Source organism: Apteryx mantelli, chromosome 10, assembly GCF_036417845.1.
Source record: "Apteryx mantelli isolate bAptMan1 chromosome 10, bAptMan1.hap1, whole genome shotgun sequence".
Taxonomy (NCBI): Eukaryota; Metazoa; Chordata; class Aves; order Apterygiformes; family Apterygidae; genus Apteryx; species Apteryx mantelli.
This window is the reverse complement of record NC_089987.1, coordinates 16,028,755-16,100,843: the sequence shown is the minus strand read 5'-3', so window position 1 is coordinate 16,100,843 and position 72,089 is coordinate 16,028,755. Positions and strand designations below refer to the sequence as shown.

General features: G+C 36.4%; 1 protein-coding gene across 4 annotated transcripts; it reads left to right on the top strand.

The window, feature by feature from the left end:
* Positions 1-46,158: 46,158 nt before the first annotated feature.
* N4BP1 (NEDD4 binding protein 1) lies at positions 46,159-66,726 on the top strand. Of its 4 annotated transcripts, none has more exons than XM_067302557.1 (7): positions 46,159-46,315; positions 51,558-53,329; positions 59,811-59,941; positions 60,384-60,480; positions 62,262-62,369; positions 63,929-64,036; positions 66,192-66,726. In XM_067302557.1, the coding sequence occupies exons 1-7, from the start codon at positions 46,193-46,195 to the stop codon at positions 66,526-66,528; spliced, it is 2,676 nt and encodes an 891-aa protein (XP_067158658.1). In that variant the 5' UTR covers positions 46,159-46,192; the 3' UTR covers positions 66,529-66,726. The 4 variants fall into 4 exon arrangements, with proteins under 4 accessions (XP_067158658.1, XP_067158657.1, XP_067158659.1 ...); XM_067302556.1 differs by having other exon boundaries at positions 46,159-46,432; XM_067302558.1 differs by lacking the exons at positions 62,262-62,369; positions 63,929-64,036 and having other exon boundaries at positions 46,159-46,432.
* The last annotated feature ends 5,363 nt before the right edge of the window (positions 66,727-72,089 follow it).

The window sequence follows — 72,089 nt, the reverse complement described above, 5'->3', positions numbered from 1 at the left end:
TCTCCTGTTTGTAGCAATCTCTCCTATTTCTTCTGACTTCAGACTTTTTTTTAGTGGCTCTAGTCAAGTCACACTCTAGTCCATGGCAAAACCCTTCATTGATTATGTTTACCTAGCTTTGAGGAACTTTCACTAAATAAAACTAATAGGAAAAAAAACCCTTAGTTTTACTCCATAAGCTCCAGTATAAAGGCATATAAATTCAGTAATCACTTGCAGAATGTGCTAATTTTGATCACCTCTTTAGATTCCATTCCAATAAACAGAATTTAGCACATGCCTAAACTGAGGCATATAAAGATACATTTCTGAATTGTAATTATTTATTTGAATTTCAAGCTTTCAGCTTTTCTATGGTTTTCTGCTAAAGAATTTAAGTTAAAGCATTAAACTAAAGATTTCTATTTACATGTACAATAATTTAATCAAGAGAGTCATTGACAACTTTTCCTTTGCAAAGAGTGGGGCTTCAAATATAGTAGCCTATATCACATACCCTTTGCTAGGATCCAAAGTTATATTAAGGTGGGTGTACATGACTTGTTAATATGTGAATGTAATTACAGCACAAAAAGCTAGCAGATGATTTTTCAATATATGTAGGCTTCAAGATTTGAATATGAACATTATTGTTTCCACCTATTTCTGTTTTTAATGTATTTTCATACTGTCCAATCCCATTCTGTTTGATCAGTTAGCTTTGTTTCTGGTTGTCATTTCTAGCTCAGCATTGTTGGCTTTGTAAGGAAATATTTCAAGTCCAATAATTGGTTGCATTTATATTTAAAAAATCAAAAAAAAAATTAAAGGTCTATGAGTATTTGATGTTCAGAAACTCATTACATAAGAGTTAAATTATAACTTGGATCACACAGTTGCACAGAGACAGAAGAATCTTCATCTTCTCTCCAACATCTCTAGAAAGAACTAGCATCTTTGATTTCCTTGCACTGCCTCACCCTCTCCTGGAACAGAGGCATGTACAGTGAGCAGCACCTCTGCCGGCCGGGCAGACGCACCCCAAGAGGAGAGGTTTGATGTGAAGCAGTTGAAGAATCCACAACCCCCATGCTGACAATAAAGAAAATGCTAGAAAGAAACTGTGCCAGCTTGTGTCAAAGGTCAGATTGTCCTGGTCATCTGTTTAAATTATTTATAAAAACACATAACAGATATCAAAATGACTCACAATCTGTAACACAGATTTCAGAGGTATTTAAGTTTTTAAATCAATGGCCTCAGAGAGTCTCACAACTCCTGTTGACTTTCATTGTGAGCAAAGGATCAAACCTGTGGGTTTTTCTCCCCTTTACATCAATAGTTATTTATAAATCAGCTTGAAGTCCCCAGTACTGCAACAGGGTTCATTCAGACAGATTCACCTAAAATAACTTGACCAGCCCGCCAGTTTGAATATCTTGGCTTTTTATCAATCTAAATAAAACCCACTAAAATTTTTAATATTTTCCCTGTGTCATAATTTCTGTTGAAATTAATTTAAATAACATTAGGAGTCAATACAGTGTTTTGTCCAGAAAGTCTGCAGTGATCCTGCCAACTGAAATGCTTTTCCTCCCTGGTACTAACAAACATTTCTGTTACTAGTAAATCAGTCAGCATCTAAAAGAGCCATTCTACTGCCTTGCATCGATACAGTTAGTAAGTGCTTGCATGCATAGTCTGCTTTTTATAAGTATAATGACAACTGCATTTGTGATCATGAATTCTGTGAAAGGAATGACCAATCTCTGCCTCAGCAAGACAAAATCGGATTGGGCGGCAACTTAAAGGTCTCCTTGTGTAAGCCTCACTGGATTTGCTTTCATCATTTTATTTAAAAGCAAAGGGATTGTCCAAAGCAAGCATAATCAAGGCCTAAAGAGTGACTGCTGAAGCAAAATGACAGATGAATATAGCTACTGTAAAAAAAGAGAACACAGCAGTAAGAAAAAGTCCATTTTAAATAGCAAAGCAGAGAAAATACCTTCATATGCTTTCTTTTCACAATGCTACGGTCATTACTAGAGAGGTTTCTTGGCTGAAATTTGAAAGTGCCCATTAACCTGAAGCTTGAGTTTGTTAGGAAGGAGACTCAAAACTGAACAGGAAAACAGATTCCGTTCCATTGGTGGGATTTCCCCAGTTCTCACCCTCTGTCTAAGATAGGGGAATCAACTCTGGCTAGCTGCGTAGCATGTTAGATAAACAGCTTGAGCATCTTTCCTAAACATACATATGGTGGAAAGTTTTCCAGTAAAAATAAAGAAACTACACAGTGCCATAAGCGACAGCAGTGATATCAAAACAACAAGTTTAATGTAAGTTGAAACAAGTTCCAAGGAGATAAGTAGAATAATGTAAAAGTTGTTATAAGAAAAACGAACAAGAGCCTTATTCTACTGAAATTATACTTATTTTTCCACAGAAAAAGCTAATGGAAAACTTTTTTTGCCAAGGTTTCAGCAGGGAAAGGAGCAGATCCCAAGCTGTTATAAGGAATGTTTGATAAAGGACAAAAAATGGCATTTCCATCCTAAAATAGATTGATATTGGAAGGTATTATCATGGTGTAGCCCAGTAGGAAAGAAAAAGCAGATGTTCCATTTAGATGAATTTAATCGAGAAACTATAGTTACAGTTGATTATTATTCTTTGATCAACAGCATTATTGAAATGCATTTATTTATCTATCTGTCGTGGCACACTAATTAATTGGATATTTTCAGTGAAGAAATAACATTGAATTCTGAAATATTCTTAGCTGTACAAAAAGTTCAAATTATAGCTAGTCAGGGGAGAGAATAAAACTGTAATCTTTAGAAAATGCTTTGATTATTTATCCTACATAAAAGAAAATAAAGTTATTTAGTGTCTCTAAGATGTTTCCCAAGCATATCATTATCTAAGGACAAATACTGAAAAAAAAATATTGACAGTGTTACATTTGACTTCTTTGCGATCATTTTATGAACACTGAAGCAAACAATTCCCAAAGAATGTTGTCAGAACACTAGCCAAATATTCAGGGAAAGCAAATTTTGGATACATTATTGTGAGTATTTGCATGAGAGAATTGGTTCTGAAAGTGATTCCCACTCTAGAAAGTGAAAAGAAGATAATACATCACCTCACCTCCAAACAAAACAGCCTGAATTTCAGAATAAGAATACTGAATATCAGACCAAACTTACAAGTAGCTTTATGCTGAAATAAAACAAAAAAATACATTCAAATGAATAAGTGGATATATTGATTTGCTGATGCACAATACAAAGAAAAAAGGATTACATCTAATATACAGTATATTATTGAAACTAGTTGATCCAGCTCCACACACAACTGTAACTAATGATAATGACTTTTAAGAGGCTGCCATAAGCCTTTGATTCTGAGTATACAGCATGACAAGAGGTGAGGTGAGGTGAGGTGAGGTGAGGTGAGGAGATTTGAGTTTGAAGAACATAAAATCTGAATCCTACAGTGGACTACACTAACCTGCACCAAAATAACAGACCTCCTTATAACTCACACTGTTTGCTACAGCGCTACATCTCTCTGCGCTGAATTCAGAATTAAACTGTCCTATGTCCGTTTCGCCTCAGTCAGCAATTAAGGCATCCATATGCAATCTAGCAACAAAATCACAGCAGTATAGACAGAGAGTTTAATATGGCTTTATTTCTATGCAGACCATGTGTACTTCTTCTCATTTACACTCTTTTGATAAGCAGTATGACTTGTCAGGTCTTTACCACTCCATGCAGGGATTTGGGTGTTTTCCAGGTTTAGGTAGGATATATAGAACTTTGCAAAATGTATTTAATATCTGCATTAAAAATTATCCTCTCATGTAATGCCAGACTTCTTAGTGATGAATAAAAGCAACATCAAAAATCTATGCTGGTTACTTCAGGGAGGTCTACACATTACAGTGTGCATTAGTCTCCTTTTTCCATTGTCCATTTTTTCAATCAGTACAAAGCTAACCTAGAAAGTGAGCAATTCATGTACTCTAGCAGTCAGGGGCTGTGGATTTATATCCTGGTATGTGTATTACAGCTAGTCATAGTCTTTGATCTAGTGCATATACCTTAATCCCTACAGAGGGCTACTATTGTTTGAAAGCTTTCCATCTCACAGTAGATACAAAAATGTAAAACATTAATATATTGATTCTGCTGCACTTGGTGGCAGCAAATTCAAATCTCAGCACGACTGGTCAGGATGCTGTATAAAATAAAGGCAACATCTCAAAGATGTGCCCTTGCATCTGATAAGAGTCCCTCTCAAAATGACAACGCACATCGGTTTTGACCAACACTCTAATCCTATGTTGTTTTGAAGGCTGTGAATCTGCATTAGGAAAATACTGTACAGAAAAATTAATGAGTTTGGGACAAAGTATGTGTTACTGCTATGTACTCCAATCCTGAACTACCACCTGAAGTTTAAACATGATGTTAGAGTGCCAAATATACCTATTACACTGTGGAGTGCGCAGTGATAAATCACCACAGACAAAGATGGTATGTAGTGATAGACATCACCATAGACTAACAAAATTTTAAGTGGAAAAAAAGGAATACACTCCTCCAAATAATATATGAGACTTTTTATTATTATTATTATTTTCCATGTGAAATACTTCTATTGAAACCTCTAAAGCAGTGAATAGAGACATTGTCCAATGTAGCAACCTGTCCCCATTTTTATATCAAATTCTTCATATCAAAATATAACCGTGTCCTTTCAAAACTACACAAAGCACAGATACAGGCCTTCTTGTCAGCTACACTATAGTTCTGTATGCTGCTGCTACAGTACAGAGGCCTTTTAAAGTGGCTGGAGAGTAACCCTGAAAGTATTCTTTAGAAGCATATAGGTTTTACTCAGTCTCTAGTTTAGGTGCTGGAACTGGAACAATATCTAGCAAATAGCTTATATCTAAATAAGACCAGTCTTACAACGAGATGGGTACATCTCTATATGTACCAGAACACTGGGAGTATAAAGACAGCCTGATGCCCTCAGCATGGGAACAAGGATCATGCTTAGCCTCACATTTGTGGTCTCTGTAGTGCTTCACTGACTACTATGGTCTACCTAGCGTGAAAGCTAGCATTTTAAGGGCTTCATTCTGATCCTAACTTTCAGTCCCATTAGACAGCCAGAGCTTTAAAATGGAGTCTTAGTATAAATAACAGGAGACCTTCAAAGTTAATTTTGTGCTAGTTCAGCAAAAATGGTTACTGCAGCATCACAGACATGTCTAGCTACTGGCTCAACATTGCCACATGACAAAAAAAGGTGCCAAAATGTAAACTTCTCTCACAGTCAGAACTAAAGTATACATTTCAAAGAGATAAGCAAAGAGGAAGTTAGCATCTTTAGCCTGCTACTGGTGTGGAAAGACCTAGGAAATGAGGAGCTATGAGGAGTTTTTTCACCTTTACATGAGAGAGAGAGAGAGAGAGAGAGAGATAATGTGTTTGAAAAATCAAACGGGGATTTCTGAACCTATTGGTAACAAACATGAAGTGAAAAACAAAAAGGAAAGACGATAAAACTTCTAGTCCTGTTCTCTGATTCACACCACTAGTATCCATTCAGAAGGTTTGTTTTCAGAACTTGAAATAGTTTTGTAATACCTTCAGAAAGGGGGGTGGAGTTTAAAAAGCAAAAAATAATAACAGTTAGTTTTGAGGTTACTTTCATAAATATTAAAAAAGTTAACACAGCCTCATTCAAAATCTGCTTTTTGTGCACTTCTGTTATTCTTTCATGTTTATTAAATCAATGAAGGTAGAATTCCATTTAAAAATAATGAATTTAACTATGTCAAGAAAAAAAAGGCTTTGAGTGATTCCCTTCACCACCCCTTTAATTAAAATGGACTTCTTAAAATCATTCAGGGTATTTATAAGACTGTTGGCCTTTTTTATCTTCTATTTTTTTCAACAACTCATGGATCACTAATGATGGCATTTTCACCAAGTAGCAGTGACATGCTAAATTAGTCTATATCCTTTTGGCAATTTAACAATGAGCATTAACTATTAAACTTTAAAACAAAACAATATCATTGATACAAAACTAGAACTTTTCAAGGCAAGATAATTAGAAGAGGAACAAGGAATCTTTAATGCTGAATTTTTTAATAAAATGGATGCAAAATTAAACATGTAAAACATGACAGACGAAGAAGCTGAAAAGACAAACAATTTAGTAAAATATAAAATGCAAACTGTTCATTCCTATTTATCACTACAACATGGAAATGTCAAGGAGTTTTAATGCTTAATGAGCCCATCAAGCTTAGAACGCACCAACTGTAACATTTTAGCTAATTGGCTACAACATTTTTGTCTTCAAAGTCCATCCTCTGTGCCTCCTTTCTCCTGTTCTCCCTCTCCAAAATGGCAATCAAAAAGCATTCAGCATCTTGCCTGAACTAAACTACTCTTACAAGGTATAGGGCAGTTCGTGGGGTACTTTTGAAGAAGGCAGTTCAGACAATATGTCGGAACGGATTTTTTGCTTTTTGGCATGGCTGACATTTCTTTGGACAGATAACAATGGAGTTAATACAAGCAATGGTGGAACAATAATCAGTTCAGCTTTGGGAGGATGTTACTTCACCTTTTATACAAGCTCACATTAAACACAGAAATCCTTGCTAAGCCATCCATATCAGACATACAGTATTGGTATCAGATTTATTGTACGTAATAATAAATTACTATCATTATAGTAACCAATATTCTTAGAGATCCTTAATCTGAATATAAATTCCACTGTTCGGGGAAGGAGGGAGGATGCACTTTTTATTTACTTAGGCCAGAAGTTATTTGTAGTGACCTGTTTCTCTAGCTTTGGTACACATACCCTGCATGACCTTGCACTAGAAACAAGATCGTAAAGGTATGGGGCCACATACCTTTTTCACAGTGACTCCAGATTCTGTAGCTGAACTGTTCACCATGGAATATATAGTCTAAAATATATGCCAGCTGATGAAAAACATGAATTACCACACAGATTTTCTGCTTTTTTTCTTTAAGTAATTGTAATCTAAATGCAACGTAAATGTGCCATCACCTTGCCAAGTTTTATGCCATCCACCAAAATCTACTTTATGTAGTGTTTTAAAAACATAGCCAGAGTGGCTGTGATGCTTGTTTGGAGGTATCTGAAATGGATATATTTCTTTCAGAAGCTACCAAAATAACCCATGCGCAACAGCACGTAGCCTAGACATAATTTGCCAGGCAATACGTAAAACAGGCTCATACGCTGTGATATCCAAGATAAGTCAGACGTGGTAGATTTCAAAGCTGAACAGAATGATTTTTGAAGATATTTGATCCTTAGGAGACCTGATACAGAAAAGCAAGGATCTGAGCCCTGTTGCTAGTAAAAGAACTCACAGGCATGACTTTCTAGATCATTACGTTTTTAAGAACAGGAAAATTGATAGCAATCAAGAATGTGGTCCTCTCACAGGCAAAATAAACACCTTGCTATTATCAGTCAGGGACATACCACAAACAATGTTTGAGCCATGTTTCAACTTAATGGCAAGTCAAACAAGCAGTTCGGATAAAGTAATTTCTAAAAATATAAAAGATCCAAACTTGAAATGTTTTATTAAAAAAAAAAAGCTACCTATAGAAAGGATATTTAAACTAGTGAATGCTAACAACTTCAGAGAGTTGAGATACAGCACGTAGCAAAAGTGGTGATGACTAGGGATTTGGCTTGGTCAAGGTGACTGCCCTTTCATCCACTTAATACCCCAAAACAAAAGTGTGAAGGGTATTTATACTGCTGGAACAGACAATCATCTTCCAACCTGAACACAATGGCTGGTCACCACCTAAAAGGGAAATATAAAGGTACATATACAGGTGTATGTGTGTGCATGTGTGCATATACAGAGAGAGAGCAACTGGAAGAACTTATTGATTAGTCAACAGGGGCCATGAGAGCCTATTAATAAATAACTATATAAACAGGAGTTCAGTCATTTAATATAATAAAAGACATCCTGCTGTCACAACTGTTTCCAAACAGCAAAAGCAGCCAGAATACAGAATTGCTTTCCTATCATTTTTCTAGTATTATTTCTAGTCCTAACCAAGCAATAGTAAGTTAGGCAAATTTTGCTACTTCTAGCACAAAAGGCCCAGCTGATTTCAATTATGCTACTCATGGAATAAGCAATTACTCACTGTAAGAGCGAATGTAAGTTCACTCTTTTTACTAATTACATTAGTAAGAATGTAATTTCTTCTCTGTGAGCTATGAAATTTCCATTCTTCTCTGACATGAGAAAATTATCAGAAATTTATCTTAGAGTAAGCCTTTCTTTCTCTTCTGCCCTTTTCTTTTTGTTGAAGTTCAACACAGTATCCAAATAAATCTCTCAAAATTGAGACATTTTAATAAATATAGTTAAGATTGTTTCACTGCAAAAAAGTGACAGTCTGTTGAATTCTTGCTAGATCTTTTTCAGCTAGGATTTGAATAAATGGGAATCGCTTCTTTAATTTTGAAGACTAGCTTCTGACTGGTCCCTTCTGGTTACAAAACTGGAAAAGTAGTCAGAGAAACACCTTGCCTTTGCCTTAAATGACCTATATGTGCTTTTTCTGAGCAGAATTGGTTGGAGGTATTTATATGTCCTAAACAAAATGTATTTACAGCACTGAACCTAGATATATTCCAACCTGCTATTTAAGTCTCTATGACTCAGGCCATGAATCTGCAAGATGTAGACAAAACCAAATAAGCACGTGGCCAGTTATTGTTTCTCTGGCCCTATTTTTTTCTCACTAAGATACTGGATAACTACTCTGCAAGTTCATGTTATCTAGTTAATTTAATATCTCTCCTTGGAAACAAAGTACATCCTAAGTAGATTAAAGACAGTCCTCACCTAATGGGGGTCACACCATTGCATTTGTGGACTACTATAGGTTTGACTGGAGGTTTTTTAGTCAGTTCTGGAATAACCACCATTAGAAAACAAATGGCTTGCACATAGTAGCCAAATGAAAAAACAGTCCTTTTTAGAAAAGCACATAAGCATGTTCATAATGCCTGTTAAAGTCAATAGACTCATACGTGTGCTTAAACTCTTTTACAGTCATGTATTTAAACATATGTTCATTTGATTTTCTGAATCAAGAAATGTAAATTTGTTTTGTAACTTGAGCTTCTTTAAAACAAAACATAATCAGTTAAAAAGTTATTGTCCAAAAACCAGAGCAGAGAAAAATCTGAGGACACAATAATTCTGAGATCATATGGGTTTTTCTTAATCAAATTTCGTATCTGGAGTTACATTGCTTTAAAAAAAAAAAAAAAAAGAAAAGGACAAAGAAAACAACTGTACTTGTCTAATGCATGTATTGGATTCTCTACAGAGATAGAGAGCTCTTGCCCTCTCTCTCAAACTGGAACTCTCTTTTTTGTTCCATCAGTGAATTATCCTCCTGACAGTAGATCTGTCAGATGGCAACGTTTGTCTTGAGTGAAGAAAATTCATTTAGCACAGGCTTAAACTAAGACAGTAGTGAACATATCCGTAATTAGAGCTACAATACATAATTTCTATAAACATTATTCTATTTTGAGGTCAAAAATTAGTTCTATCACTTGTAAACTACCACTCAGTGAAGACTTGCTATAATTTGCAAATCAAATCTTTTTTTTGTAATGGTTTGCTACTTTATTTTTAATACTTCTTTCATTTAAGCACTATAAATTTATCTCCTCCCTTCAAATAATGCTGCCCCTTTAAATCCCAGTAAATATGTTTTATTGGTAGGAGTCCTCAAAGATTAAAAAAATCCCAACAAAAACATGCTGAGTGATTGATACATATTACTGTTGTTAGAGGCAGATGACACCAGCTGGCCTCATGCTTCATCCAACTTGCCCATTAAACCTGCCTTGCTGCTCTGAATGAGTTTATATCATAGGGTCTCAGCAAAACCTTGGAATCCTGTCAAACCACACAATCATAACTATTCAATATAGTGTGCATAATTGCATCAGCAGGGAGACAAAAGATTATTATTATCACTGAGCAACTAAAAGGTACAGAGCTTGACTGAGTAACATTAGCACTTGAATATTGTATAGTAACAGAGGCCATACTGGTTGGGAAATATTGATCCTTTCATCTCCACAGCTGCTAAGCCTTACCAGATTATAGAATGACAAGTGTTAAAAAAATAAATAAATAAATAGAAGTTGGAGAGAAAAAGTGGGAGGGAGAACAAAACTGTGAAATACATGCAGTTAAGTGGCTGAAGCCACCACTTTTGTCTTATGCATTGATTCTCACTTTTTTTATTTATTTAATTGATTGATGACAATGGTGTTTCATGTCAGCTCAAGCCACAATAATATTTTACAACCATGTTTGTGAGAGCTGAACTAAATGAGAACAATTGGATCAGAAGGGCTTCAGTCACATTTCCTTGATTTAGTGAAGCAGGAGCCTATTCTTATTGTGCTGTTGCTAAAACCATCAGTAATTAAAGCTGAGTGCTTAAATCTTTGAAGTTCATCAAACAACATGCCCAACATGCTTGTTTACTGCTAGAGATGTGCTAAACCTTGAAGTCAACCAACCCAGTGAAAACAGTCTTCTGAAGATTTAAAGAACCTCAGGAAGAATTCATTAGTTACAATAATTTTGGAGCAAAGAAAATATATGCCCATTTTCTTTAAACTATTTTCAGCAAATAGTCCCCAATTTATACAGATTAGATGCATAGAAACATTAATATTGGTTTTGGTGATGCTACCCATACTAATTTTCTGTGAAAGTGGAAGAGGATTACATTCAGAAAGTAATACCAATTAATAGAACAATGAGGTTCTGTTTAGGAACAAAAAAAACAAACAAAAAACTATATGCAAGTCCATTCCCATTCAGCAAAACTTCTGAGGAATTTACTTTGAAAAGGGCCTTAAGCATATGTTGAAGCACGTGCTCAAAAAATTTGTGGAACCAGGGTTCAAAATACTGCTTTTCAAAGAGAGTGCACCACATTCCAAACAGTCACTTTAATAATTTTGTTAACAAAGAAGTGATAAGTTGTGGTATTACTTTACTGTTATTGCCTCTAACAATAGTAAGCTTTCTCCCTTAAAAAGCCATGGCTGCTATTCCTGTCACACTGTACAAAAGAAATACCAGTTCCTTGAATTCTCTCCCTCTACCTGAACCAACGTTCTTATTTTCTCTTTGACATTGCCTTGAATTTAAAAAATTTCACCCATCACCAATGTTTGAAAGATAGATTACTTTTGAAAGTCTTTGTGACTCATCAGTACCTGTCACTACAAGGGACTTTATGATTTAACATTTGTATATATGTAAATTAGATGATCTTTTTTAAATAACAAACTGTGACACACAAGTGAAAAAAATATCTTTTATCAGGTGTGAAAGTCTGTGCTTGGAGAAAGAATATGCTTCAGGAACCATGCTAAACTTGTCTTTTGGAGAAGTACCCATCAACAACTTACTTCCAAGAGGTAAGACTAAATTTCAGGTCTGAATTTTTTTTTTTCTCCAACAAGAATAGCTTGCAGAACAAAACTTAGAACTCAGAAAAAACAAGGTTTCTTGCAGCTTTTGGACTCTCCCTGTGCTAAGAGGAACTTCTACTTCACTGTATTTTGATCAGCACTAATGTCTTTCAAAGAAGACTAATCAGAGAAACTAGTCTGTTCATCTGTATGCTTGTCATTTACATCAAAAGTCACAGTGGTACAGCATACTCCTTTCCCTTGGCAGTCAGGGTCTACATGAGATCAGGTCTTAAGATCTACTACTAGAATTACTAAGATGGTGCTGGTAAGGATCAGAATAACAATTAGCTCCAACTGTTTGGTTATACTTTTTCAAAACATCTTGGAACCAGTTGAACCTCAGAATTGTGTTTTCTTATCAAATTTTAACAACTTTTTTTTCCCCTGCCAAATTTTTCTTGCTTCTTCTGAACGTACATTTTTAAATCACTTTTTGAAAATAGGTGTCAATTTCATAATTTTGTATAAATTTCATGAAATTAAGTATTTTGTAAATGTCAGTGATATATGTCTGAATATGGCTTAACAGTTGAAGTGTTTTATTTTCATGTATTTACAAGTGTTAAAACATTTAGCCAAACAGAAAATACTTTTATCAAGAAAGTAGTTTCAAGCGGCACTAATTAGCCACTGATCTCAGTTACTACAATTAATTATTATATTGTCTTCCTATAATGCAGCAGTAGTAAGAGCATACATTAGCTAATATAATTCACATATAAAATTATGAAAAAATAAAGCAGAATACAGACAATATTAAAACAAAATTTAAGTTTCTCAAAATAAATACTGGATTTTCTGAAACCACTTAGATACTTTCTTTGCTTTGGGAATTGCCACAAAATATACAATTCCACAAAAACAGTTTACAAGATAGCTTTTTTCAACAAAAATAGTGCAAGGAAGATTTTCTGACCAACTCCAGCTATCACAGTTACAATTAACTCCCAGTGATTCATATAGATGGGACCTCTCACTTAAACACACAGACACTATTCCCAGATTGATGATTTTGATGGCAGATCAGTGGGATGAAAAAATGTGATGTTTCTGAAAGAGGTAGTTTTAGCAGGGAAAAGGTTAAATGAAGGCCTGAACCATCTTCTCCTCAGAAGTGCCATCTATTTCTTTTACCATCAATTTTTCACTGAGACTCCGGGGTGTAAAGGTTTGAGGTTTCCTCAGAGCTAATTGAAGGACTTTTTTTTTTGATTTAAAATTCAAACAAGAGTAGAAAGGTGTAGATCATGCTAACTAATCATTTAAAATCAGATTCTAAAGTGCATTAGAAAATACACAGCAGAGAGCAGAGCCTGTGAGCACACTACAATAATACCAGGTCTTTTCCTTCACTAACTACAATGACTATAAAATAGTCCATGAATTACTGTTCTTCCAGACATATGAAACTTTTTTTTATATATTTAATGCAATTTAATATACACTACAAAGAAGTCTGCATTGTGGGTTCACTTACAAGCAGGTAATTGCTACTAAGAAAATTTACTTCCACCTGTCAGGAGAGGACAAGACCCAGGCCAAACAAAAGGCAGAAAGGCAGCCCTAGTGCAGTGGAGCTGCTCTCTGTACAAGTGTTATACTCAGCACAGCAAAATTATTTTGTCACGCTAAGGGGCAGCTGTGCTGGAAGAAAAATGTTATTTTAATAAAGTCACTCTTTAAAATATTTAATTTGTTTAACACGAAGTCAACAGTCCTAAAAAGCTGTGATATAATTAACTATGTGTCTTACAGCTTAAGACAGTAAAAACAACTTTTATTGACCCCATTTGTTAACCATAGGTTTTTTCACCATACCCAACTTAGTAAAAAGGCAATATAATACCAGCTGGTACGTTCGTGAGTTAAGAGTGAGGTAATCAGATAATGAGAAGACTGAGTTGTAGCCAATGTTTAGCAATTCATATGAAGAAAGAAAGAGGAGTGTTTTTTTGTCAGCAGTAGATTCTGTTGATGAGTAACAGACTGTGGAGTTTTAATTTTCAGGACCTCGCACACATATCTTTCTGTACAAGGACTCTCTAACAGAACATCGTGATCTGTAAAGGAAGTTAATTTTTTTTCATCCTGATGACCAAAAGCCTTCTCAGTATAAATGACCCCCAACAAGCTCATTCTAAAATATATCGAGGCCAGTTCTGTAATGTGAAAGCATCTTTCTTAGTACAAAATGAAAACATTCAAGGTTTCTCTATCACTTTCAGTGTAGTTGTGATGCTAATTCCTATCCCATTCTCTTTACATGGAAAATATAAGGAACAAATATTTCCATACATTTATTGTCAGGTTTATTTCTGTAAAACAAGAAAGGGCAGAATTTAACCATCTGTCAGAGACTAAATCCCTAAGACTTCAAATATTTGTTGGGGACGAGCATGGAAGATGTGATGGAAAGCTGATTTTCTTCCCACATCAAGCACTGAGTTACTGGATCTGTGGGGCTGACTATTGGTTATGCAGAATATATAGAAAACATGGTAAATATGCTATAGGCTTTCAGATATTTTTACAGGGAGAAATCAGTTATCCAGGCACCAAATTAGATTATACAAATCCAAATTTTTTGCCTTCTTTTGTGTCACAGAGGACCCTATATGACTTAGAAGTCACCGTGGATATGTAGTAAGTGAGGATATGTAGTAAATTAAGTAAAATCCCTTGCTGCCCTTAACTCATATGTAAAGACACCAAGAGACTAAGAAGAAAGGTAGGCTTAAACTGTACTCACTAAAGTCAGTAAATCCTGCCTTTTAAATGGTGTACTTATACCATGTTGGGTTCTAGCACAGGCTCAACTGGTATAAATTCAGGACTGTGCTCCATTTCTCTGCAGAGAGATGCCCTTAGTGTGTTTGCATTTCTGCTCTCTATCTGTAAAATCAGTTTTAACTGTGATACTGCAAAGATTCATTCATATTATAGGGATGAGTGTTGTCTAGATAGATAGATAACAATGTAGGTTATTCCAGAGAGCTATAAAAATCATTCTTCAATTTCAATGCAGTAACTCATATTGATAAAATGTATCAACTGCTTGGTCTTTTGATTGTGTACTATAATAAAAGACTTTTGAGAAATCACTTGTTTAAAGAAAGATGGAGCCTAGTACAACAGAGTTTAGAAATCCTACAGAAATAGGATTGGAGTTCAATTATACGTTAAACAAAGTTGTTCTGTGATAAATGCCTAACAAAGAGCTTTTAAAGACATTTAACAATTAATCTCTACAGAAAATGATAGAATGTAACACCATTTACACTAGTCAGCAGAGAGGCCTCACAGAATAGAAATACACACATGAAGAAGTTGACCTACAGAAGCATATTAAATATTCTACAGGTAAAACTTTAATATTATCATAAACTTTGGACACTTCTAAATTCCATATACATCTAGAAAAGAGGAATCAGTAAATTCCCTTACATTTTAGTTATATTCTGAGAATTTGGAGACTTTTAGCACATTTAAGTTTTTCTATTTAGCAATGTTTAAAAAAATCAACTTAATCCAAGCTATCAAGCAACCAAAGGTGCTTAGAGTTAAAAAGAAGTAGAAGAGTTTATTAACTTTTAGATGTCATAAAAAGATAAGAAAGATGTTTTTGAACAAATGTAAATTTGTGCCCAAAAAAGAATTTTTCTTGAAATTGCACAAAGTTTAATTCAGGTGCTGAGTATTGCATACTCATCTGTTTATTTCTGTGGTTATCTATGGGAGTGAGACTCATTTACCTTCAAAAACTGTAAATGAAAACTCTTATGAAATAAATATAAAATGAAAACTCTTAAATGGAACAAATTATTTCTGAAGTGTTAATAAAATAAAGCTAGTCTACTGGAGCTTTTATACCAACATTTTTAAAAAGCACTGTACTACAGAAGATAAAACAGGTGACATTCATATCAAAGCAAGCAGGTGTTCTATATGAAATCAAGCATATAGTACACAGTGAGGTTTTTAAATTATTTTTACCACTGCGACCTGAGACAGCAAGAGAATGGCAAAAAAAGCCTCTTTCTTAAAAATGTGAAAAACACTGTAAGCATGCAACAAAATTTTGTCTTGATTAAGATCAGAGTCCATTTGAGTGTATGTAAGAAAAATATTTAATCACAGTGATATCATAATCAAAGTACCTATACTCCCCATCCAGCAACAGGCCAATAGGTCTTAACCACTGCACAGAATTTTACTGACAGAAGAAGAATCATTCCTGTGTCTTATACAAGTCAAAAGTGGATACACACCATCCTTTCCTCAGAATAGTCATGAATCAAAGTCCTGCATTTAAGTATTATGGTAACTGAGGCCAAGTTCATCTCTTGTATAATTCTACCAAAATCTCTGTCAGCTTTAAATATTTATACATATACTTACATATATATACCACAGTTCTTGATTCCTTTTATAAATGTGTTACATGAAGCATATGTAAGAGTTTAAGCCATTTAAGTTTAAGAATAGGCCTGTTTTGGTATTATTTAATTTAATAAAACAAATAGGAATTTTATATTAGCAAATAGTTTGTATGCAGTCACTATTAAACTAAAGATATGTGGAAAATATTATAGAAAAAACATAATTAAACTATATATTAAAAATACCTGAAAACCCAGGAAAGAACTAAACCCTGTTATCAAAATCTATTCAGATAGCATGAGGTTGAAAACATTCTAATCAAATGCTAATCTCTCCGTAACGTAAAGGATGCTTCCTATCATTTCAGAGACCTCATATCACTGAGGGCACTTTTTGCAAAGATTGCTCTTTGCACAGGTCAGTCTTCCAAGACCTTCACACTACTGAAAAACGCAGCTATTATTTATATTTGATATTCAGTTTTCCATGCAAACTTAATGATCCACATCTTTGGGTCTCTCATTTTAAAGGTTTTAGAAACATCAAGCTGAAGAACTAGGAAGCTGAAAAAAGAGGCCCAGGTTTGCCAGGGAAAATAAGCATATGCTTATACTAAACATGTTGACATATCTGACAAAATAATGTGGCCATATTTATTCACATTGCTATCTTCTTTTCTACACCTTGTCATAACTTCATTTTAAAAAGACTAGCTACACTAAACACTTCTTTCTAAAGACCAAATAAATGTTTAAAAATCAGAACATGAAAAGCAGAACAGAAAGTGAAGAAGAGGGATATTAGAATAGAGAGGAAATTTTTCAAAAGCGTATATTACCAACAGAATCAAATTTTCCACAGAAAAATTTTTTTACTTATTGAAAAAAAAATCCAACCCATGAAACAAGTGGCAAAATCTATTTTTTTTCATGTTAGCTTGAACTGAACTGTACTGTTTTATTGAAGTAACATGAAAATTTTCTTTTTTACTCAGATCAACATGAAAATGTGTCATGGGAGTCACATGGCCAGAGGCAGAACATAGGAAATGCAGTCTGTGCAGAGCACATCACAAATGAGAAGTTGGAGGCATCAAGCAATTTTCTTTTAAAGGATTACCATTTGACTTTTTCATCCCATTAGAATTTGATTTGTTGAGCACTTTGGTCATGATTCGGCAATGTTCTAAACATGTAAATGGCTGTGCTGGCTTCTCTGAAGTTGATATAACCTCAGCAGGCTCGATGAAATTAGTCAGACTACTAACAAAGTAAAAATTAAGCATTTGCTGGATATTTCCTGCTATACCATCATAAGGAGAGCACTGCAACTACATTTTAAGGGTATTTTAAGGAGAGCATTTCCTCTACATACAATTTTACATTTTACTTCTACTTTTCCTGCCAGATCAGGAAAAGGAGAGAAAATGTTTTGTGCCTTCCCCTCAATATGTGTATGTGAGCAGAAGCTACTTATTTGTTCTTAGAAGCTCTAGCTTTTTTCCTCTCCACACAATCTCTCTTCTTTTTACCCTAACCTCATTTTGCCATACATATGCCAGAAATAAAATTTTTACTGCCAGACCTCAGTATTAGTACTCATTCCTATTTTCCATTCTATTCCTTCCACACAGGCAGCCCTTCCTTCCTGTCAGAGGTCTTGAGCTCCCTTTCTTATCCTGACAATTCCAGAGAATCCCAAGATCCAGCATCATTTCCTATCTCCCACTATTGCCATAGACCCATGTCCTGTACTCCTGCTCTTGTCCCCAGCCTCACAGTACTCCTCTAATACTTCAGCTTCCTGATTCCCAGCATTCACCTTTGCATCTCAGGCTTCTTTTCTCCTTAGCCCTCCACGCCCAAGCATCCTGACTCCCACCCAACACAAGTGGTGGGTCAAACCAAAGGTCCCCAGTACTCTGTTTTCAGTTGTGACAATTAGCATATTTTTAGGGGAAGAGTGAGAACAGAGCAAGTGTATACGATCCATTCTGCCTAACACCCTCCTAGCCTCCAAATAATTTCAGCTCAGAGGATTTCCTGAACCTGATGTGGCTTATCTGATTAGAAACCCCCAACGGATCTCTCTGTCCAATCCCTTTTTAAGTCCACAAATTTTTCCACCACAACAGCCTTTGGAAAAGAGTTTCACAGCTCTACTGTACACTGCATGAGGAACTGATATATTTTGTTTTGAACAATTAACCAATTAACTTCAATTGATAAGTCTTCATTCTTGTACTGGAGTGTGAAGAACTGATCCCTACTCACCCTTTACATACCACTCATCAGTTTGTAGACTTCTATCATGTTTCCCCAAGTCATCTTTTTTTCTAGTCTGTAAAGTTCTGGCCTATTCAATCTTCGTTGTGCAAAAACCACTCCATGCCTTTAATTATCCTTGATGCCTTTTTCTGAATCTTTTCCAGTTTTAATTTTTTTTTTTTTTTTTTTTTAATGAATGGAGCATTGACACTGAATCCACTTTTAGCCTTTCTGTTTCTCATGGAGCTGGAGATAAACCATTCTTACATATCAGGAGATTTCTTTTAATTATTTATCTCATCTGGAATAAACCTGTGTTATTATGCCATCTATGAGCTCCATAGATCCTTCAATGATCTAGATCCAGATCCTTTAATGATTAAGACACAGGGGTGGGGTTTACCAAAACTGAAAATATATATATATATATATAGTTCTCTCTTTCAGAAAGTAGTTTTCCTATGCCAGGTTTCAATGAAATGACCCTCATCAGGGAATGCTCCATGAGATCTTCCCCTAAACCATTACAAATGCAGCAAATGCCTTCTAAGAAATAATATACCCAGAACAATGATTCCTTGGCATGAAACAGAGACAGCACAGCAACAATTTACTAATAAATGTAACACTAATTGTAACTATAGTATGTAGTACATAGTACTAATAATATGTAATTCACATAATATGTACTTTTTTTAATGGTATGAATTATCATTGCACCAAACTAACCTTAACATATTAATATTACCTTATGAATCATGGCAGGTGCCAGCGGTACAGCTTAGAAGTTTCAGAACAAAAAAAATTCTTTTCAGTGGTCCCTTCTGAACTGAGGGAGCTTTGTCCATGGTCATTGCCTCCTTTTAGAAAGATTCAATGTGGAGAGGCAAAGGCTAGAGTGGCTATTCTGCTTAAGTCAAAACATTTCAGCTCTGCAGAGAAGGACCTGGGAGTGCTGGTGGACAACAAGTTAACCACGAGCCAGCAGTGTGCCCTTGTGGCCAAGAAGGCCAGTGGTATCCTGGGGTGCATCAGGAAGAGTGTTGCCAGCAGGTTGAGGGAGGTGATTCTCCCCCTCTACTCAGCCCTGGTGAGGCCACATCTGGAGTACTGCGTCCAGTTCTGGGCTCCCCAGTACAAGAGGGATGTGGCACTACTGGAGCAAGTCCAGCAGAGGGCTACAAAGATGATTAGGGGACTGGAGCATCTCTCACATGAGGAAAGGCTGAGAGAGCTGGGCCTGTTTAGCCTAGAGAAGAGAAGGCTGAGAGGAGATCTTATCAACGTGTACAAGTATCTTAAGGGAAGGTGTCAAGAGGATGGAGCCAGACTCTTTTCAGTGGTGCCCAGCAACAGGACACGAGGCAACGGGCACAAACTGAAACACAGACAATTCCATCTGAACATGAGGAAAAACTTCTTCACTGTGAGGGTGACAGAGCACTGGAACAGGTTGTCCAGAGAGGTTGTGGAGTCTCCTTCTCTGGAGATATTCAAAACCCGCCTGGACGCGATCCTGTGCAATGTGCTCTAGGTGACCCTGCTTGAGCAGGGGGGTTGGACTAGATGATCTCCAGAGGTCCCTTCCAACCTCAACCATTCTGTGATTCTGTGAAAGAGAGATGATATAACTGAGCAAGACATTCTAATGGGGAATCTGTTTAAATATATAAAATTTATCTATGATTCTTTATTTATGCCAGAGCAACCTTTTATAGGAACTAAGTGCTTGTTACTGATCAGGAGGAAAAGAAGGCTCGCTCCAGCATCATTCTAATACACCCTATGTGTTATTTATTAAATCGCTTGTATTTTTCTCTGAAGAATTTATTCATATTTTAATATTTATTCTTATTTTAACAATACTTACTGTACCAGCACCTTACTAACACACAAAAAAGCCAAGTTAACAGTACAAAAAGGTTATATGAAGAAAAAAATAGGCAGAGGAAGAATTTAACAAAATAACCTTCTACCTTGGCCCTACAAACAGTATTCATTTCAAGTTAGGAATCTAGATGGTTCAACTGAAAGCACTAGAAATACTAATATATGTAAATGTTTGCAACACTAGAAACAAAATGATTGAACTGCTACCTAGCACGTCTTGTTACCTCCATGATTTTTGTAGCTGATAGATTACTATTATTTTTTTTTTATCAGTATTGCAGATAATACCATCAAGCTCAAAGCTCTGTTGTGCTAGGTACAATAAAAATACACAGTAAGACATGTCCCTGCTTCAAGGACTTTACAATAATAACAAATTATAAAGCTATTGGATTGACTTCCTGAAATACGCAGGAAACCCTCTAAATGAAGCAACCTTTTTAGAAATATACATCTGGATCTAAACCCTGCATAGCTGTCAGAAGGTGCTAAATATAAAATTGGTGGTCTTGGAAGGCTGGTGAAAGAAGGGTTGTGAATGCCATGTGAAAGCAAGTGACCCTGGATTTAATCAATATTAGTCTGACTATTAGAGAGCTCTAACAATTGAGCAGCAGTAGTGCTTGCCTGAAATACTCCTGCTGAGTCTCTTGAATAACTGAAGTAACTTATTTTTTTTGCACAACTGGATATAAGCAAGAATAGCTTTCAAGGGAGAAAGGACACAGAGACAAATATTTTTGAGCGAGGAGCCTCACGAACAGCCAACTCTGTGAGGAACTGTGATGAGCTTTGTCAATTTTATTGTTACTAATAAAATAAAACACCAAATGGGAGAATGACTTTACATAGCACGTGGACTGGGTTGGTGGAGCAGGTTGGGAAATGTTCCTGCTCATCAGAACTCAGAAAATAATGCAGGCGAAGGTGGAAACTTTACCTATTTGATTCTTAGATGTAAATTAAATCTTTTACTTGTCAAAATGATATCTAGACCCCAGTGGAAATAACAGACTATTCCTTAAAAAAAGCAAACAAACAAACAAACAAACAAGACAGCTTTGATTTGAAATGAAAACAAACAGCTACAAAAGGATAGGCTTTCATTATTTTGGAGACCTTGGCATTCTTGCAGATATATTCATGAATTAATCATTAAAAATCTTGAACACAAATAAATCATGCAGTTTGCAATGCCAATATTCTCCAAAGAGTACTGCAAATGGTTATTAAAGAATAGTTCTTTAAACGCCTTGCATGAGCAATGTCTTTCACGCACAGCTCACTGAATGAAATGTGTGACACGGAAGTCCCTGTAATCTGGCAAAACCAAAGAAAATTGTGAATAGACACTAGCAGGATGTCACCATGTATTAACAGTACGAAAATCTGTTAATGAAACTACTATACATATAGTAAACAGCAGGAGTTTTGGAATGCCATGCAGCTTTTAAATTATTAGCACTAATTAGCCAAATCAAAAAAGACCAGGAAACACATTAGAAGTGAAGACAAGTCTACCTGTATTGCTGTGTCAAAATTACATTTCCAAATAACCAATTAGTAAAGAAGACCTTTCAGCCCAATAAGCCATATGTAAAGTGGGACGGCTTCATTACAGTGGCTTCCTAATTAAAATGTAAAGGCTGCTGATCATTGCATAATTAAACAACATGTCATGTGGTTCATCTGGCAATTGAAAGCAGCTAGGCCTAAAATCATTAAGGACCAAGACATCGTCTAAATGAGTCCAGAGACTGTAGAACTACATCCTGTCAGAACGGAGAGCATCCTATGGTCATTATGGAGATAATATCCTCCAAAGGGGCTGTTATGTACAAAAATGTTGAGGTTCTTTCTCTCAGAATGTCTTTGGCTTTTTTATATCCAGTTTTCTTACTAATTAGCCTGAAAGAAAAAGGCTAGCAGGGCTAATTAACTTCCAGCTACTGTAATCTAAATATGAAGCTACAGAACCAAAGATTTTCCCTGTGGATATTCCTGAAGTTTTTCATGAGCCTTTGCTATTGAGAAATCATTTGCTAGATATCTGTATGCCTTGATTCAGAATCCCTTATGTAGCATCTCAGAGCTTTACAGAAGGCCTGGGGAGTAAAACCATTTGCAGCAAAAGTTGTCTGTGATCCCTATACCACAGACTGTCCATACAGCCCACACTGATGACCCACAGAAATACGAAGAATCAAACAGTGAATTTGTAGTGCTGTGGATTTACAGGAAAATTTTGGGAGAGGATTGTTTTGCAAAATAATGCCAGTCACAAGAGTAATATTATTGTGAAAATATACACAGCTGTCCATCTATGCTTTTGAAGTATAAATGGATAATGGACAAAAGTAATATTAGCTCAAGTTCCTTTGAAAAGCATACTAGATGTGATCTTTCATAAGCAGCCAGAAACAGCATCTGTTCTACATGCCCATCAATACTTCTCACAGAGCATCTTCTCTTCTTGCATCTCCCCTGTGTATCCTTCACACACACCATTACTGCAGTAAGGATTTCAGAAGCTTTCTTTTGAACACTTTGTTTGATGCTAGAACTTATTCAAGGCCTTTGCCATTTGAAAATAAATAATGCTAGATCTAACTGAACTTGAATGAAAACAACTTGGCAGAAAAGTCTCACCTTAGAAAAACTAAAAAGTTCTTACCGTTTGCCAGATTTGCAGGTAATGTAGAAGTAAATGAAGTTAGGAGAAAAGGAACAAAAAAAATTATAGTGGCAACAAATACCTGAAAATAGCACACTGATAATAATCTGAAACTAAGGTGAACATCTGGTAAATGCAGTGAACGTTTTATATCCCAGCTCACAATGTCTCTTCCAGGTTGTCAGCCTCTCACCAAGACTTGGTGAATGGAAAAGAGAATCAATTCAAGATCTCCCCTAGAACTTCCCTTTTGTTTCTTTCTCTTGTATATAGATTATGTATAGTATGGAAACTTTTCTTGTTCCAAAGCATCACAGAGACTAATCACAAATTAAAACACCAAGTCTAAGGTGAACACTAAAAGTGAGAGAGACAACTCTCAAAAAAAGGATTAGCCCTTCCCAAACTTTGTAGTGGAAAACCACTTTAAGTGTTATTCTCCAGCATTTTTACTGCTTGCCCTCTCTCTCTTCAGCAATTTGGTGGACTTATGCAGGTGTAAATCTGATCCAGCTAAAATAATTTAGCTTCAGCCAGTGTAAAGGATGCGAGAAAAATGAGAAACTGGCCCTCAATGCCTCTTGCTGAGTATCAGGCTTGTGCTTTATACAAGCAATTTGACTCAAGAAGGCAAACAAAATTATTTCCTTTCTAATTAAACTCTGCATTTCCTCTCTAAACTTTCTGTGCTTGTTGGAGTTTAAATTTCATGTTAGTTCTATGGCACACTGTCAGGATTGTTTTTATTATTCCTCTTCATTTCTTATTTAATAACTGCCATCACCCTGATTGCAAAAAATCACCCTGTAAAGTTCAGTAAATTTCCTCTGTCGTCTCTAATCTAAACTAAGTCTCTTGCTAAAGATAACTATAAGAACTGTTCTCTCATTGAGCTTGCTGGAGAATAGTTATCTACTCTATGTGATTACACTGCAAATCTTCTCACTGGTAGAATCACAACTCAGGAAATTATTATAGTAGGAAACCCAGCTGTTTCTTCATTCAGCCTCATGTTAACACTAACTTTTGGCTTTCTGAGTCAAATGGTTTTACCCTTCATAAACACTAGAGAGCCCTTTGCAGTAACTGAGTTAAACAATATTGCCAAGTGAAAAATGGACCACTAGGTTTTTAGATACTCTATTATTCAAAATTAAGTCTACATATCTACATACAGTCAAATTTGCCTCTTCTGAAAGTTCAGGAGAAAAAAATCTTAGTGGATTTCTCACTACATAAAACTGTGACATTTCCCACAAATAAAATATAAAAGGATGACTCACTTTTTTTTTTTTTATTTCCATAAAAGACAGCACAAAATGTAAGGATATATATGTAGTTGATCCTTGTAATTCAAAGAGAATATGTTTATGGAGAGATTGCCTAATTATTAATATACTTCTGCAAAATGGCTAATGACTGTTCATAAATTCATATTTATATGCACAACCTCAGGTCTGGACTTCCATTTTGCTAAGCATTGTTTTAAAACACAGTAAAAAACAGTGCCACTTTCTGAGAAACTAAGAGCTTATGGTTCAAGCAGACTATGTACCTGAGAACATTAAACAGCAAAGGTTTTTAAAGAGTTGATCATTGCTAGCTTGTCCTGCCCCACTACGTTTAGTAAAAGAAGATTGTTGCTGAATAGGTTTAACCCCACTATGGGGTTAACAAAATATTTTGAATGCTTGTTAGTCTGTTTCCTTGAAGACTTTTCATATTGTATTATGAAATTACTGTTTCAGACACACTGTAAATATGAAGTATCAAATAAGATTCTTATTAACCTTTAATAAATATATTGAGGTCTTAATTCTAGAATACATAAAATCCTAAAATAAGGTTGATGTCCTCTATAGAACACATGCATACACACTGACCCACCTTTCACGCACCCATCCTTGCACAAGGAGCGATAAACAGAGTTATCCTTAGACAAACTATTTCCTTTTGTTCTACCAGGGGTGATGACTTTGCCCATTTCTCTACCCTATCATAAAGTAATTGTCCACAAACCTGAGTAATCTGACAGGCAATATTCCCCACCCTAGAGTTTCTCTATTGAAGATTCCTATGTTTTCTAACTGATATGCAAGAACAAGAATACAGTTTCACAAAGTATTACCTTTCCAAGAGTTCCTATGGAGAGTGTCAGGTGATTACTGTTTATTAGTTCATGTTCTTTGTCCAAACACTCTTCTATATCATATAGATTTTCAGAGAAGGTTCAGAAGAGAATGGGCAGGGGATGCCACATAAGCAACCAAATTCTTTATCTCCCTCCTGGCTTGTATGATAGAACAGAAATCTGCATGCATATCATCCAAGGATGGAAAATACGTATCAGTGTGACATACAGAGTCTCACAGTTGAATGAAGAAAGTATGAAGTGGGAGTACATATTTCCTCAGTTTGAGGATGAAGGGATATGTCAGAATACTGCCTCAGAATGTTTAGAGCAGAAGCAAAGAAATTTAGTAAAGACCAGAAGCACTCAAAAGTTTCAGGGAGTATTTTTTTAGGTAGTTAGGCCGGAGGTTATGGAAAATAGTAGAGCTGCCGAATAATATCAGTATTGTGCTACTAAGTTTATTTATAATCATAGTACTGTCACCATCCCAGTATTACGCCCATTACTAACCATAATACTTTTCAGATGTGTCTGTTAGTATTCTATTACTTCATGATATTATGATAATTTAGTGTTATTGCTATCATGAGTCAAATGATATTACTCATCGTTCCTCATAAACAAAATAATATACAACTTCTAGGAGCAAAGGTTAAGAAGAGAAAAAACAATAGCACGAAAGAAGGATGGATATCTGTTGCCCCAAGTACTCGAAACCATTTCTGAGAAAGAATCTATTAAAAGACAGCAACAGATTGAGAACAAAGGAAGAAGGAGAAAGGGAGATGGAGAAGAATGACACAGTATGTGCTGGGGGGAACAAACTGTGAAAAGTTACATGGCAACCGCTTTGCTTCCAGATAAAAAATAACTAGCCTGTGAGTTCAATAAATCTCCAGATGCACTTATTGTGTAACAGATACATCCTATTATCACTCGCAATCTCAGTGCATGGTTACAGTCTGGCTCTTAAGAAGTTCTCAGCTTTGGAAGTCTTAGCATTGGGTCAGTCCCAGAATCAACCAAGATAGCAGCCATTATTTCAACACGGAATTAAATTCCAAGTCACTAAAATAATTCAGCACTGAATTTTAAATATTAGAGTATTGTGGAGGGTCATGACAGGGTTAAGTTGGAGGAAAGTTGCAAGCCATGGGAAAAGGGGAACTGGGGAAACTGTTGCTAGCTCAAACAAAGAAGAGTCTCAACAGGAGCAAGCATACCCAAGGACATCAGTACAGCTGGAGATGATACATCCTGAGAAGATACAGATAAACCAGCAGAAGCCAGTGGGAACCAAGGCTAAGAACAAGTCAGCGTTTCTCCAACAAAGAAGCAAACAGCAAAGTACAAGGCATGATCGCTGCGTGCGTGATTGGTGCAATGATTGGCTACCTGTGACATAATCTGCATAATGATTGGCTTAGCAAAGTGTATCTGTGAAATCGCTGAAGCAGCTAACTTTTTAGTAAAATATGTGTTAGAATAAACAATAAATGTCTCAGGACGCAAAACCTCCTGAGTCTGTGCATTCATTCGCTACAGAGTATGGTCAGACATACTTTTTCTTTCTTATGGAAGTCACTCTTTTTGCTGCAGTTTGCACTGATTTCTTCCTCTACTAAGAACAATCTGAGACCTGGCAACATTTCAAGGAAACACTGGCAGACAATTCTGTCTTCTTCCTATTCCATGCTAGTACTCTTTCAGTTTTGAATGCATCGGTCATGCCACAAATAATTAATGTTATCTTACAGATAGATAAATTAAAAGCTAATTTACTTTTAAAACCATGGTGAACGGGTAGATAAGTCTTTTTTTTCTTCATATAATGTATTATTTGTTGTAATCTGTATGATTTTTCATGTATATTAAATGTACCAGAACAGAAGATCTCTTTCATTCCTCTGCAGCAACTAGGTCTGTTTTCACAATCTGTAGGTACCTGACTTTGAAAGCAAATGTATGCTGCATGTCACTGTGTACACTACATGACACAAATACACTCCTTTTTGCATTCTCATAACACTGTGGCAAGCCAATTCCATTTCATAAACTTCTATAAGGAAAAGGTAGCAGCTATTTTTTCCTACCTATCATCAGAGAAGTGAACCACAGGACTAACAGGGTTGCAAAATTACACCTGACATGTGAAATCACTAAGCTGACTGAGAAAGGATCATTTTAGATGTATCTCACCCAAAGCAGGAATCAACTACATTGTGTTCCAAAAAAGGATCAGAATGGCAGACGTGTTGCCATATTTTTCTTCTGAGTGTCAAATGTTTGTCTTCTCACTCTTTTTTATTTTTTCTATGATACATTAGAAAACAGGAAATCTGGCATCCACATGAGAATATGAATTTTGTCTCTAATATGTTGTTGCTTCTACGGAGTTGAAGAAGTTACTGATAGAAGATACAGTCTATCATATCCCTTTCTTCCCTACTATCACTCTTGTATAAGCTGACGATAACTCCACAGAACTGCTAAAACTCTCAGACAGGAAAGAACCCGTGAAAAATATACACATCATTAAAAAGCAAGTGTAATAGAGTTTCACCTACCCCTCAGGGTGGAGCAATGGTAAAAGTTCTGCATTTATATCTCCCCTTTTGTATCTCTTCAGTCAGATTCCCAATAGCAACCTGCTTTTTTTGACTTTTCAGAAGGATTAATAAACAATGTGTACCAACATGATTGCTCCAGGCAGTATCACTTTATGGGACTTTATATTAGCAGGGCAGAGTCACAAAGGATCAGACAAAAACTTAGAATTTTCCAAGTATGGTTAAATCATTACCTCTTTCAGTGAAGATGCAAGTTCCTTTAAGAAACTACCTGTTTCAGAAACTAAAGCTTCCCAAAGGCAGTGAAATCAAAAGGTAACCACTCAATTACCGGGAAACAGGTAAGCACTGGCAACATTGAAAAATGTAAACAATAAATTAAAATGCATAACTCTTCTTAAAATTAAAAAATTCTTAAAGCATATTGAATATAAAAAAGCGCCTGAAGGTAAAATTTTAAGAGGTTTAGCAAAAGCAATTCAAGCTTGTTCTGAGGAACCTATACATGGTGTAGGACTGATTACATTTTCTTATCTACAGTCATTCTTTCTTAAAGGCCCAAGACACTCAGCCAAAATCTGGTTTCATTTAAACCTGTACAGTCAAATTCATTTTGAGTCTAAATACAAGATACAGTAACCAATGAACCCTTTATAACTGGATTCAACACAATATACATAGGGTAAATACCCTAAGTACTCCTTTGTATCTTTCCTTTAGTCTTTCTAAAAATATTTATCAGAGAAAACAAATGCCTTATTATATGCAGTATATAAGAAAATGGATTCTTAGATGTGTAAGTAAATATGACTTCACAATCTTAGAGTACATTCTTAACAATTATTTTTCTGAAATCAAGTAAACAGTGCAGAGTTACCAACTCTTGTGAGATCATAGATGACAGAGAGATGCTGATTCTGTGGCACTTTAAGGAATAACAAAGGTGAAAAATGATGAACCTTTCTGCAGCATGCCTAACAGGTAATCTCACAAAGTCAAAGTGTATAAATAGATGACAAGTATAAGAAAAGTGGTTTAATGTAAAATCTCTGAAACAAAAGAAGTGTGATGGGGATACTTCCCCATCCTTACATGCAGTTCTTTGCCATCTCAATTATATCTTGAATGCTAGATGGAAATACAAAAGATATTCATTTAATTGTGAGCCATTAAAATAAGAAACATTGGTTAGAAACATTAATACAAAACTTCCAGTATTTCAACACATTAAAATATCAGGGTAATTCCAATGTCTGGGCAGATGTTATGCTACTGTAATCCCATCGGCTTTATGGGTTTATAATTTTTTGCATAGCAAAACTTCTAAAAAGCTTTTACTGACTATATTAGAGAGAGGAGATAGAAAAAAATCCTTAAGTTCATTAGGTGGAATGAATCCCTTTATCCCTAGAAAAACACTGTTCATCATAGTATTTTCTGGCCATTCCTAAGAATGTAATCTCCTACTATTTCCTTTCTGTATTTAGATCAATTATTCAGAAGACTGTTGTGTTGACAGTGTCAGATGCCTAAACAGAATGATTTCAGATCACTTTGACCATGAACAATTTTTGCTAAAAAATGAATTGCAACACTTCAGGGAATCAAATAGAACAGAGTTTGGTTTTGTATTGTACCTTTTTATGGAGAGAGTGTCCCAAAGCACTTTATAACAGCAGCTTACTGACAGCACAGTGAGTGCAGGAAAATGCAGCAGTCAGAGTGCACTCAGCAAAAGTTCACATACATTTACAGGCAATGGCAATTATTTTAACAGATTTGTTGCCCAGGAACCTAGGGTTTATTTCTGTTCGTTTTCACAAGAAAGATCTGAGAAAAGTTTTTCTTCAACAAGATAAGGATGCTCTTAGACTCTTCACATCAGATGTGTTAACTGATTTCACCATTATCTTCAATTAGACAATACATTCCTTTCATATCACCTAAGAGAATATTGCACATGCAAGCCTGCAAAAAACTGTAGAGAAAATACTACTAAAATATATGGATTCTAAAGTTTGGTGTAAACTACAGTTTTTTGCTGATACCTTTACATCAGCTGGAGTCTGAAAAAAAAAAAAAAAACATACACCCATGCTGATGTTATTATGGATTGCAAAATCCCCAGTGCAGACTCAGCTTGATTTACATCATTCAGGAGAATGGGAAATGTATGCCAACCTCTATACACACACACACACACACACACACACACACACATATATGTTGCTAGCATATGTTACATTGCAGCTATCATAGAGGAAACACTGGGATGTAAGTGGAAGAACTGAAATAACAGATTTGAGCCTGACAGTCAGTCTGGAATCATTAATTCAAACTCTTGCAGAGATCTTGAGAAGACAAATATAACCACAAATTATTGGAAGAGGGAATATTTAAGACATTGTCATGTATTTATCTTTTCTGTATATATGAAGATCCCCAAGTTTTAGCTTCAGAGATCAGAGATTGCATTGGAATTACAGTCACGTGCTTGTTTTACCCAGTCCACAGAACTGATTATTTCTAGGACCAACTTCACTCCTGCTCACGCTATGTCTTCCCCTCCCACTCCATTCACAGATGGCTCCAGTTGCCGATATTCCCACCTCATATTCCATTTGAAGTGTCTCCTCTTTATTCGCTGCTCTTGTAACCCTTTTTTTGCTTTTGGAAACACATTGATTGCCAGACTCTTGAGTGGAGAGGCATTACTTTTGTAGCACGGAATGAAAATCCTAGAGAACTATCATGGTTTAACATTGTTATCTCTGTGCAAAATATCCAACTCCAGCATGTAATGAAATTAACATCACTTAGTGCAGCACATCCACTGAGCTTCACAAACAGTATTCTAGGATCTAATGGGAAACTTCCATTATGCCAGTGCTGTCCAAATCATAATTTGTTTTTTTGCTAGTTAACATGTATCTTCACTTCAGTCCTGCCTCCAGCAGCCAACTTAATTACTTGGCTTTCCCCAGGGCTGCAAACAGAGGGCAGCTTCAAAATGAGGGTGGCTTATATTAAATATATTTTAATTATTGTCTTCTGCATTCATAACGGTAAAGGTAGTTCTGTTAATCAAGGGGAGCAAATTTTCCTTCACTCAGATCAGCAGTAAATCCCTTTTGGACTTCTAAAGAGAGAAATATCTGATCTTCACCTTTTTTTTTTTTTTTTTTTTTTTTAATAAATATATAGCTGCATGGAAACTGGGAATCATAGGTCTGTACACACAAGCAGCACCCAGATTTTCAAGGATCTGGTTTCTGTATTATTGCAAAATAAGAGCTATTAATTCATTCTGATCTGCAGAAATTCAAGCTTCTGGGCAGAGGATCAGAATTCAATGCTGGAAAAGGGCACTGTTCTTATTCTTTTAGACTTTATTTTCAAACCAATTTTCACATTTATTTAAATTCTTCAATATACCTAAAGACATACCTATAATTTATTTGACTCCTGCTGAAGAAGAAGCAGAAGAATATCCCACACATTACTTGAATGAAGCCTGTCAAGCTTGAGCTCAACTTCATCCCAAACAGCTATCTCAGTAAGTAAAATAATTCCCAAACAGCAATTTCAAACTTTTGCTGTTAAAAAACAAATCAAATGGACCTTCGTAATGTCATGTAGGTACAGAAGATTGAGTACAAATATATCTCAGGTCCAGAACTTTTTAAAGAGTGCTGTTTGCTATGCAGCATAACAACAGCAGAGAACATTGAGACAGTGGTTCTTCTGGGCACTCTCCAAACGTGCTGGACTAGAGAAGAAAAAAGCAGATTTTGCTCTGTTCAATTTAGTGCTTAATAGGGAACAAATAATAGTTAATCGACCTTTCAAACTTTCTTCTTTTAGAAAGGGAAAAATTTGTTTGAAAGAACATGATTGCTTAGATGTTTATTTGGGGGGGGGGGGGGGTTGGAAATATCTGCACTTGTTGCACCTGTGGATACTGCTATGCAGCATTATCACTATGTTGCTATCCCTATATGTAAGACTACATGCTAGTCTCAGGCCTACTTTTGGGGGAACTACAGATCACATAGCACTGTTGCTCAGAAATTACTGCTTGAAAGTAATACAGTTAAAAAAAATAAAAGAGATAAATAAAATTAAATAATCCAAAGTTAAAAATGTCAACCAAAAAGGAAGAAGGCAAAGGAGGAAATGGTAGAGATGATTATTTAATAGCTAAAGTATCATTTTCAATTCTTCTGCATATTTTAAAGTAAAACAAGCATCATCCCAACACCCAATTAGCTAAAAAGGCTACTGGACAGCTAATAGGTAAACTGCAGTGAGACTGAACCTGTTCAGCCTTAGAAAGTCTAAGACAATTCTTAAAATGATCACAGGCAGAGCTTAAGTCACATGGACTTTTTTTTTTTATTTTTATTTTTGTTAGCCAACTCTAAACTTCAGGCACTCCAACATTATATGACGACTGATGGGGTTTGAGACTTGCATATTAGCTATCTAAATAGTTCTGTTAATTTAGGATTAACTCATTTTTTTAAATGAGGCATAGATTCTTTAGTCACCAGGGTGATTTTGAGTTTTCTCTTTTTTAAAAAATATCTTGGCATTAAAACAAATACATTAAAAATAGTAGGGAAAGAGAGAGAAAATTCTCCTCAAACTATTCAGGTCATGGTCCTTCTCTTTATGTGGACCTTTCTTGTCATATAACTACACATCTTTTGTTATTCTAGAACTAAAGTGGAAAAAAGAATCAGGCCCAAAATATCCTACACCTTCTGCCAATTAGTTATATGGCACTTAGGATATGATTCACTGAAATCCATGGGAGTCTTCCTAAAGCTGCTATATTTGTCTTGATACTCTTCAATTGCTGTTCCTATACAATGAAATCACAGGACAGAAGACAAACTTTGCAACCTTTATTTAGGCAGATGCTGCCTATACATTTATGTACATTTCCAAGGAACCTACCACCATGTTTACTAAACATTTAATTTGAAGGATCATATTTACAGCTCATTCTTTCAGTTTTGAGCAAACTGACTGTTTCACAGGGTCTTGCAGAGATACATGGAAACTGACAGCTGTTCAGACAGCACTGGGACAAGATTAAACTTTGACATTTCAAACGTCACCATTAAAATGTGTACTGAATTCAGTGGCTAATTGGATTCCAGATTTATTGACTACATTTAAACTACAAACAATCCTGGCTATGCAGTTACCCTAGATATCTGAAGGTTACCTAACATAAATACACAAACTACAGTGCTCCTGTTCTCCCAATAATATCATTAGAGGTCTCTGCACAGCATTTAGCAATAAAGAACTTTGTCTTACGGAAAATAGCTGCTGAACAATGACATCTGCTGATACTGCAGCCTGTTATACATCTCATTAGAAGCCCCCTATTCTCCCTCACATACATATCCCCCTAGTAGCCTGCACAATAACTTCAGAGCATCTGAGAAAGGATAAAAGCTTTGGGTTAATAATTCATTCTGAACAGTCTACATTTTCATGCAGTGTGTATCCAAGTGATATTATGCTTAATATAAATTTAAAATGTCAGCTTTGAAAAAAGCAAGCATTTGTGCATTTGTTTTAAGTGTGAACCACTGAATAATTTATTCATAATACCACAATAACCTGTCAGCTATCTTGACAACTAAAAATGAAGTGTGCTGCACTCCTTGGAAATTCCCAGAAATATTTTTTGTGTTACAAAAAGTATAGAGAGAAAAGACAACACATTAAAACCCACGGCCAGACTCCACATGCACAAAAACTTCATTCAGATGCCACTGCATTAGGATCTGTGGAGCCCTTAAGTCATAACAACCTATCAGAAAAAAATCACCTGAAGTGATCGCAGCATAGCTAAAAATGTTCAACTGTCCTTTTGAAGCAGTAATTCAGGTATTTAAACTCAGAAAAAATTCTTGATGGAAAATACAAGGGAAAAAGCATGTTAGTGGAAGAGAAACTGCCTTAATTGGGTAGTTAAGAGTATTTGATAGGATTATAAAAAGGCAGAACTGTCAGAGTGCAATTCTTCTCCTGGCCACTGGCCAAAGCAGTGCAGCTTTTAGAGAGAATAAATAACCACAATTAGAACAACGTCTCCCACACAAGCCAATTTTAAAATAATTCTCAACATTTCACTTTTATTTGCATGAGAGCTAACTTTCACTCACTTTATAGTTTCCCACTGGATTTCTTCAGCATTTAGTCTTTCTATAAAAGGGAATATGCCTCAGTGAAAAGCCATCGATAGCCAGCAGCACCAGCACACATTTCTAGTGTGGACAAGCAAATATGCTAATTCCACCAGGAGAATTCATCCCTGCTTGAATGACTTCACTCATGCAAAGAGTAGCTTTACCTATCTGTACCAGAAGCTGCATCAGTTCAGATACAGCAATGACTCAACTGCAATTGGAGCAAATATCCAGAAAAGTTTCAGAATGATTAGAAGTAATGGGTCAGCTCCCTGCTGCAAGATTTTTATTCATCTTCATCTACCAAAGTGCTTCTCTTCTCCACATGAGCCATAACTTTCCTTTCCACAAACTTTAACCCATGATTTTTAAAGGCTAACCATTTTCCTGACCTAAAAAATCCTGCTGTAAGTCAGGAGAAACTCACCAGGAAGGGAAGATAGAATGAAGGTCCCAATACCTGTTCAGTGCTACAGAGACCTGGCTTTATTTTCAAAAAGAAAAAACTCACATTGCTTGATATAAACCTTGCAAAGCTGTCAGTGTTACTATCCACTCAGTGGAAAGAGGACATTTCCTCTTAGTTATAATGAAAAGTCTTGTGAAAGACCTTCATGTCTGCTGCCACTGACAAGTAAGGAAGCCTTCCCTCCCTTCCCCTCCCCCATAGGTGACAAACTTATTTCTATCCAAGTATTCTGTGATTACAACTTCTATATCAAAAGGGCAAAAAGAAATACATGAGACACATCAGGCTGTGTATTTGCACATCAGGGCTCAGAGCTATATTTCATCTGAGCTTAGCCTTTAAATAGCTATCACTAGTTTATTAATTTCCCATTTATATATACATACATATACATATTTCTATACATATATACTTATATAAAACTGTTCCACAGCAGGTTTTAGGTGTCATGCAGATAGTTCGCTCATCATTCACTCAACCTTTCCTCATCTGACTGAAGAAGCAATATTTGAATTAAGAGACTTCACGGTGATGTTTTGAATAGTACCTGCCAAATGTTACAATCCAACACAATCTTAGAAAGACAGGAGGGTTGAATGTCCAGGAAACCAACAAGAACATATAGGACTAGCATCTTCAGTTCTAAATTCCTCTCTCCATTCCCCTCCCTCCTACTACCAGTAGGACTTTCCCAATCAACATGGGAAAGACACATTGACAGCAGAAGAAGTAGCAACAACATTAGTAGCATTTCTGTTGAATCCACAGGGACAATTCCTTTCAAGCAGATGAAATACATGGCATGCCTGTAATCCTCTTGGTCCTTGTGGTCAAGGCAGTATTCTTTTATTAGTAGGAGCTCTTCAAGACAGACATTTCAGAAGAAATAATATCTGCCTTGTGAAGAAACTCAGGATTTGGTCCTATATTGTTTTAATATAACTGTATGTTAAATATTAATACCAAAAAGTATGACAGAGAAAAGCATGTTGACTTATTCCCAGGATGGTTGCAAAGTATGTGCCAAGGCATTTTGCAGTATATACCGCTCATCTTTAGCACTTTTGGTGGTACACTAATGCTTTTAAGTGACATGTAGATCCCTTGAATTTTTTGTCCTTTAGCCAGGATTTCCACCCATCCAATAGCCTATCACCACACCAGTTCTGATAAGGTTATCAAATATCTAGAATTCTGGGGAAAATGGCTGCTGTACATGAACAGATCACCTCTGTATTATATGTTCAGGGAATCAAATATACATGCATATAGCTCATGGTGTGTAGAAACATTTCTACCTAGAAAATCCCAAGGAATATGGGACATATTGCTTTCTAAATTTCAAATGTTGATGGATATTCTAAGAGCTGATCAATATGCAGAATAACAGTTTATTATCATTAGACAAAGAATTCTCCTTATAGTTCAAGTGGAAGATATGATACCCTGGTGCTCCAACATTGTAAGGAAAATTGTCATTCTTAAGATTTGGTTTCTACTACAAATGTGTTTAATTCTATATGGCATATTACAGTACGAATAACAGTTTAGTACAATACATTTTCTTGGTTCACCAATTGCCAGCATACCCTTCATTTCTCACACAGCTCTTCTGTTCTCAAATACAGCAGCCCAATCTATTAAAAAATAAATCTTTTTGAACATGTATGACATTAAAAAAAAAAAGCACTTCCTTTCTTCTTTCTTTTTTCCATAAGGATCAGTAGAATAAATTCTTCCTCCTTAACTTTAAACACATTCTACTCAGCACAGCTGTAGTGTATGAAAATAGCATAAATGATGGTATCTTCAATTCTTACAGTTTCTTACTTCATTATCAAAAATATTTCAAACTTAAGTGAAATTCCAAAGTATAGCTATGCAACACAGACTGCAGGAAGCTTTTCAAAATTATCCTTTCAAGATCGTAAGGAATTTAATTACTCTTACAGTTCAGCATTGCCTATTGTGTGCCATGGGAGACAGCTGGTACTGTTGGACTCATAATATTCTATCCATGTCTTACCTGTAACTAGCCAGCAAGGGCTAAGCTAATCAGGTAACTGCTTTTTTGTTGTGCACAAGCTCAGCTGACAGAAAACTTCTATTTAATGAACTAGTGAAGATTCAAGTACCAGCACACACTACAGATACTGGCAGCCTCTTTAGTGTTAAACAGTTGCACTGAAATTAGGAACATGACTGAGAGTATCATCAAGTAGCCCTTAGTGCTGGAAAAAAAATAAATTAATGATCATGGGCTGTACTACCATGCAAATTATGCAATTACACATGTATTTTCTAAATGAGCTTGCATGTGAAGGGCCTATAAATGGATTGAGTTCCAACAGCTGGTTGACGGAACATATTTTTTCTTCCCAAAAGTTTAAGTCCAAACTGAAAAACATTTTTAGAACCCTACCAAACACTAGTACTCTTCCAAAATGACATTATAAAACTTTTATTTCTATTCAAACTTTTCTGCTTTTTTACTTGTACATACTTAAGAAATAATGGCAAATATTTTTGTGATGGTTGCTATGATAAAAACAGGTCCCAATATCAAAATATAATAGGTCTGAGATATAGAAGATAGATATTCTAAATTGGTCTTACTCAGGGACGTGAGCCTGAAGGATTCTATCCTGAAACCAAAATGTACTTTATGGAATCAGTATATACATGTCCCCTAACCCTACCCAAACATTTTTGATAAATCAGCAACTTCTCACAAGGGAGAAGCAGCAGCACCTGCAGCATACACAACAAAGAAAATAGATGGCTTTTTTCTCCATTAAAGAGCATGGAGAGTAATAAATTCTATTCTTCAATTAGAAAACAAAAAGCAATGTAAACATATTTAATGCAAATTAAAAATCAAAGCTTTAAAATAAAGAAGGTAAAAGAAACTGCTACAGTTACTATTCAAAAACAAAAAGAGGTTTTATAAATAATGGGTACATATACTTTATAAGTGAACAACACTGGCCACAAAAAACCATCTTTTTACATGCTTCTAATTGTTAAATCATCTTTAAATTTTCTTTAAATTTTAATTTTAAAATGCTTTCCTGATCACAGTTACACAGCAAGAAAATACTACCAATAGGAGTACCTCACTTGCTTTGCTTCCACATTTCGTAAAGATTTTCCACATTTAGACCTTCCAGGGTTTATATTTACTGGTTTGAAATCTACATGAAGGACAGAATGTTCTATGAATTACAAAAATTGACTAACACATCAAACTTAAAAAAAAATGTTTGAACTGTTTAAAAGACATAATCAGAGGATAAAGAACTAAGCTCAGACAATAAGTAAATTAGATTTATGTTTTGCATGTAAAGATCACTGATATCAAGTGCTCACTTGCCTCAATTTATCTTAAGCAGAAGTGAGGGTAATAGCACTTACAGAAGAGTCTAGAAATGATAAATTACATCTTATTGTATGAAGTCAAAGGTTAAACTTATTATTGCTCACCACAGGCCAACCTTAACCCCAGGATTAATGCCATAAACAAAAAAGAAAATTCAGTTTGCACACATAATGCAGTGGGATAATGTCTCTGAAGAATTACAAAAGTGAAATGATGCCCCCTACTGCTTGCAGAAAATGTTCCTGTATAAATAGAATCTTTTGGTTCAAAGGGAAATTATCATGTAAAACCAATGAGCATGTATTTTCAAACTAAGCAGTGCTCATTAGCATGACATATGCCAAGGACAATTTATTTCTTCTCTTCCTTTTAATTAAAATATATGAAGAGCAATGCCTTGCAGAGGAAATTCTCAGAAATGTAAACAGCTAGAGTGAATGTAAAAACTAAGTTTCTCAGAAGTTATGTATTTAGGGAAAGAAGGCATGAAGATTTAATTCCAGTATTTTTTCTTGATGTATTTCTGAATACATCAAGTTTCATATAATAACTTTTATATTGTAATAATGTTTTTTGGATAGTAAGGTTGATAAGATTGATTTTGCTGTCAGCTAGCAAGTTGACACAATTCATTAACAGCTAAGAGACCATATAGTGCCTTTGAGTTGTGGAAGACCACAGTTCAATTCCCAACTCAGCTGTTTAAGTCTGATATAACAGCTATGGTGGTAATAAGTTTCTTGATGGGAAGGAAAGGGGATGGGGTTATGTTTTGAAATACTTTTCAGGGAAAGAGAAAGTTCAAATACTAAGAACTAATACCCAAGCCTCTTCTACATTTGTTCCCCTTTAAATCCACAATAGACCCAATGATATCAATACACTTAACTCCTGATTTACATCAGTGTAAGGGAAAAAATAAGCCCCAAATTCTTAAAGATATTTGGACAGATAGAACTTCACTATTTCAAAGTTAGTTAGTTATCTAAACACTCACTGGGCACATTACTGTCTTTGACAATCTGATCTCCAGCATTGTTGAGACAGCTGTTAAAAATATAAAATCTTAAAATTGCTATCACTTATCCTTGTTCATGGTTTGCTGAGTGAATAGGCTACAGTCCAGAAGTGTTTATGGGAGAAAACTAAACAAAATTAAAACAGTAATGTTCATTGACTAACACAAATAGACTGAGTCAGATACTATTCAGTTGGCATACTTTTTTACTATAAATTCCTATTTTCCTACAAATCCTACCATTTGTTTTGATGTTATTTAAATAATACCACCATCACCTTACATTGGTAATTTTCAACTCAAAGCATGATGAAACACTTATACCAGAGGACCAGATTTTATCTGGTTCTTACATAGATGCTTCTACTGTTGAGTGCAAGAAAACCAAAAACCTTCCTATTCTTTAGCAGACCATAAGAATGATGTGAAATTGCAGCACCTGTATTTTGCATAGAGCCATTTCTGCTCATTTATGGGAACTTTACACAAGCAATAGGATAAAAAGCATCCCTTTCTTCCCTAGCCATTCTTCTCCACTTGAGACTAAGACAGCAAAGCAAATCAAGCAAAGGAGTTTAACAGCAGACACTGCAGGTAGGATGGAACATATGAGACACTGAGAAGCTCATATAACCACTATGTAACAGCTTAAGGCATGAGAAAACATACCGCCACCGAGACTGAAATATGAGCTTTGATGTTAATAAGCAGAATGATAATCATTATTTATAAAAATTGTGCTAGGTGCTTTATATATAGAGATAAAATAAACCCAAGTTACAGTAAAGGCTCACAGAGACACTACATCTAATGGAGAACATCCATAATTTCCTGAAAAATCCCAGATGATCTTTAATGAACACAAGCAATTAAAACTTCTCATCTTTAAAATGTCATTCTTGCCACCTTGCCAAAGTTTTATAATAGACTCCAGTGGTGACATCAATGTGCATCTGCTCAACCACAGGAACAGGGCCATAGAGGAGAAAATGTCATTGCTAACTACAGATAAATGAACACGTCTTCTGAGCCTGAAATTTTCTTGATGGTTTACCCTTTAAACAGTAGCTAGATGCAAGACCAGTGCAGCTATGAGGTTTAACAAAATAACTATTCTATTCAAGCCTGAAAGATAAGATTGTATCTCATAACCGTACATACCACGTCTCCTTAAGAGTATAATTTTCTAAAATAAACTCAGAAATCAGATTTTGTCCCAGCTTAAAAAATTTGTTCTTTTGACATTTTGTTGCAAAAAGTTAGACTTCAATAGCACTAGCTGAATAACATTGGTTCAAGAGATTGCAATGTAACTATTCCCTCTAAATCCTCATTCAATATAAATCACTACAGGTTAACTGAACTCAGAAGTATAGTTTTAAATAAATATAAATTGTTTTAAGTCACAGAGGATGATTTTAAACTACTAAACAATAGGCACTGACCAGGCAGGGAATTTCAAAAATTCATATTTTAGTACCACGGCAAAATTGCATTTAACAGTGTTCAAAAACAGATCAAATGCAGTTGTTGACAGTCCTGACTTCTTACATTTCTACATTTATGACAAAACTGTGCTGTTTTAGGATTTAGTAGACTGGAGATGACTGCAGACTGACATGACACCAGTATGAAAGAGCAGATAGCATAACTCATAGAAGTTCAGGTTTCATCTTTCATATAAAGCAAGTTACCTCCAAGTTATTTTTCCTTGACTTTGATCCTGGAGTCTTTTATATCAGAAAACAAAACTTACAGCTGACTTCCATATTATTTCTAGTGGGAGAGGCTGAAATGGGATCGTATCTTTCTGAAAATGTTTTCTTATTCTTTCACCACTTTGAAAGCAAGCACGTACAGTAAGGCATTCTATTTCTCTAAATATGCTTTTCCAAATGTTAAAGGGTTAGAGCAATCTCCAGAGGTCTCTGTCTAGAAAAAGCCCTCCATTGATATTTAATTGAACTGTCTTTGCTCTGAGACACACAGGAAAATACACCGGAGTCAAATGTAAATACATCATTCTTTTTATGGTAAAAAAAAAAAAAGCCAGTTTAATTTGCTTTTGATTGTGCTTTCACCACTACTGCAGAAATGTAGCATGTCCAGTTGCTGTAGATAAGCCAAATTCACTTGACATTGGTGGAAATATTTTGATTTATATCCCACTTATTTTGGTACAATTATATTGAACTCTATTCTCACAGAAAGTCTGTAAGCCTGATTCTTGATTGCATTGTTTTCATATAGATCTCTGAAAGAGGATTATCATTTACCATGTAAATATATCAGAAACTTTTTACACACACTTTGTCCAAGCCAAAGTGATTGTACAGAGTGAAATGCAGTGAAAGTCTAGCTTGGAGGATTGTCTGTACATAAAAGTTGAAAATAACACAGTATATTCAAAGAAAAATATACTCTTTAACTGAAGAAAAAAAATATATGTTCTGTACAAGAAAATGTAAGCCAAACATTATCACTCTTTTTCAGACATTAAAATAAAATTAAAATTTAGGACCAGATTCTGGAAACCCATACTCACTAAAGTAACCAGCACCCACGCAAAAGTCCAACCAATAGGAAAAACTTTACCCACTGATATATTATACTGAAGAGCTAGACAGGTATTTCTTTTTATACCTGTAATGTTAACTTATGATCTAAAAGCCTTAGATGACAAGTCATTCAATTCATTTTCCATTCTTGTTTTGTTACTACTTAGTTTTTGGTATTTAATTTAATTAGGACTTTTACAATTCTATCTGTGTTTTTGGAATATACATGATTGTCCATACCAGTTTCATATGTCCCCAAAATATTACCCAATTTCACAACCCTTTACTCATACAAATGAAAAATGTTTAGTCAGTTTAGCAGTCCAAGTCAATAGAACCATATATAAAAATAAATAATATACATTTCTATAAGTCTTAACCTTATAGCAGTTAAATTTTGTGTAAAGCTATCTGTAAACTGTTATGATTCAGACATGGTAGCTTTTACACCTATTCTCATCTTAGCTTGCACACATATAAATAGCAAAACAAAATGCAAATCACCTGCAGCTAGGCTTACTACATGCTAGGGCTCTTTAAAGCCTTGAAGAGCCATCAAAAGCACATCTTTCAAGCTTATTGCACCCTTTATACTTTGCACTTATTGGTGCCACTTTCCACCAACTCCTTTATACTGGAGTAAACTTCCCAGATCAGCAGAAATGAGCTGTAAGGTCATATTCTATCAGTAGTCAGCAACTAAACAGCTGCAGTACATACAAGAACCTAGCTCAGTAACTATAGTTAGTGCTTTACAAAAGGTATTTACATTCCTGTAGTCATACTAGGAACAGAATTTTAATTTATGAAAGCTTAAAAATAAACCCTTGGGCTTCAAAAGTGATAGAAGATTAATAGTGGTCAGACTTCTAAATCTAGATTTTGATAAACTGTAAGCAAACTACTTTAAAGAGCTTTTAAAATTCCTAGTTACAAGATTAGCAAGATTACTGCTTTCATTAGCATAGTTTCTGAAACTGCAACACACTATACCGCTTTTCAACTAACTTTTAAGATGACAATTAAGCATGTAACACTTGTTTGCACCATTTCAGTTGAAGCTGGAATATCTGCTCCTGAAAGACAGCTGCATCATGGTGACACCCTCTCAAACCCCACTTGCCATTTCTGCAAACAGTTCAACAGTATTCAATACCCTCTCATGATAAATGTTATACTCTTACATTATCATTTGTTTTGTCAGCCATTCAAGTGAAGCTATAATATTTAAAAACACAGCAAGCACAGTGTGGAACCTTCAAAGTGACGCATAATAATACAGATATTTACATTAAAAAACACAAACCTGTCTTCTGGAACATTTCCCAGGCTCACTAACATTTTTTGCCAATACACCTTCAGCTTATTCTAACTAATTAAGAAACTCCACAAACACACTCAAAATGCCTCAAAAACAGATGCAGACTTCATTAATGAAAAAAAGAATTACCCACTTTCAGCAATTGATGTATCTACAACTGCAATATTTTTTCTTTTCCTCCTTTTATAAAAATTCAGTTATTTATAACAGAATATTTTGATAGGAATTTGGAATAAGGAAAGGTAATTATTTCTCCAGTTAAAGGACAGACTCAGTTTCATTAACAGACAGAGATGATTATGGAATCTATACCTTGGATTATTTTTAAAAAGTTGGCCTCTTGATGCTAAAGAAACACATGCAAAGCTTAGAACTACAAGTTCATTAAGATGGCAATATTGCAATAAGCTCTACAAAAGGGAAACCTTCCTGATCACGTGTCACCTGGGCTTCCAGCAAATATAAAGGTCTGTCTCTCTGCAAAACTAAAGACTTGAACAAGGTCTAGAAGCTTGTCTTTACAGAGCACTGTGAAGTTCTTGTGTGCCAAACCACTTCTGGCTTTGCATTTTGTACTTCTGCAAGGAGAAAATTTTAATCGAAGCACATACCATAAATCTCCTAATGAGAGCCTGATATAATCAGAGGTGGTTAAAAGTTTTAGGAAGACAGGAAGACCTGCGAGCTCTACACCTTTTCCTTTCTGAGATATATAGAATATGTTTGAGGTAACACTTTTAGAAAATTGAAGCTACTAATATGAAGCTAATATTTATGTTATGATTGCAAATTAAAGTTTCTGCTATTCAAATTTATGCAAGATACTTTCTATATGCTAGTATTTAGGGTCCCATCCTGCAAGCAATTGAATATATGTTTAAATGTATGTATGAGAATAATCCCAGTGAAGACCATAATACTAATAATGAGGATCAGAGCAATATCTGTAAAGTGCACCATTATAGCCAGCATAGATCACTTTACCAATAGGGATCTGAAAGACAATTATAAGATTCAGTTTCCATGTTGTTTCAACTAGTACAGCTCCTATTTCAAGTATGCAACTCAAGCACAAACATTTCAGGAAAGCCCAGTTTCATAAAAAATTTATGCAACCAATTTTCAAATGTGGAAGTTTTGATAAAAAGCAAGAAGTTGCACAAGGTAGCTGAATCAAGCTATTTTAAAACCTGAATGAAACAGAAACTATTTATGTGTTAGATATTTCTCCAACACTAATACAAATAATGAACAATTTGGCAACAACAGCAATTCACATTCAGGACAATTTGCAAAATGTCCCACTGGTGTTCCAAGCATAAATACAAGAGCAGGCACTGAATGTGACCAATTCCCTCTACCGCCACTGGATAAGCATTGCACTTTCCCTTCCCTAAAGTAAGCCTAGCAGATACAACCAGAGAGTCAGAGACTGAAATTTCTCCTCTGACTAAACAGGGCCCACCACTCAGAAAAAATTACTGTGAATGGTCCCTAGAGTTGAATAGCCTTTCTTCCTTGACAAATACTCTTTGTAAGTAGCCTATTAGTAAATGCAAAAGAACTTCTAATGTTCTCAACCTGGTTCACATTTGGTTTTAATATGTGCTTGTAACAAGAGGCTTACAGTTTGACTTCCAACTTCTCAAAAGGATGGGGAAGATTAATTTTGGGCTGCAGTTTAAAACGGGCACCAAAAAAAAAAAATTGCTGCTACAATCTACATATTTTTTCTAGTCCTGAGTCATAACCATGCAGAGAAAAAGTTCCAACTTGTTTTAACAATTGGCCTATGTTTGTAAACATTAGTATACCTTTTCTATAACACTGATCTTTTCCGCTTACAAAAGCTTCTGTTTTTTTGTCTTGAAAATTTGAATGTGATGTACTGCCTAATCTTAGTAGGCTGGACCGGTCTTAGAGAACCATACAAGCTCACAACAAAGTTACCTTTTGAACAGGGATTACACAGAATACATACAGAATTATACAGATTACAATAAATTCAGTCTCAAGACCAGCTAAAACACACCACAAGGAAATGGTGGTGTTGAGCACCAAGCACAGTATACAGCACCAAGCATTACCTGCTTTAATTAGAAAGCAGTAAGTTTTCAGTTATCGCATTTCAACAGGCAGCGTTGACTTGACAGCTAGAAATAAAAGCATTTTTTCAGATTTTTAATGATACTTTGTTTAATGATACCCTTTCTTGGTTACCATTTCATTTGTGATTAATAGTGACTACAGTGCATCAATGGCTGCAGTGGCTACATCTTAACAGTTGATGGCACCAATCACTTCAAGAAATTGCTTAGGTAAAGGCTAGATTACATTCCAAATGTGAGTGTTACAGAATACCGATGGTAAAGCAAAACACAAATGTCTAAACTACACCTAAAGGGATTTCTTTCTGGAAGGGTTTCATCTTAGGAGAATAGAGTATCTTTCTCAAATTATGATACCCAATGTACTCAAAAATGTAACTTTTCAAATTCAGATAGCACAAACTAAATATCCGGATGTAAGCATGTAGTGTGATTTTGGGAAGTGCTAAGAACTGCAAACTCTCATTTGCTTCCAAAGTTTATAAATATGGACACAGATGACTTTATAAAAATGAGATTTTAGGGCTTTTATATTAATCCTTTCTCGGTGTAATGTCTCAGTAGATTAAAACACCCAAATGCATATATTTAGATACACTATCATAAAACATTCATCTTCCCTTAGGAGGCAATACTTAATGCAAAGCTTCTAAAAATTAATTTCACAGAGATGTTAAAGGCAGGGACAACACAAGGGGGATTCAAACAGCCTAGGGGGAGCTTGGATATTTACCAGGGTCAGGAAGAGATGAAAAAGCTTGAAATATTTACTCCTTTGTGCAAGTTATTCAGAATTGTCAACTCTAAGTATTCAGAAGTCTACTAACGTTCTACAACTACTTTTAAAGAATTAAGTTTACTCTCCACACTTCATTTTAAGAAAAAAAACGTGACCTCTGTTTTCTGAGCTATCAGAGCTGAGGAGCTGAGGGGGATATACTTTCCTACCCTACAACCACGAAGGATAAAACTTACATTTCTTTTTAAACGAAATCCAAGTCGATGGGGCCAGAAGGTGGCTCTGGCAACTGGGTCTTAACACAAAACCTCTGGGCTGTGAAATCGAGGATGAGAGAGGAAGGCTTCTGCCCTAGCCGGCGGGCGGGAGCCTGCCTCCAGGGCAGGGAGAGCGCAGTGGTGCGAGCACTGCGCCCGGGGCTAACGGTCGCGGGGGCGCGAGGGGGAGGGGCGCGCGAGGAGGGGGCCGCGCTGTGGGGAGCCACCGCCCTACTCCCAGGACACCCACGGAACAGCGGCGGCGGCGCCAGGCACTCGCGCCTCTGGGGCGAGAGCCGCGAGGCAGAGGAAGAAGAGGAGGCGCCCGGCTCGGCCTCCAGCACTGCCCGCGCTCCGCGGTACGTGCTCTTCCCGTGGCGACGGCGCCAGGGCAGGCGGGGAGCGCTGCCGCCCTTACTAAAGATGGCGCCGAGGCGGGCGCTGCCCGCCCCCTGGCGGGGCGGCGCCGGCGCCCTGGCCGCGGCCGTCGCGGGCCGGTGACGTGCGCGGGCCGAGCCGCGAGAGGCCGGGGATTCCCCGTGTTGTTGTCCTGCGGCCCGGCGGGATGGGCGGCCGGAGCGCGGGGCGGCGCGGCCGGCGCTGATGGCGGCTCCCTGGGCGGCCCGCGGCTCCGGGCCGGGGCCGGCGCTGGACGAGTTCACCGTCCCGGCGGAGAAGAGCCGCTTCCTGGAGGGGAGCCGGGGCCGCATCGAGGGCTTGTTCGAGGTGCGGCTGGCCGTGCTGGGGGCGCAGGCGGACTGGCGGCCCGCGGGCCCGCCGCCGGCCGCCGCCAGGATCTGGGTGCAGCTGGCGGGCGGCGGCAAGGCCGTGCGCAGCGCCAAGGTAGGCCCGGGGCTGGGCGGCCGCGGCCGGCGGGGGAGCGGCGGCGGGAGCTCGGCCGTGGCGGCGGGGAGCGGCGCGGCCCTGCGGGGAAGGGCCCTGCGGTGCCGCTCGGCGCCGGGGCGGCCGGGCGGGAGGGAGGAGGAGGAAGAACGGGCGAAAAACGCCACTGCTTCGGGAGGAAACAGAAACTGTCCTGCCTGGGCAAACAGGTGTGTCCCGGGTGCCGGGGTGCCTCCGGGGGTGTCGACAGAAGGGTGGAAACGAAGGGCAGCAAACGCAGAAGTGCAAAGTTCATCGTGACTGCGGTATCGGGTCGCCTAATCGTGCGGTGGTTTGGGGACCCGCCTGTGCGGTAGCGGGAGGGCTTCCGATACCTGCAGGACTGGTCTCAGTATTCGTAAAGGCGATCGGAATGTGTCTCTCTCTTCCTCCTTTTTCTTCCCTAAGTCAAGAAATCGCTAGAAAGTGGTTGGGTATTGCCGTGTTTCATGATTGTTTTATAAACATAATCTCCCTGTGGCATTTAGTAGCCTGCTAACGGAATTCTTGCTCACAGTTTAAGCATAGAAGCTTAGATGTTGACAGATCCAGACTATTTCACCAGGCTGTTTGCTGGAGTAGTTAGGTTGAATGTATTGTTAAAAAGAAGAGAAATACACTAAACTGAAGGGGGAAAAGAAAAAACTATCTAGTCTTTTCTGTTTGTGACTTTGGTTGTGACACTAGTTGCTGTGAAGTAATTTTCAGATAATTATTTTATTAAATCCTTTGTGTAGCTAATGCTCTTCAGGGGCTCAGCTGTAATAACTTAATTAATATTATTCATAGTGGACCTATATATCTGTTTTGAACAGTATATCTGTTTGAATCATATGACAAAAATGGGATTGGGAGCGCTGTCTCTTCAGAAAGTAGCTCTCAAAAAGTAAACCTTGATACCTGTTTTCTTATTTTAGTGGGGATTCTTAACAAGTTATTTGGGGACTTAATTCACTGTTGGACTTGGCAATCCATTTTCAAAACCTTGATTCCTTAACTGTGTAGTGCATAAGACTTCCTTGTGTGAAATATTTCAGATGTTAAGGTTGTTGAACTTAATTGGCTCAGAAATTGACTGTAAACCGATTCGCTTGTATAGTTGGGCTCAGAAACTCCAGAAGCTGTTACAGGCATCATAAAAGGATATTCTTCCTGTCCAGGCAGCTGCAATACGGTATCCCCCACCCCCAAAAATTAAAATCTGAAAAATAGCAAATTTCAATTTTCTATTTGCTTGTGTTCCTACAATCATACAAAATATTTCTAGCAAAACATTTTTAAGGAGACCATGCTATGCTTTTAGCATGTTATTAGCAGAGTTATAAAAGTATAACCAGCCAGGGCTGAGGCATGTTAGTAGAGTTTACCCACTGCATGTATTGTCCTGGTATATTTCTTCTTACTTATAACAACCCAGTTTCTTATAATATGGAATAATAACAGAACAGCATAGTAACATAATAACAAGAATATAATGTTTGTACGCTAATAACAGTCTTTGTCTTGAATCCTGTGTTGGCCTTGTCTCCCAGCAAAAAGGTACTAATTTTTGTATCTGCTTCCTCTAAGATACAGTTGAGTTCTTACTGGATTTAAACAATTTTTTTGCCTACTTCTACTAATTGCCTACTTCTGCCCTGAGGCCAATTATATAACCTAATAATTAAAACAATGTTAGCTGACTTGTAGTGGTGTTCCAGGAGGCAGTGACTGTATTGTGACAGAAAACTAGGGATTTGTCATTTAATTAGTATGCGTGTATGTGTGTGTGTTTTCTTAGAGTCTGAGCAGGTTCTTGTTGGCTTCTGTCCAATATTAGCTGTTGAGAACTAGATATGAGTACTTCCTGGTGAAATGTTATAGGTATCATAATAAGAATGCCTATAGCTGAAGGAAACAAAGCAGCAGTGTAAACTTGTCCTGCATTTTGTTCAGATTTCAGTAGCTGTCTTACTACAAGTCCTTCCCTCTTTAAATCCCTCCCTTTTTAGGGGAGAAAAATAACAGTAAAAGAAAACACAAGGAGAGAAGAGAACTCTTCTACAAAAAAACTGAACGTAAACATTTAAACATCAATTTGGAGAAAAAAAATCATATGCAGGTACTATGAGCAGCAAGTATGCATCATAAGCTTTATTTTTTGAGATTTAGTAGTCAACTCCACTTCCTTGGGCTTGTGTTAAATATCTCAAAGGAGAAGTTAGGCATTAGTTGAGTCTTGAAAGAGAAGGGGGTTAAAACACAACTTATGCCAAGGCATACATAAAGACATGGTGAAACAGAGCACTTCAATTTTCCTAGTAAGATAAATTTAAAGTCTTTAATGAAGATGGAGTCCTTCACGATTCCCTCCTATCCTTTGTGTAGCTCTTGTCTTAATTTTCAAAAGTAAAACACATTTTTCATAGAAGATAAGCTGCAATTACTGTCTCACTATTGGGTAAAGTACCAATGTTAGTTTTACTTATTTGGGTCTGGAATACAACAGCTCAGAAAACTTCTGTAAGCATGAGGCAACAGTGAAGTAGTTGGAAATATTTTTTTTCTCTAACTTTTTACCAGCTGTGCCCACTGTTAAAAGCTATCCAAAAATCTTTACAATCTCCTTCAACTATATGGCCTAAGATTTGCTATTTGGTAATTGTATGTTTCAGAAATGGATAGTAATGCTTTTCGATTCTAGTTATTAGTTTGAACCCAGTTTGGAGAAATTATGATAACAAGGTTGCTCTTTGGCTATATTGACCTGTACTGAACAAGCTCAGAGATTGCTGTTGCTGTCTGCATTCCTACCTCAAATACTTGAAAGGGTCCGGGAGACTTGACTTCCCTTATTGTCTCTTGGATGGGAAGCAAAGCTTATTGACTAGAAAGTTTGAACGTTGTTACCGTCTCCCTTGAAAAATGTTGTGATAGAAATTTGTGCTTTAATTCATCAATCACAAGCAATACACTCATTTCGGCTTCAGTGCTGTTTAATAAATGTAAGGGCAATTTCCCAGATCTTGAATAACCTTTTACAATTACTTTATCGTTGTCCTATTGCTCTGCAAAAACAGTCATGTGATGACTAAGATGCAAAAAGTAGTCCTTTGGATCTTGTTACAACAACAGCAGTTTGTGCTAATAGTTTGAAGCATCTTGCCTTATTTGTGCTAATGTAACTCAGATGTTAGAAAGTAGTGTTACATTGTTCGTTTTCTTGTACTGGTTTTCAATTCTATTTAAAAGAGAAGCTTAATTTCCACACAGAAAGAAAGATAATAAAACTTGGTATACTTGGATTTTCTGCAGATACAACTACTGCAGTCTCTAGACTGGTTTTGCTACCTTACATGATGTAAAGTGCAAAAAGAGAGAGCTCGGGGAAAAACAATGCTACCTGAAAGAAGATATAGTATACTGTTTTTGACAAGATATTTCGAACAAGATAATGTAGTGAATTTGCTCTACCCATGGTTAACTTCTAGGTAGCAGAAAATAATAATGTGATTTATTTGTTTATCTATTATGAAACACATTTCCAATGATTCTTTCCTTCACATGCTTAACACAAAAACAGCTTGATTCTGGAGTGTATTAATCATTTGTCAGTATCACCTGCTCTTTCAAAATACTGTATTTCAAAGCTTCATGAGAAAAGCTTGCTTGCTGTGAGGCTTTTTGGGTGTGATTTTCTTTTAGGTTATAAATACCCATTGTAAGTAGATGCTTTTTGTCAGTTGTAGTTTAAAATACAGAATATTTTATTCCATTAACAATAAAATCTGTCAGTGTTCAGATAGTGTATGTGTTTGTCTCCTAAAGAAAGGACAACCCTGATAGGGGTTGACTGTAACTATGTTAAAATTGTTTGAGTTAGATTTATATGTCTTAAAGTAGCATACTGAGTAGAACAAAATAGTAATCATTAAACACTTCAAAGTTAACATGTACACGTTGTTATGGTTTTTAAACTCTGTTTTAGTTTCAGTTAGCATTTCAATAGTGTAATCTCTTGAAGCAGTTTTAAGTTTGAAAGTTGTCTCATTGTTACACTAGAAACGTGTTTGGTTTTTTAGCGTAATTTTTCTATAGCGGATCTTTCAATGAATGCTACTGTGGCTGCTAATTATATTGTGCCATGCCATAGAATGAATGTGCTTGATTTAATATTTATTATTATTATTTATTATATTTATGGTCATTAATAAGTATAGGATAGCTAACATATAATAACTATTTAAAAGAATGGAATAGTTACCATTGTGATGGCCCCTCTTTGGAAATTTCCTTTAGTAAACTGTTTTTACAAGTTCAGTTTTATGGACTAGAGTTACTCTGGTGCAAGGAATTTGTTCATGACCAGAGAATGAGGATGGTAAAATAGATCTTTCTAGATTTGTCTTTTTAAACAATAAATGCTTGCATTTCTTATACTAAAGACTATGTCAAAAATCAAGGTCTCTTTGAAATGACTTAGCCTCATAAAGTAAAAAAGAAGCATAGTAATTGAAAACTGTTTCTATTTTAGCTAATCAATCTTTTTAACTGAATTCTGTGTATAGCATAGCATTCTGGAACCCAAAAGAGAGTGAGTTACGTATTGCGTAAATATTAGGAATAAAGTTTCAGATTGCAGATACAAGAATTTTAACCATCCAGCCTTTCTTAAATTTGAGGCAGAAATGGCAGTGTCTGCGCTTTGTCTATATATGAGCCTAAGTGCTTCAACATAGTGAGAGCTCTGATATCAAGAATGGTAAGAAATTTTTGCATTCATTAAGTACAAAATGTGGTGTGTTTGAACTACAACTCAGATACTATGCTACTATCAGTTTTGATTAAATTTATTTATAAACAATATTATGCCAAAGAAAGTCTTCTATGAAATCTATTTAAAACTAATTTCAAATATCTATATTTATCTGTTATCCAGTTTGCTGGCAGTTTTTATTTTCTTATATTTCTTTCACTAAGCTGGCTTTATTTGCTACTGTACTTGTCCATTATTGACCTAAGCAAAACTGGTTTTTTATATATATATATATATATAAGCTTTTTACAAATGAAAGTAGTTTACTTTGCTGTCTTTCTCTCCCTTTAGGAGTATATTAAGGGACTCTGTGAACCTGAACTAGAAGAAAAGGAGTACTACCCAAAGGACATGCACTGCATTTTTGTTGGTGCACAGAGCCTGTTTCTCAACTGTCTTATTCAGGACACCTGTGCTGACATAACAGTGCTGGAAATAGGATTACTCAGTATTAAGGGGGGTGCAGAAGCTGTTGTTATGGCTCAAAGTCATGTTCAGCAATTTGTGAAGCTTTTTGAAAATAATGAAAGCTTATTAAGCGACAATGAACCAGAAGTTAAAAAGCAATTCAGACAATTTGTGGAAGCACATGCAGATAAATATACGATGGACTTATTGATCTTGCCTAGCTCACTAAAAAGAGAACTTCTAACTCTCACACAAAGTGAATGTTGTGAAGTAGAGAGCGATATCATAGATCTTACAGGTTCTGAAAGCCAAACAGAGCTTTTACAGAATAAAGCCTCCAAAGTAATTGTTATGAACAGAGATGGAAGAGCAGGTGGTGAGGAAGCAAGAAACAATGCTGGAACACCTGTAACTGAGCTTACAAAGAAAATGGACACTGTGTTTTCTGATGCTCCTGAAACAAGTTTTGTTCCCATAAATGTTGTGCCTCCATTAGAGGCTGTGGTTTCTAAAGAAAGACAATCCTGTAAAAGAAGGTCTTCTGATGCTGAGGAAAGGCTTCCTAAAAAACAGTTTTCTTTAGAAAATGATCAAGAATTTAAGTCTTCCTCACCCCACGATCCTTCCAACAAGGATTCAGTTATTGATCTGCTTTCAGATAGCTGCAGTGAATCGGATGATCCCAGTTTCTCTATTAAAGAAGGCGACGATATCAGTGAGGAAATGGAATATAAGATTCTTGTGAACTTTTTCAGAACAATGGGCTATTCCCAAAATATTGTAGAAAAAGTTATTGGTATCCTGGGACAATCTGTGGAACCATTAACATTGCTAGAAGAAATTGAAAAGGAAAATCTAAAATTTCAGAAAGAACACGAACAGTCATCTCAAAAGCTTAGAGCTATAAATCCTTTATTAGGAGGTAATGCAAATCATTCACAAACTGAAGAAGACAAAGAAATTTCTAGCAATAAAAATCTGCTTAAATCTGGTCATACTTCAAAGGATATAAAAAGTGAACATCACAAAATAAGAGAACTACCAAATGCACAAGTTGATGCAGAAGGTAAAATGCATGTGCTTGTATGCAAACCTGCCTCCCCTTCCAGTAAAAATTCAGGTATATGTTGTAAACAGAGAGACATTTATTCCCCTGGTAAGAATTGCAGTTCAAGATCAAATGATATAGAAACTGATGGTGTTGTGACTTGCAGCACTATACTGGCTGGTGCTCCAAAGACTGTTGATTTTGTAGCCAGAGGGAGCTCAGATGTGCAGCATATGTCAGCTAAGACTAAAACTGCAGTTCGGCAGAAATTTGCAGGGCTCTCGGCTGTACAGAACAGTCATCCTGTTCTTGAGGACCAGTTAGGACACTGCAGCTCTTCTGAAGTGAGACCTCTCAAACAGCGCCCTTCCCAAATTTCAAAATTTGAAAATCCTCCCCCAGACCCTGTATTGTCTTCACAAAGAAACACTTTAAATCCTGATAGAGAGACAGTGGGACCATGCAGACGTCATATTGATCCTTCAGTTACTGGGGTTCAAAGATTTATGGATTCTCTGAAAAAGCCATACAGACTGGAGTTGAAAAATGAACCTGGGAAACCATATTTAAAACATATCATTATTGATGGAAGCAATGTTGCAATTTCGTAAGTATCACTATTTTGAGCTATTTCTCTTTATAAAAAGTTCGAGAAACTTAAATTGGGAAGAGGAGATTGCCATCATGTATATAACACTAAGTTTTTGCTAGCTAGCTTTCTGGTGAACAACAATTCATGTACTCAGCAAGGTTTTTCAGATACTGGTAATGGCTGCATTGGCAAGATATGGTAAGACTTGATAATTGGAGATGACATGAGATTCATAATACTCATTTTAATTTCTAACATACAAGAATTTTGATGTAGTTTTTATTCTCTGCTTAGTAAAGGCATTTGTGTTTATGACTGACTTATTTAAAGTTATACATTCTCAGTTCTCTGCCGAGATACTGTGCATAAAAGAAAACCTAGAAATTCTTTTAGCAGATGCTCTATAGATGACTCTTCTGCTAGGACAGTGCTCAGGCCCTGTTATTTTTATTTACAAATGTAGACATGCAATGAAAACATACCAATCCACTTCAAAAAACTTGCAGTATAGGGAACTGTATGTACGCATGCACACGTTTTGTCTTCTAATCTCCTGACACCTGAAAGAACATATGCAAATGATAGTAGGAAGTTACAAGGCTGTTTGATAATTTTAAATGATTGGCTGACAAGGCAGTATGCATTTAAAAAAAACCAAAACTATGAAATGGGCACAATTAATACTCAAAAGATCAAGAAATCCATTTTATTGACTCATGCAGGGATTTCTGTCATTGTACATAATTTTTTGATTCCTTCTTTTCAGTGTTTCTATTGTAGACAGCCTTTGAAGGCAAGGCCAGGTACTGCCTTAAGTTTGCTATCATAACTAACTGTTAGAATCCAGTGCTCTCTGAACATATTCTTTTAGATATTCCACACACAGAGAGTGTAATGTTTAATATCAAAATTTACTTTGAAGATATTTGATGTTACACGGGATTTTTGATTTAGCAGAGCAATACAGCAGTATGCTGAAATCACAATACAAGTTGCGCTTATGAAAATACAGCAATTGCAATATACAGCAATCACAATACAAATGCAATCCCCGTTACCAGTCTCTATAATACACTCAGTGTCATGATGCTGGGCATCCCCAGTCGCTGGGAAGGAATACATGAGCTGAAGCCAGTTCAAGCCCGTTGCTCTCTTCAAAATTCTTTTGTTAGTTGTTCGGTTTTTATACTCTATGTTGGGCTGAGCCACGTATACACTTCCCCCCATGCTGGTCTGGCTAACTCAGGGAGACATTCACACCCTTCTGATCAACTCAGGAAGAAACATTTACATCAGTTGATCCACTGACATAACTGTTCATCTAAAACAAAGGCCACCCTCAGGTCCCAGTCCCATTTGTGTTGAGATAAAGTCAGCTTTTGGTGCAACAGCTGTGGTCAGTCACACTCTACATATTCCTGAGCTTCATGGGCACCTTGCCCATCTCCTCTGAGCCTTCTCCCATTGTAGTGGTGTATTGGTTGATCACACTAACTGGAACAAAAAAAACAATTTAAACGTATATCTCTTACATATTTCTTGCTTGCCTTGGTTCATTTTAACATTAGTCTTGTCAAAACTATCCTTGAATTGATGGCTCTTCTCTAGCCAAGAAGAAGCTTGGATTTGTTCTCTTTATAATAAGTAATTTGCGCAAGCAAACATGTCAAAAGGTTTGTCACTGCTTGCTTTGGGACTTTTTTGTAGTTTTGGAATATGAAAGTGTAAGTAGTGACAAATGCAATATTTCTTTTTCTTAATAAGGAAGTGGTAGTTTTTAAGAACAAGTTGACTGTCCTGCTGCTCCATTGGTCAATGTGAAAATAAGCAGGAGTAAATTTGCTATAAGAACTTGCTATTTAAAACTTTTTTTAGTTCCTCTGCTGAAAACGCATAAACCTATCTAGTATAATAATTAGTTTTCAATCTGAAAACTTGTTGCAGAACCCAAATGGAGTACTTTAAGCAAAATAATAATAAATCTGACATAGACCAATCTCTATCTCGAGATAGAGTAGAGAGAGAATAGGCCATATATCTTAAACACTTTAATATTTTTAAAGCACAGACTTTAATCCTAAACACTGAAAATGCTGAAGAGCCTTATTACAACCATGCTGTCTTAGATTTGGTTGAAACTAATTCTTGAGTAGGATATTTTTCTAAGAGTAGGCCAGAGTGCTGCCAGTGGTCCCATCAATTCCATAGGATGCTCTTATGCTAAGGAAAACACTCCTAGCTGGTTAAGGTATATGTATCAAATCTTGTCTACTCCTAGCTATTAGATGAACGATGCTTCCCAAAAGAAGCTTAAATGCTGTTTAGGGAAGAAAATAAACTTCTCCTGAAAGAGCTATTTTTAATTTTATATACCATAATTAGAAAATAATGTCTAAACCTGTCCTAAAATGAATTTAATGTCTGGTATGGTCTCCCAGAAGTAAATATAAGAACACAGATCTGTGTGTCTCTGTACACACAAACACAGTTGTGTTAATGGAAAAAATATGATTGCATGCTTTAAGTTTCATGGACCTAGATAAAGATATCTTTAGGTATTGTTCTTTCATGGCTATGATGGATCTACTATAACTCCTAAACTTTTTTTAACCAACATTCACGGAATAGCAAAACTTAAGCAGTTGTTAGGGAAAATAAATACTTCTAACTCCTTTTTTCACGACATCTCCACTCAGACAGAATTCAGAAGTACATTACAGAAACTTTCATTAAGTAGAACTAGTAGAACTGTTAATACTCTTATTTCAGCAGACTGGGGAATAAATTTCAAATTCTTCCCTCTACAGGTAGTCATAACCTGATGATTTCTTTTTTGATACTCTGGTATTTGCTGATACCTTACATAGACTACCAGCGGACACTTTGAAATTCCTAGTCATACAGTGCATTCAGGAATATTTCTGAAAGTGTTCTAAATTTCTTTCACATAAAAAATGTATTTTGCATTGTCTGTTTTATTCACAGGCTTCATGTGTGTTTGTACACGTTCTTCCTGGAACAGTTTTCCATTATTCCGAACAAAAACAACTTTTTCAAAGACTATTAGCTTGAAATGCAATTTGAGGAGCAAGGATCTAGTAGTGTAGTCATAGAACCATCTGTCCAGAAAGTCTCTGTACCACCATGTTTTGAAAGCATGTTTTGTTACGGTAAATAGCTTTTAAAGCAAACTTATTTCCTCATTGTTCAGACTCTGTTATGTAGAAAATAGTGATGTAAAAGTGCAAGTCATGACTTGAGTCATAAGCTACCTTGAACTTTTTAGAATGATTTCCCAAATGTGTATTAATAGAAAAGAAAGACAAATTGTTGGGGTCATGTAGAAAATAACAAACGCCACATCCTCTTTGTCTGCTTTTTAAAGGTAGATTTTCTTCATCTACATGTTTCATCTGCAACTGTTAAACTCAACATTCTGTTGCAAGACAAAATATATAGTTCTTCCAGCAGACAAGGAGGTATATCACATGTCAGAAGATACGGAGTACAGTATGATGAAGCATGCTTTTTTGGTGTCTTTTGTTGTATTTTAAGAACCACCAAACACAATCTGAAACCAATCAATTAAAAGATGGTGAATAAACATCTGCTTAGCTCTCTGAAGGCTATGAGGCTCCTGTAGGGCACAGCAGCCTGGTGTCCTTGGTGTGCTTTCCCCAAATGTGATTCTATAACATCTGCCTCCTGCTTCTCAGCCAAATGAAAACTCTGCTTATGAAAATCAAAAGACAGAAAATTTGACCAAAAATAGCAGAACCGCTGAGATGTTTAAATGTCCTAATAAATACTCAATGCAGGGAGGCTTGGGGGTTTTTTACATAGTTATTTTGCAGCTTCCTTCTGGCTAAATAAAGCCTCAGTATTTTCTTTCATGTTAGAAAGTGAAGAATTGTTTTCTTTTTAGGCCATCGGTTTTGCTTCCCAGATCCTTAAGGGTATGGATATCTGCTTCTATTCCTATGTATTTTGGTCTCCTAAGTGTCCTGCTTTTTTTGAAGGAATTAATGCTTTGCCTGCATGCTTGGACTAAGACTGAATGGGCTTCAGAATCTCAACCTACTTTGTAGCTTAGCTCTGGAAGACTGCAAGAAGCTGAATGTTTCTCTTTCTGACATATACAGCCTAGTAAAAACTGTACATTGATACATTAATCGTAGCGTAGGCCTGCCAGCTGTAGTTTCAATATGCTTGTTGAATGACAGAATGCCTAGAGTTTACTCTAACCACTGACAAGTATTTTACCCCTTCTTCTGCCCCTTCTTCTATGCTGAAAATAGGCCTTTAGACGTAGATTGAAATATTTAGATAGGCGTTTAGTCCTTTTAAATTAAAATTTAATAAAATATTGAAGAAACTTGCAACAGAGTAAAGGAATTAGTCGATGGAATTGTATGTTGCTAGAATAATTTGTAAATCATGGTACATGCTTTTCTTAATTTAGTTACAGAATCAAAAGGAAAACTGGATGTGCCCTGGAAATCAATCCTTAGAAAGCCTAGGCTTCTGCTGTTTACTGCTTTGTGTGGCTTATGATCATCTCTTCTTTAACTTCAGAAATACCTTTTTAGGGTTATCACAGATTTTTTAAAGATCTGGGATAGCTGAAATCAGTAGTATGTGTTTACAGTGGGTACAGGGGAACAGATACAGTCTTTTGAGATGGATGTTTTGAAGATAAGACAACCCTTGAATAGATGTTTTTATTTTAAATGAAGAATATTGTCACGTGCAGTTCAGCAGGTGTAAGGTTCTGAAATAGGAGAATGGAGAAGTGGAGAAAGCATAGTTTGCAACATGAGCATTGAGTTCTTCGTCTCCCCTGAGGTCCAACTGAGAGCCATTAAAATAATAAAAGTATTGAACAAAGTTTTCTAGTTCATTGAATAACATACCTAACTTAAATAAAATATAAAGTTTAAGATTAGAACTGTGTTTTAATTTCAGAACTTAGAAGATTTACGAGGGGTAAATCCTCTGTGACTGTTGCATTTCTTTGACTGCTCTTGATGTAAAGAACACTTAATTTTACTAGGGCAAGTACAGCATAGGATTTTTTTTTTTCCAGAAACTCAGTGAGTTAATAGGTCAGATTTTCCCCCTTTTACAGTTCTGATTGAATTTATTTGTTTTTTGCCCTTCTGCATAAAACACTCCCCTCCAACTCAGTTGGAGAACCTTCTAGATTTATATTTTGATACATTTATTTCAAACTGAGTTTAGAAAACTAGAAAAGGGTCCTTGAATGTTGCCAAATGTTGTATTTTACTGTAAAACATTTGCATGGAAATGTTTTAAAGAATTCTCTGTTCAGAAGTTTTCCTGGTAGGTTAAACTAGGGATTTAAAGATAAGATTTCACTCAAAAATAGTAAGGCTTATTATTAGGCTTATTACTATTACACATTATATTACATATTATATTATATGTAATACATTATCTATACACTATTATAAGACCAATCTAAAATGAGTACCACTTGATCAATTACTATGTAAATCACTTTAGTCACTTATCTAACTCAAAATGTGGAATATGTACTTTTTTGTAAGAAATGCTTTGTCTGTTTATGCTATTTTCAATTGTAGTTTTATTACAATCAACATAAATACCTTCTCTAACTAAGCATGTCTTTGTTTTTTCTAAGCCTGGCCTCTAATTTAGGAAAATAAATGTGAGGGAAAAGTTTCTGAATTAAAACAGGAGTTAGCTTTATGTAACTTGCTATTAGGTGTTTTATAGGCTTTTATTCTGGAGGTAGTTCTCAGTTGGTCTTCTGCGTCTTATTTTAAGATTCCTATTTGCTTCATTCTCTTGAATCCCAGTTCTTAGAACCTGGTTAGACAGTAAATAACTAAGGAAGGACTTCTTGCCCTTTGCTAAGTAGGTATATTGGAATATTGGATAATTCAGGTTGGAAGGGACCTCAGGAGGTCATCAATTCCAATCGCAATACTGTTCACATTAGGCAATTGTTTATTAGTTTTTCTGGAAAGCCACTTAAGTTGCAAAAATAGGAAGAAATAAGCATCTTACTCCTTTAAGAGGAAGAAATGATTACCACTGAAATACAGTATTTTGAAAGTCTTTCTTTAAAGAAATTGCATTATTTTGCTTGAAAACAACAGCTCAGATTGTGGAAATAAAGGGAAAGGAGGCCCTAATATCTTAGCTAATGAGAGAATTTATCCTCCCATCTAATCCTTCGGAACCAGTTGAGCCAAAGGTGTTTTGTTTCATAGTAGGACTGTATTTGGAACTACCATGGATCGGATGCTGATCATTTTAATCTATAATCAATAGATTTCTGAAACAATCATTATCAGCCTCTTTTAAAGGAAAACCCAGTTCTTCTGGTGACTGAAATGTAGTTCTGCCCACAAAACTCAAAGTGCACTGAGCGATATGCCTGTCTGTCTTTGGAAAGGCTTTTGAGTTAAGTCACAGGTGACACTTCTGTTCTTCCCCCCTCCTCCAGTCATGGTCTAAGGAAATTCTTCTCCTGTCGAGGAATTGCAATAGCTGTTGATTACTTTTGGAAACGTGGCCACAGAAATATTACTGTATTTGTTCCACAGTGGAGAACAAGACGTGATCCTTCCATTACAGGTGAGGCAAATAATTTCCTTATGTTTTTTTAATTATCATTTTCTTTATTAAACTAAGTTATAACTAATTGAATACTTCTGGGAATAAAATAGAGAAGAAATACTTGATAAAACTGAAGCATGAGAGTTCTGGCTGCTCGGCATGCATCTTTTTATTTCAATATACAGCTTAGGACACTCTCAGAAATGCTTTACAGGCCAGCTGACATGCCATAGGTGGAGGCCATTTTTTTTACTAGAGAATCTTAAATTTCTGGTTTCAACCTCTTCCATTTTTATAGTATTAGCAGATCTCTAACAGTCAACAGGCCAATCCTGTAGTATAATAGAGAAATAGTGCACCTTCTCTGCTAATTATATCTCAGACTAATTGTCAAATCTCTAAATAGCTTAGAGAAAAGTTTTTATTTTTAAAACTGAACAGTTGTTTCATGTTTTAACAGAGCAGCATTTCTTAACACAACTCCAGGATGTTGGAATATTGTCTTTAACCCCTGCAAGGATGGTTTTGGGAGCAAGAATTGCTGCTCATGATGACAGGTATGGAACATGTGTAGTGTTACAGTCTTTTTAAACATCTGACTCATGTTTGTAACATTAATACTTCATATTTGATAGAATTAGCCAGTTCTTCAGCCTATTTAGAAAGGAGATATGCATCCAACTTATGTCTGAGCTTTACATCTGTTACATCTAGAAATCTGTTTCTTATGATAGTAAAATATGTAATTTTGTAACAATTTTGTACATACAGTTTTCAGAAATTAATGGAAAATAGCAAAATTTTCATGGCAATTTTAACAAAAAAATTGCTAAGTGAATCCATTTCAAATTTCATCATTTGCCTTGAGAAAGAAACAAGTTTTCTAATAATGTTTTATGCTTCCCTGATCATAGTTTTATCCCTGAATGGTCTCTAGCTTTGGAGAACGTTAGTATAAATCAGCTACTGATAGTTACTATTTTGTTCTGTGTGTGTTTTCATATCCTTGTGGCAGGTATTTGGATCAGTCTGTTTGTAACAATGTTTAGACTAGTAAATTTCCAAGCTATTTCCAGCAACAGAGCTCAACTTCAAAATTTGGGGATCACCTTTCAGCAAACAAGACAGCAGTAAGCTTTAGGTGTATGGAGGGTTTGAGGGAGAGGGCAGTCCCCTAGTGATTACATAGCTATTACTGAATTTTCCCAGTCTCGAGGCACAGTTAGAAGAGCATGCTAGCAAGTTCTTTCCACAGCCAGCTTTCCTAATTCTGCATGGATAAGCAGTTTGCAGCTTTGAAATTGCATTTGGCAGCTAGCTGCAGTTCGCTGGACCTCAGTTTCTGCCTTCTAAACTAATAATCATTCCTACTTTATTTTTTTAACTACAAAATCATCAAGTTCTTGTATCATGGGTATGCCTGTTTTTGTTAGATTGCACAGTCATGTACCTGATTGCAAAACTTGATGTGCAAAAGATGAACTAAGTGCACTACACTTTATATATCTTCCTTGTTAAAATACAGCAGCTCAGATCTGTTAATATGTAATAAAGTTAGAGCAAAAAACAAAAGTGTGTATAAGGCAGCTAAGCTGGAGGTTTTTTCCACACTACGTTTATAGCTGTAATATTTTATATACACCCACCTTTCATGTAGCATGCTCTATAGGTGCGGTAGGTACAATTGAGATTTCTTTTGAAATCAGTGTTGTGTTAATATACTTGCACTTGTGCTCAAAAGTGTACATGCCTCCTTTAAAAAAAAAAAATCCATTAACTCTCTACTAAAATAGTCTCCATGCAGTGTTTAAACTAGCAAAAAGCTTATTTTCAGACAGATAAACAAATCATGTTTTTTATTAATAAATCAATAGTTACCATTTGTCTTAATTATTTAACAAAAAAAATGATAGCAGTACTCATGTTGACAAGTGTTGATAGACCAAGCAAGTAACATGTATAACTATCTTGCAGAACAAGGACATTAATGTTAAGCAAAAGTAGTATGTGGAAATAAACTTGGATTGGAATGCGTATGAAATACTGTACTCTTCTGTAAAGCATACCATTTACCTCTACAAACACTTACAGAATCTTGTGTCCTTTTAGCCTTCCATAATGACTCTACTGCACTAAAACTAATGCTATCTAAAGCATTACTGTTTAAATTTATATGGTAGGTCAAAATCGAGTAATTTCTTGGTAATTAAAATGTTTGTTTTCAAGTTTTCATGTAAATATGTTCCTTTTGAATGATGGAGATGTTTAGTTTTCTAGACCTTTGGACAATTTTGAGCAAGGCAGACTATCTTAACTGTCTTTGAAATGAATGTTACAGATTTTTATTACATCTTGCTGATAGAACGGGAGGTGTTATTGTGACTAATGATAACTTCAGAGAATTTGTGACAGAATCACTTGCCTGGAGAGAAATTATTCAGAAAAGGTAACTGCTCGGGTTTCTGAGAAAGCTTAAAGGTTGCCTGTCTGTACAGTTATAGGCACTTTAATTGAGGGGGGGGGGAAAAAATACATAAAGACAGTCTGTCATGTGACTCTGGTAGAGCCCAAAAGATGACTCTGAGTTCCATCACCTTAATTCATGGCCTTATAATCATGTCTTGAATAGGCTAATGTCCCTAATTTTTGTGTATTCTCTAATGCACTTCTGTTATTTCTTCACATAAATAGAAGCTTGGTGTAGCAGCCAAGCTGCGTCCCTTCTGAAGCTCAGTGTTATATCCTGTTAAAGTATACCCTCTCTGAGGTCCGTTTTCACAGACTTTCTTGGTTTACATGTCACTTCTTCAAAGAGACATGATAGTTAAGAGACATACAGGTCCACTGTTAAGGTTTCAGAATCGATCACTGTTTACTGTAGCACAACAAATAGACATAGCTAAACAAAATAATAAACATTTATAATATTTGCCTGCAGCTGTTTCCTTGCAACTGTTGAGTGTCTTTTGGGTGTTGATGAGTCGACTTAACTGTCAAATATCCCAGAGTTGACATGTGGATTCTCTGTGAATTAGTTTCTCCTGTGCAGCCTGTTTCTTTTTTCTTTCCAGTTAAACCAGATCCTCTTACTATGAAAGTATCATCTACTGTTAATCTCCTTTGCCCAAACTTCCCATTAATCCCTCAGAGTTCTTATCTCCCAGATATCTTCTGAGGGTATATCTGCATTGCAGTGACTGGGGTCTGTATAGGTTTACCTGAAATAAATAGTTGAAAACTAGCTTGGGTTCTCATAATATAGCTGAAGAACATGAAACTTATGTTGGCTTGTTATGTAGGTATTTACCGTATTTTCTGAGCGAGTTTTACCCAAGCTGGGTTCTGTGCTTCTACAGTACTTCAGCAAGTACGCTTAGTGCGTCATTCAGAGTCTGTGGTTTTCAAGATCTTGTGTTAACATCTGTTATCAGTTTTACTTCTGGGGAAATTCCACTATACCAAATCCTCTCCTTGCAGACAGATTTTGGTTGAACTGTTTTCCGTGAATGCAGATTTCCCACTGTCCCAAAATGATTCCAGAAAAAACACTTCTGTGTCTCTTATCAGTAAACAGCTAACTCCATGTCCACTAGTTGTTTGGCTTTCTGGTAACGTATGCGTTTTAGCTAGCTGTTTGAACATCCTGGCAAGGAAGTGGAGTTTAAACAACCAGAAGATATTCTCTAATCATCTAGAAAATTCCACCCTGGTCTCTTTAAAAAAAAAAAAAAAAAAAAAAGAAAGAAAGAAAGAAAGAAAAGCCATCGCCCAACATTTTCTGTCAAAGAGCTAGATGTTCTGCAGTGCAATGGCAACAATTCACGTAATTGCCCATTAAATTGTTTTGACAGCAAATGTTGTTTGTAACTAAAATGGGTATTCACTAATTGGGCTTCAGCGACTCCTAGTATGCTATGAATCTTCTGCTTTAAGGCAACTTATGCTACAGAGGTGAAGGGGGAGAAAATATACATTAATAGGAATATTGAAAAAACTCTCTTACAGGTTGCTCCAGTACACTTTTGCTGGGGACATATTTATGGTTCCTGATGATCCTTTGGGAAGAAATGGACCTAGATTAGATGACTTCCTTTGCAGTGAAGGCTGTTCTAGGTATAAGCACTGTTTTCGCTTTTCTTTGAGACAGCTATGATTTGAAATGTGAAATGAACTGCTTCAATGTTTCGCTTCAAAACACTTCCTTTAGAGCTATACAGTAAAGGTACAGTAGTATTAAGCAAGAACACGGTTTATTAGGATGTAATAGCTTAACAAAAACATGTTTTTTCCTGTTACTTCAGTCTGTTCAGAAACTGCTGGTGACACTTGCATCTAACCAAGATCTCGATCAAATCTAAGAAAAGTAAGACAAATGCCTCAGTAACTTCCTGTGAGGTTTGATTGTGGTGGCTTTCACACAAAGGTGGTCCAAACAGTGTGTTAATATTGCACAAACCTACCAGGAGTTTGGTTATGTGGTATCCTGCTAATTAGAATGATGTTATCTAAAGTATCCTGGCTGATCACGTATTCATTATCCACAGTGGGACAATAGGTGCTACAAAAGAAGGATTCTAAATTCATATTGTGTGTCACAGGAGAGGTGTTTCACTCTACAAGGTATCTTGAGGGTACTGCACTGTGCCATTAGCCATACCTCTTAAAATTGATTTTATTATTAAATGCATTTGATTTTATTCATAATTTTAAAAATTAATAGATATATAGATCTTGTTCCTAAGATTATTCTATTTTTAAATGTATATATTCAAAAGTATGAACTTGCTGTGCATTACCTGCCAAGACTTGAGAATGGATTTGCTCTCTTGCACTTCTTTGCACTTCTTTCACTAGTTTAGGAATTATAAATGCTAATGGTAGTGAGGAGTTCTGAGAGGTTTTAGAAACAAGTGACAAAGTAATAAAAAATCAGTTAAACAAAAGGCAAGCCTATGCACTTAAAGATTAATAGAAAGTATAAGCAGGAAGCTAATCTATTGGAAACAATTGAGGAAAAGGAGACATGTATATACCATCTGATTTTAGGCTGATTGAAAATAGCCATATGATGTAGGCATGAAAAAAGCAAATGCAGTTCTGGAACTGCAACAGGAAAAGGAAATATTCAAGCCCCAATGTAAAGCTCGTAAGAGATGTCTTTTGGAACATTGTGTTTTGGTCACCTATGTTCAAGAAAAATGAAATGAAAATGGAGCATGTCCTGAGAGATGGCTGTGATGAGTATGGAAAAGGAGAGCACCTTTCTTTTGAGAAATCTAGAAGAGCTTGGTTTCCTAACTGAATGGGGTTTTTTTGAAGAGAGAGAAGGTACCAGTGTAAAGAGTTAATTTTGTTCTTCCCTGAGAGTTTTCTGTATGAGCTAAATGACACAGTGAGTGTAAAAGGCACCATTGGTGGCCAGGAGTAAGGTCAGAAGCTGGACCTCAAACAATTAGAGAACCTTTCCATGTTGAGTAGGTGGTCCCCTAATTGCTTTTAAAATAGAGCTTAGTATATTTTATGTACTGTTTCCTCTAGCAGCAGGAGAATGGACTGTTACATGAGTTCCAGTTCATATTTCTGTGTTATCTAGTGGCATCAGAAGTAGAAGCAGCCCTAAATTTTGTAGTACTAGCAGTTCAAAGTGACAACAACTTTTTAAAGGAAGTTTGAAATGAAATCTCAATATTTAAGGAAGAATATTCAGATCCTGAAATTGGTGAAAAAATTAATTGCCCTTACTAGGGATATCAAATGAGGCAGATCATGGCCTTGATCCTAGACTTAGGCATGGCTGACAGCTCTCAGTCACGAGCAAAAGTAGATGAGGAATGGTCCTGTGGAGCAGCTGAAGCCCCTTTTAGTCTGTCTGTATTTTCACATGTTCTGAGTCACTGTCCACGTGTTCAGTGTATCTTTTTATCTATTTAGCTCTGTAATACTGAAGTTGATACTTCTATAAAATAAGCTCTTGACAGTTTTTACTGTATTCTGCCAAGTAAATGTCACAATATTCTAAAAGCACATTGGAACTTGTCCTCGATAATGTTAATTAGATGTTATTAGTCACTCCAAATTCAAATTGAAAATTGTTATACCTACTATTTTTTTCACTTTGGAATCAAATGACTGTGTTTTTTAATCAATAATTAGCTGAGCAGCAGCAAAGTGTAGGAGTTAAAGGCTTTTCTTCTTTTCTGTGGTTGTATGGAGACAGCTAGCATCTTCTCTTCCTTATTTAATCAAAGATTTTAATTTTGTTCCATAGAGATTTTCTATCAGCACAGAAGGCTTTACAGAGCGGTGGACAATATTCTTCTGAGAAACCTTTCTTCGTGCCAGTCCCCAAACCAACTAGTAGCAATCGACAGCCTAAAAACCAAATACGTGGCGATCATTCACCAACCTGGCTTCCACTGGAACCAAACATACAGGCTTGTCTAGCAATTCCACCACAGAGATCTGCCTCAGAAACAGTACAGCTAAGAGAAGCCCTGATAAAAATATTTCCTGATTATGAGCAAAGACAGAAGATTGATCAAATACTAGCTGACCATCCATTTATGAGAGATCTTAATGCACTGTCTGCCATGGTGCTTGACTGAGTATTTTACAGGGTTTTTATATCACGACTGATCTGTCTAACTTTGAATGTCAATGTGAAGAAAAATGTTGCTCTGTGTTATGTTACTTTGTGAATATTCAGAACCTAATTTTATTTGTATAAACAAAGATATTTTTTGTGTATGTTTCTATTGCTAATAGATGCCAGGTTTTTGGTAAATTAAAAACTGCTGCTACTACAGATTTGTATTAATATTTTCTATGAAAAAAAAAACAAATCTTCTGCTTCACTTGAATTGAACTTATTAAAGCAGTTCTAAAGAACTGTTATCACTTCAAAATAGTGTTAGCACTTTTTAAAACTCCTTTCCTCAAAGGGGAAAAATCATATCAGAAAATGAAAAATGACTCTTACATTTCAGATATATTTTCCAGATGTATGCATAACTTAATATAGCATAAGCCATGCACCTACCTGGTAACATAGTCGGGGTTTTGCATGCAGAGTATAGATACTCTTAGAAAACCTTTGCTCTAATAGTACCTCCTTCAATTTATGATCTTCTAAACATACCTCCATGGAAGTACAACAAATCCTTTTAATATTTTCAGATATGAATACTGCTGTGTTGTATGTCAACCTGCTTTCGTTAGGCCTGCTTTGTGGATTTTGGAAGTCTGTATATTCCAGAGGTCTGTGAACTGCAGTTTGGAGATCACTATACTGGGGTAATGAATGTTTGGTGTGTTGTTGAAGTATTGTCACAAGGTGGCATTGTGCATCTGTTGGTTTGTAATGATCAAGAAGGAGGTTTCTGACTTACATTCAGAAGTGCTAGTTCTTATACAAAGAAAAATTAAATTCAAGACAGATAACAGCAATTTTAAGAGTGCTGTTATGCGTAAAATTGAATATTATATGAATAATTTACAGGTAAACAGCTTTCTGATATTGCAGGCAACTAGGAAGCAGTGAATATATGGGTAAAATCTTAGTGCCCATGGAGTGAAAACAGACCAAGAAAATCTATTTGCTTGTTCATTCAGGTTGTGAGGTACTACTACCTTAGAGTAGTAGAGGGAAGTTTTAAATTAGAAAGTGTAAATTCACAACTCACCTCAGTGGGAAATATTTGTAATGCTTTCAAAGATCTGTGATAGCTACATTGTTAAAGATACTAATATTGTTCTGAAGGAGTATTGATGGTAAAAAGAATTTCTAATTTAAAAACAATCTGCTGTACTTCCTGGTTGCCCTTGTCCTGCCCTATTCTAATTTTTAATGCTGTAATAGGCTAACAGAATGTGATGCTATTTATATAGAAACTGCGTGCTGTCTTGTGTGCAGTTAATAAGCTACAGTATTCAGTCAGCTCCACCCCATTAAATCTGTTTTGGGATCTAGCCCAAAAGTAGGGTGAAAAAAAGGAACCACAGTTCACAAAGGTTGACCACTAGAACCACTCTCAAGAGCAGGAGCAAAGTGAAGATTACTGTGTGTCTATGTCTCTGTATATATTTAAGACTGTCATACCTTCCCTTTAACAGGTTTCTGGTGCTATGTTTTCAAATTAGTAAAAGCAAATCAGACTGTAAAAACTGGGGCAAAAAACTAAGACTAATAGGCCCATATTAAACTTCTGAAATACTGAGCCTTACCCTAAAGTATAAGAATAGTGGCTTTCTCTCCAGCAGGAGTTCCATGGGTTCTGAAGTCACTCCTTGCTTAGAAGCAAAAGAGCTGGGATATACTGAGGAGAGGAGGGAGTTGAAAGTCTCTTTTTGTCTTCTTGGATGGCTGTTTCATATGCTTTATGAAGTTATAAATGGAAGGCAGAGTCCTGTTGTTCCTTCAACAGGAGTGAACTGAAAGATGACTGTAGCAGGAGCCAAGGAAATATATTAGGAACAGTTCTTGCAGCATCTGAGAAAACAAGAGTGAGGACAGGGAAAGAATTTATTGGATATGTTTCTACCTCCAAATGGACAAACCTTATTTTTTTCTGTATAACTCAGTGGGTGATTTGTTGGTCAGGAGCAAACTCATCCTGACCAGCACTTCTGTGCTGTGTGATCAGCAAGTTCTGTCCACATAAAAACTTAGGCAGGTCCCTAAAGCCTGTTGACATGGGTTCCAAATGGTACCATTTTAATAAAGGAGTAAAGGGAGTTTTAGTAAGGAAGCAAAGCTCCACCAGTTGAGGACTTCTCGTTAAGAAGGACAGAATCCTGAGGAAGATGAGGGTGATGGTGAACTGGATAATTCTGCATAGTTCTAAATCTGGAGTGAGTCATGGGGACTTTGGTCAACCTTTTAATACCTAAGAGGCTGTTCTAGAGGTACTCAGAAGAATCGAGGAAATGGACCGAGACTGATGCAAGCTATTCCGTCACTCCTTTGCATACTCAAAACTGAAACCAACTGTGCTGTATAGAAGTGCAGATGAAGAAATATCTTTTTGTTTTCAATTTTTTGTTATAGAGGAGAATGAAGATAAAGATCAGAATATTACCCTGCAGGGGCAACAAAGATAAGTACCATGTTGATTACTATCAAATAGGGGAGATTCGGTGAAGCATGTAAAATCTTCACTAGCTAGCAATGGGTTTAAGAGCTATATTAACACTAGTAAATTCTAATGTGTCACTTCTGTGCTGAATATCAGATTTGAAAAGAATCAAAAAAGAGGAATATAGCATCAACTGTTCAGCAGAGTGGTATCTGATTACTTTTGCATGATGCAAGAAGCCTAGCTGGGAATAGTAGTTTTCTAAAACCTGTAATCTTATCACTTTCTCAATTTGACAGACAAATTAATTGATTTTGATAGCAGAAGCCTAGTGGTGGACATTAAAGCAAGCTGCCATAGCTAAAGCCCATGTAAAATGAAACCCAGTGAGGCCAAAGATTCTTAGTTTTCCCCCTTTTTTTTTCTTTCCCCCTAGGTTCTATTATTCTTTCAGCTTTGAGTTTTAAATGTTACAGCTCTGTTAATGAGGAAGATTACAAACATAACCAGTAGTGTCTGAATTTTCCTTGAAGAAGATGGGTGGAGCTGCTGCAATGCTGTACCATATGGTGGAGGAACACCCAGGGTGGCGTCTCAACTGCCCTTAAAATGAAACCATCAGTGTCTCTGTTTTGTCTTCACTTGTTCTTAGTTCCTTGTTAGCTTGTTTACTGTAAGTGCAAACAGTTTTAAAATCCTGTCTTTCAGTGTCCAAAGAACTAGCACTGGATGAAGCCCAGCAGCCTAGCAAGCTTTCTTGGAACCAACATCATCAGAAACTCATCAGAACATGTTTTTGGTGGGGGGCGGGGAGTTGGCAAAGAAAATACTATGCATGAAAGTTGTTCTGCAATGCACCTTTATCAACACTACAAAGTGCTCAAAATGGAATGAGGAAAAGGTAAAGTCTGAGTGCAAAATTATCCCTTTCTAAGTCTGAAGGTAGCCAAAATGTTCCTGATGCCTACAATAAAGTGGTTTTCTGTGAGATTGTACATGTCACTAATACAGCTTTCAATTTATTGGTATTTCCATTGAAATGGGAAGATTAAAATAATATTTATTTGATCCTGGCCAGTGTGTCCTTGTTGTCTAGGCTAAGATATTCATAATTCCAGGTAGATGTAACTACTTTTACCTGAACAGAACAACCTTGAGATTACCTGAGATAGTAAAAGGTGCCAAGACCCAGCAACAAGCAATACAAATTCCTGGATATATGTATAATTTCCCAGTTCCATACTAAAATAATAAAATGTCAAAATCGCTTGATTGCATTCAAGAGTGAGCCATTTAGAAATGCATATAGGTACATTAAAATTGCTATTATGGTTGCTGTGCAGTCTATAACTCCCTCTTAAACATCAGTAGTTGTTGCTGTGTGGTAACTAATGTGTATCTGCAGTTTAGTTGTGCTGTGATTCCTTATACTGCAAACAGTGCAGTTCATATACCAAAGGCTCTCTGGATTAATCAATTTGGGATCAGCAGGAATTAATAATTACAGCTCTCTACTCTGGCTCTTACAATGCCCCAGAATCTCAGACAGCTCACATTTCAGATACGTTATCTGGTTCTGTGCTGGCAAGAGAGGCATACAATAAGTGAAGTAGTTTTGCAAACAAGCTTTTTATGATCTGCTAGTGAGCCTGAATTTGTAACTCCTGCTGGACCTCAGCTGATTCCATGCAGTGTCTGTACTGTGTTTCCTGGTGTGCCCCGTAATTTGGTATTTGGGCTTTTTTTCCCCTATCAGTATTAATGTATTGTATGTTCCAGGCGCCTTTCCAGTCATCTTGGAAAATAGAGTTGACTCTAAAAGAAAAAGCACATCAATTTGAAAATGTGAAATATACTGTTGTATTTACTGCAATATTTATATAATATATTTCCTAATGCTAACTTATATGTAGAGATAAAAATACAAAAACTTGTCAAAATATTCTGCTGTGTGGGAAAGCTGTTGTTCACTGAAAAAAAGAGGAAAAGCTTAATGTGAGTAGGTAAAAATCTCTAGGAAAAGACTGTCTCAGGATTGACCAGAGCAAAATCAAGCTTTTTCCACCTACTGTTACTTGGGGGCATTACACAGATCCAGTGATAAGCTTGCTGAGGATGGAAGAGTACCTCCTGGCAGCAGGTAACGGTGGTCTCATCTGGCACCTGACAAGTGCCCATTTGTACTTTTGCCTATGAAAAAATATGAAGAGATTAATGGCAAGATAACAAAATAAGTGTAAACCATCTTTTGTTCACTGCAGAGACTGAGCATGCACAGGGACAATTTGTAGTGCAAATATTACCACATAATTAATTATCTGTCTATATTTCCATTCTTTTTATGGACAGATCTGAGACAACACTTGGATTTTACCTAGGTGGAAAACACGGAAAAAACTGGACTTGGACATGAGGAATTACAGAATTGCCAAGGAGAATATTAATAATTAAGTTTGGGGTGTTTTTTTTTTATTCTTATCTACCAAAACGTTCCCCACACGTGACAAGCATTCCCATTTCTCAACCAGAGACACTGAGGCACAAGAACCGGCTTGTCTAAAACGACTCGACGCGGCAGACGGGAACGGCAGCCGAGCCCCGAGCGCCCGCGTACCAGGCTCCTCGGTAAACCCCTCCTTGTCCCCCCAGCAGCACCTCTCGTGTCGAGGCAGATGTCTGGGGCTGAGGTGAGGGCTGCTCTCCGCTGGCGCTGGCGTCGCCCTCCTCGGCGCTGCAGGGCCACCAAGGGCGTCCATCTTGTTTCACCTCAGGTGAGCCAAGGCGCGGGAGGGAAATGGGGACCGGGAGGCAGGAAGGCAGGGAGGGTGCTGGTGGTGGCATTGCACCCCGGCAAAGGCCGTGGAGCGTGTGAAGATAGCCGAGAGCAGGGCAGCCACACGGTATGTATATGTTTCAGGTAAGCTTGAACCTCCCTGCCCTGTCCGTGCTGGCAGGCCTAACGGAACATGGCACCATTGACGCTAAACCAAGCCGCAGGCAGCGCGTGATGCTGCACGGCGAACGCGCAGCGCGAGGGGTGGTGGAGGGGTCTCCGGAGGGCATCGGGGTGTGCTTCTGCTCTCAAATAATTG

Coding starts and splice junctions, on each gene's coding strand:
- N4BP1 (XM_067302556.1), top strand. CDS start 46,193: ATGGCGGCTCCCTGGGCGGCCCGCGGCTCCGGGCCGGGGCCGGCGCTG. Junction 60,481..62,261: donor ATTGCTGCTCATGATGACAG/GTATGGAACATG, acceptor TGAATGTTACAG/ATTTTTATTACATCTTGCTG. Junction 64,037..66,191: donor TGCAGTGAAGGCTGTTCTAG/GTATAAGCACTG, acceptor TTTGTTCCATAG/AGATTTTCTATCAGCACAGA.